The sequence below is a fragment of the Archocentrus centrarchus genome, chromosome 20, assembly GCF_007364275.1.
Source record: "Archocentrus centrarchus isolate MPI-CPG fArcCen1 chromosome 20, fArcCen1, whole genome shotgun sequence".
Taxonomy (NCBI): Eukaryota; Metazoa; Chordata; class Actinopteri; order Cichliformes; family Cichlidae; genus Archocentrus; species Archocentrus centrarchus.
The window spans coordinates 2,065,481-2,124,005 of record NC_044365.1 but is presented as its reverse complement, the minus strand read 5'-3'; the positions used below and the strand labels follow the sequence as shown (position 1 = coordinate 2,124,005).

General features: G+C 46.8%; 1 protein-coding gene across 5 annotated transcripts; it reads left to right on the top strand.

Annotated features, from left to right (window-relative positions):
- The first annotated feature begins 5,040 nt into the window (after nt 1-5,040).
- On the top strand, nt 5,041-43,899 carry LOC115799119 (5'-AMP-activated protein kinase subunit gamma-2-like). 5 transcript variants are annotated; one of them, XM_030756107.1, is made up of 18 exons: nt 5,041-5,462; nt 5,536-5,789; nt 11,248-11,319; nt 14,801-14,994; nt 15,132-15,241; nt 28,789-29,060; nt 31,211-31,259; nt 32,852-32,961; nt 33,782-33,863; nt 34,295-34,353; nt 35,338-35,383; nt 35,463-35,517; nt 36,198-36,324; nt 36,923-37,088; nt 37,169-37,206; nt 37,345-37,491; nt 39,256-39,349; nt 40,623-43,899. In XM_030756107.1, exons 2-18 carry the CDS (start codon nt 5,703-5,705, stop codon nt 41,207-41,209), a joined length of 2,295 nt encoding a protein of 764 aa, XP_030611967.1. In that variant the 5' UTR covers nt 5,041-5,462; nt 5,536-5,702; the 3' UTR covers nt 41,210-43,899. The 5 variants fall into 5 exon arrangements, with proteins under 5 accessions (XP_030611967.1, XP_030611966.1, XP_030611965.1 ...); XM_030756106.1 differs by having other exon boundaries at nt 5,041-5,789; XM_030756105.1 differs by lacking the exons at nt 5,041-5,462; nt 5,536-5,789; nt 11,248-11,319; nt 14,801-14,994; nt 15,132-15,241 and adding an exon at nt 21,413-22,303.
- The last annotated feature ends 14,626 nt before the right edge of the window (nt 43,900-58,525 follow it).

The window sequence follows — 58,525 nt, the reverse complement described above, 5'->3', positions numbered from 1 at the left end:
TCGGACCTCGAAAAACTCACTCAGATGTTTTTGTTGTTTTAGACTTAAACTAAACTGCCGAACAGCACCTGGACTGGACTTCCTCTCATCCTTTCTCTCTTCAGGTTTCCTTCCCTCCTTTCCTCTTTTCTCCTTTGCTCTACTACCTCCTTTCTTTTCCTTCCTTTGCCTCCTCGTCCTTGTTGGTGCCTCCTCAGCTTCCTCTTTCCTTTCCCCTTCTCTTCATACTGTGAATGGAAAAGACCCCATGGTTCTAATATCTCACCAGGATGTTTGTGAGCTTTCAGGATGAAAGAAAAAGCTTGTGTTCATGTTCATTGTGAACTGCAGTCCTTCAGACAGCATCGCTCCTGTAATTTGATCCACTTCCAGGGCTAATCCCGCCTCAGATCCAGGTGTTTCCAGGTCTATTCAGGAACACGTTACCTCAGTAAAGCCTCACGGGCAGAAACGCTGTGCAGCGACTCGAGCAGCAGGCGTTTAGATTCTGTTCCCATTTAAAGGAGCCAGCAAGGAGAGCAGTCACACTGGGGGGGGGGGTTATCACACACCGGAGATGCAGAGTGGGCCGACTGGATGGATATACCGACTCTCAGAGGTTCACCAAGTTCTTCACTACAAGTCCAGTTCTTCGACCTGCGTGGTTCAAGGCCGGTTAGTGGGATTGTCAGCTCTGTCTCCATGATTTCAGCTGCATTGAGAGGACAGCGTGTCCCTGCTTCCAGAAACCGTCCCAGTCAAGCCACAAAATGCATCAAACTGTGAACTGCGGTCCTCCGCTGGAGCGCTCTGACTTCACCGTTTGTTTGTGTAGAGGCTGTAAGGCCTCCTCCATCTCCTCTGATTTGGTTTCCCCGCTGCATTAGGTTTCACCTGTGGCAGCTCTAACAGCCCACAGCACAGGTAATATTTCCCCTCAAAATGTGACGTGGAAATTGAGGTCAGAGAATATCTGACGCAGGTTTGTGGTCCTGTGTAGAGTCCATGTGAGAGGATCTGAGCAGGGTTAGGCTGCACTGTCTGCTCTGATCTGATCAACATATCTGACCTGCACAGAGACGCTCTCATGAAGAAGCTCAGTGACCCTTTGAGGGGGAGGGCTCTGCTGCTCCTCCAGCTCAGCTTTAGCGTCCTTCAGAAGATGTTTTGGTCTTAAGGCTTGAAGCTGATCAAAGATCTAGAACCAGAGAAGAACCACCTGCTGCTTCTGGTCCCAAAGCTCAGAGAAGATTCTTCATTTTGACATTTTTGGGTTCTTTTCTTTGTAGAGCAGGAACCAGAGGAACCTCTCACTGATGTGACTGAGGAAGGTCAAACGTTTGGTGGATTTCACTGGAGCTCGATGCTCAAGAGAAGCAGGACACAGCGAGCAGAGTTGTCGCTGCTCTCAGCAGAGTTTGTTCGAGGGTGAGTCACCGTTTATAGTTCAGGTTTCCTGCTGTGCAAGTGATCCTTCCAGTTTTTAGGCCAATCAGGTGCCTGTAAGGAGGAAGCATGAATGCTGTGGTTAGAGTTTCAGTCAGTGACGGCACAGAGCTGCTCACTGATGCTAATGCTGCATGAAGCACCCCCCCGACTCAGTGACACCTTCATCCTCAGCTTCTGACTCATGGCTAAGGAGACCTCTCTCTCTTCTGTCCCACCAACATGGTGCTGGAGTGGAGCCAGCTCATGGACCTCATGTAGCATTACTAACTTAGGGTAAAAATATCAGCCAAAATCTGGCGTCAGCTCTGGTCATTGTTTTTGGTGGAAATGTGTGGAGATGGTTCCAGATGGGCACCAGCACCATGTTGGTGGAGAAGACGTATCGCTGGAGATGAGACAGCTTGATGGAGCTGTGATCTGTGCTGCTGCAGTCATGCCCTACAGTCCACCCAGGAGAGACTTTTTATTTCTCAGGCACAGCCGGGTGAAATCACTCACTCACACACACACACACACACTCTTACTGACCAATCAAATTCATGTTTCAAAATCAGATTTCAGGCCTTTTGGAGGAGCTACAACGGGGTTTCCCAGGCATGTTTTCATGGGGTCATAGTGATCAAAGGGATCCTGCTTGCCCACCTTGCATGAAAGGAGGAGGGGCCAGTGACAGTGCAGTAGTCACATGACTCCTTGTCCTGAGCAGGTGTGTGGAGATGGCTGCCTCCTGTTTTGGTGCTTTGTCCTGTGCCGGTTTGCCAGGAAACGTGGCGTTCCTCTCATTTCCCGTTCTTTCCTCTGAACGTGTGAACGAGCCGCTGCCAGCTTTTCAAAGATCTCATTCTGAGAAGGTCTGTTAGTACGCCTTTCATCGATGATCGAAAGGCGAGAGATGCGAGAGTTCCCTCAAAATTCCCGATCCCTTTCAACAAAGATGGACAAAAACATTTCTTGACTCAAGTTCTCAAAAATGGAGACGAGCAGAAAGGATGTCTCTCACTGACCTGACCTTCAGGAACAGGGACCTCTCCATCAGGATATAATGGCTGATCCATAAAGTCCATACTGGAGGTTAAAAATTCATTTCAAACCAGAGGTACCATTGAAGCTGAGAGGCTGGATGCTGATGTGTACCACTGACAGTTTATATTCCAGCTGATGATGAACAAACCTGAACACAGACCTGGAACCAGAAACAGCCCAAAGCAGCAGCTGGAGCAGCAACACGAACAGAAACCTGATTTTAACTGGAGACGTTCGTTTCCTTCGGCACAGGCCGGGCAGAGAGGCGGCCACCTCCACCCGTGTGACGAGTACATGTTGGTGTGGGCCGTAGATCTTTGTGCAGTGCAGATTTAAATGGGAACAGAATCGGTGTGACTGTAAAAACAACAAGCGTGTCTTTAGGAGGGAACAAGTGCAGGAACAGCTGTTTTTAAGATCTATAAATATACATGTATGTACATATACAGGAGAGCAGAAATATGCACAGGAAGGAGGAAGTGACAAAATAAAAGCCCCTTCCCAGTGACAGTCCTTCCTTTTGTAAAGGCGTTAAAGGTTCCAGTGGCTGTTTTTTATTTTGGTATTTGAATCCTGAGATGATCGCTGTGACGTAGACGTTTGATTTGCAGTCTGATGGAGATCCCCTCATTTTACTGTGGTGCTTTGTAAAGAAAACTCCACCTGCTCGATCTGCCTGGAGACAAACAGGAAATAAAACCTGTGTGTGTGTGTGTGTGTGTGTGTGTGTGGCGTCGCTCTTTTCTTACCTAGTTTCATAAATCTATTGTATATGTCTCTTTCTATCTTCCTCTCTCTGCCCAGTGGCAGAACCATCCCTGTATGAATGAATGTAGTTCTAGTCCTCAGTGCAGCGACGCCACACACACACACACACACACACACACACACTGCAGGAGAAATTGATTACACTTTCATCTTTTTGTATATGGAAATAAACAATAAATATTGTCAAATTATTTTACATGGACTGCTGTACTTATTTTATTATTTGTAACCTGTAGCTCCCATAAAGTATCTGCTGCACCAATAACAGGATCATAGTTCCCAGAAGCTTTCTTTCAGTACATGATGAGATCAGTTTGTTGTCTGTATGATCCTTCAGGGTGAGTGAGTGGACTCCACAGCACAAAGATAGAAATGATTGGATCATCTTTAAAATACAACAGGATCATGGGCAGCTTTAGAGTGGATCTGAACACCTCCATCCACCTCAGCACAGGCAGTGAGAGGTCCGGCTCCTCCGCTGGTGTTGGTGGTGCTCAGTCCACTGTCAACACAGCCGTCAAGCTGAGAGCTTTATGGAGCTTTATGATTTCTTTTCCAGCAGGACTTACCTGCCCACAGAGCCTGGGATCGACCAGCCTGAAGATGGAAAACCACCAATCCAAAAGCCCAGACGAGCTTCAGTAACAAATCAGAGCCTCGAGCTGATCTCCTCCATGCTGCACTGATGCAGGAACACACGTGAAGGAGGCCAAAGCAAGCGCTGAGATCATAACCGGGGGGGTCAGGAGGTAGAGCAGGTCACCTACTAATCGGAAGCTTGGCGGTCCCATTCCTGGCTGCTCCGGGCTGCATACCAAAGTATCCTTGGGCAAGATACTGAACCCCAAGTTACTCTCTGACCCAAGCGTCTGAGTATGAATGTTAGACCGTATAAGCAGTTAGCTTAGTTACTCATGGAAGTGCTTGTATGATGGGTGAATGTAAACGTGCTGTAAGCACTTTGAGTGCTCAGAGTAAAAAACTGCTAAATAAAATTTAGTCCATCTACATAACTGAATACTTTCCAGAGGTTGGACATTAATGTGTGCAGATCCTTCATGACTGATCACAGGAAATGTTCTAATAATCTGAGCTGCTGGGTTTCTAATTTTCATGAGCTGTGAGCCAGAATCATCAAAAATGTATAGAAGAGCTGAAGTGCAGTTTCCGTGGGATGAATATAGAATAAGTTCACGGTTATGAACAGCAGAGAAACTCAGATCCACCTGCTTTTTTAAATCTGAGGAGGTTCCTTCTCATGGAGCAGAAACTCAACGATGCCCAGGCTGCGGAGGTCTCAGTCTCGCCTCCTGGCACGGAGCTCCATCATGCTGGACGAGCACAGATGGTGAGTCCTGAAAAAGCAGAAGCCCACAAACTGTGAGCAGCAGGACTGGATCTCCATCCTTCAGGATTTATGAAGTGATGAAGAGGAAGGATGAAGGCTGTAAATACTTTTATTTAACGGTGAAAGTCTTTGAAACTTTGAGTTGCTTCCGGTCGTTCTTCAATCCAAATCAAAGCTGAAGCCGTGAAGCTCCGTGGACCGTGACTGTGCGGGATTCGTGCTCACCCCTCTCAGCTCTGCGTGCACTTCCCCGCATCGAGGTTCGTTTGTGATCTGCTGCGGAGACAGAACTCTGAAAAACCGCCCGAGTCCGCGTCCGCTGTGATGATTACAGTACCGGGAGTAGAATAGAGTACAGTAATATTCTCAGTAGTCATAGTAACAGTACTCCATCTCTCCTCCAAACCGGAGCGCGCGCTGCGTAATCGTGTCCGCTGCTTCCGCGGCGCTGCGCCCCGTCATGGAGGCGCACCGCGTCCGCCGCTCGTACGGAGGATCCACCTCACTGCCTCGGTGCTGAAGCTCTCCAGCGTCCCGATCCCGACAGGAACCGGCGGCTCGCTCACCACCGAACACCGGGAGTCGCTTTGAGCTGCTGGAACCGGGCAGCAGAGCGGAGCTGCGACGTGAGGAGAAACGATCCGCCGGCGGCGTTTGGCAGCGAGATTTTCATCCTCCGAGCTGTCAGAGGTTCGGACAGGTTCGGACAGGTTCGGCTCTGCTCGGCAGGCTGCTCGCCTTTAACTTCCACTTCAGAGTTTGGAGGCTGCAGGCGCGCGCGAGTGTGCACGGAGAAAAATCTAGCTTAAGACTTCAGAAGACTTCAGAGAGGGAAATATTACTGCACAGGGCCATGGCATCCACGCTGATACTGCAGTAATACTACAGTATACAGGTGAGCCAGCAGCACACCCACTCACCTGAACAGCATCCTGCTGCTGTTATTAATACACTGTGTTTACTAGCAGGACACCCACAGAGCCCGCGGTGGTACTACAGGCAGCAGCGAGGTCACTCTGAGTACTACAGCAGGACTAGCAGTACTATAGCAGTACTACAGTAGTACTGCAGAGGCAGTACCTCCGGGCCTTTGGACATAATCTGATAATTGGCCTGAGCGGATTTTCTCTTGGAGATGGGAAGCACCGCTGAGAGGAGAGACGAGGAGGAGGAGAGGAGCAACAGGAGGAAGAGGAGGAGGCCGCTGAGGCTCCACATGCCTGTAAGTGTGTGTCAGTCTGCCCTTGTTGTGTGTCCGGTTTGTGCTGATGAAAAGGACCGTGCGCACCGTTTGAGTGCAGCACAGCGTAGTTTGGATTCAGAGGAAGTGTAATGAGATTTGGAGGCTGATGACTGGCTGCCTGCCTCCTTTTACTGCAGTGGAAATGTAATTAAAACAGGAAGAAGGCTCCATTATTAACTAAACACGGTCAGAGCAAAGCAGCGCCTGCAGGGCACGCCTGCACTTCCTCTGGCGTCCAGCAGAGGCGCCACAGTCAGGCAGTCTGTATGGGGTACGGTGTTTCTATAACTGAGCTGTTGATGCTGCATTGAGCCTTAAAGTCTGCATTATTAGGAACAGGTGGAGGACCTGCAGCTTTTAGTTCTTCCATCAAACTAAAGCTCTCCACCCTCACATCCAAATACGGTCCCGCCTGCTAAAATAGACGCTTAAAACCGGACTTTATTAAACAGCTGGAGACTTAGTCTTGGCTGCATCCATCTTTTACATACAGTCTGTGGGTTTGGGCTGTTTTGGTGATGAATTTGTGCCGACCGTCAGAGATTATAATCTTCAGTCAGTCACAGAAAGCTTTCAGTTTTTGCTTTTACTTCAGAGCAGATTGTTTCTGCACAAAGGTGGGGACACCTACAGATCTGAGATCAGATCTTTGTTTCCTCTGGAGGATAATAATGTTCTTCAGGTGCTGCTGCAGCTGCTGTTGCTGACTCACCTGAGCTGCACTCTGTTCATCTCTCCAAGGCCTCTCAGTGAGTAACTGGCCTCAGATCACTCCTCCCCTCAGGGACCAGTGTTAGGCCCACTTTGAGAGCTCACCTGGAGGGGAGGTTCCTGCTGTGGGGGGAGGTCTGACGTCATCATCAGCAGAGACAGAGCAGAGTAAACATTTCAGCGAAGTTTCTCCAGGACTGTTTTTATCCCGTCAGTGCTCAGAGAAGGGGCTGTGGTCCCACAGTGCTCCAGGCTTCTCTAAACCTCATCAGGCCAGGCTGTGAGGTGGGTGAGGTGGGCGGGGCTAACAGGTAAACATGTCATGTGAAGTTAGACTGGCACTTTGCAGTTGAGTCAGCATCGCTCCATCTGATTCTCACCTAAACAACACAGTGATGATGATTATGAGGCACGAGTGAAGCATGAGGACACACACACACACACACACACACACACACACACACACACACACACACACACACACACACACACACACACACACACACACACACACACACAGAGTCATGGGAAGGGACACTTTGTCAGCAGCTCTTCTGGTTGGAGGACAGTGTGTCCATCCAGGAGTTTATATGGACATGAATGTGTCACAAACAGGACTCGATCAGTGAGCTGTGGGCTTCCTGTTCAGTGTGTATCTGCTGTGCTGGAGCATGAAGGCTGCAGCTGTATCAGGAGCTCATCATGTCTGAGTTCAATAACAATGTAATGTACTTATCTATAAATCATTGCACCGAGAAGGATTTGACTTTATCACCCCCTCCTCCCTAAAATCCCCCCTCCCTCAGCCAGTAGGTAGAACAAAAAAACCCTCACTGCATCTTTTATTGTGGACCAAAGTTTGTCCCTCTGAATTTCAGAAGGGTTCCTGCACACTCTCATACACTTCTGCATGTCCATGTTCATGTTCTGATAGGCCGTATACTCTTTTGTTTCTATTTTAAGCTTCTGATCCGAGCAGTTAAGTAGTGTAGCTGTCAAACCCAAGTTAGATTCAGACATGTAAGGAACATATGCAGCGTGTCTCCAGGGCTTTGAGTACACCAGCAGGTACTGGAGTTGCTCGTTCCAGCTCTGTATGAGTTGACTGGTGTCCAGTGTAGTCTGTTGAAAATGTTTAGGTGTATCAGTTTGGAGCCTCGTGGGCTTCAGCGTTTGTTTGCACCCCGCTCTTCCTCGCTGAGCGCTTTGTTTAGCTCTGATTTCCATTCCTCCTTAAGTCCTACATTAGTGTCACAGATGCCTTCACTCACATTTTTACATATACTGGTGACTCGGCAGGTATGGTTACCTCAGCATTTTGGTGTCTACTCATGGTTACACCTTTATTGTGTCATGCTGTCTAATGGCTTGTGCCGAGGGTTCGAGTGCAATAAGCGGGTCTCCCTGTTCGGTCCCACGCTCCAATAAGAACTGAGATAATCTTGTTACCTGGATTGTTAGTCGCTTTTGACTCTGTGGAAATCCGTTCAACGATTTCCTGAAAGGAGTGTAGAAAACTCCAGCTGAGCCCGTCGACCGCTGACAGCGCCGCTGTCTCTCAGAGGAGGTTCTGCTCCTGATGAAGCCTGTCTGCTCCGGGTGTAGAACTGATGTTATGATAATATTTTTGTAAACAATTTTGCATCACAGCACAGTAGACTTATTGGCCTATAGCTCCCACACTCCAACAGGTCTTTCCCTTTTTTCATTATGACAGTGATTCCTTCATTGATGTGGGGAGGTGATGTGGGCTGAATTCAAAGTTTTCAGTAACTCCAGGCACAGTTCAGGTATGAATGTTTTTAGAAAACTCATTGGGTATCCCACCCTGACCCGGGCTTTTCCCACTGGGTGAGACTGTAATGGTTTTCATTAACACTCCCATAATTATCAGGCTCTCTGGTTCAGCAGCATTCTCTGCAGATAACCTTCCAAAAACCTCTTCAGCTGTATTTAGATCAACTTGATCTTCTCCAGTATATCGATTTTTGTAGAAATCTTTAAATACTATATTAATTTCTTTCTGACTAGTATCTACATTCCCAGCTCCATTTTTTACAGCATGATCTTTAACTCATGCAGCTGCTGTTTGTGACCTCTGACCGAACTGACAGCTGAGAGCTTCTTCTTCTTCTCCATCTGCTCAGCGTTGAGGACGAGCTCAGGTTCCTGCAGAGAGATGAGATGCAGGCAGGCTGTGAAGGCTGAGGTGGAGCCAGATTTCTCTATAGATAGGAAAGGAAGAAGAATCACCGAGCGATGAAGAAAATGGAGCTCACTGATGATGAAGGTGTGCATGGTAACAGAGGTGAGGGTCTGTGGCAGAAGATGTGACCCCAACATGACGGCCTGAGGATTACAGCAAACCGCCCTCACATGTGTTTGGCTTTCAGATGCAGTCTGATTTAATCTGGTGTCAAACTGAAGGCAGAATCAGAGCAGGAGATGAATTTCATGAAGGAACACTGAGAGGTGTGCACCGACTCCTGAATAATGCCCAAAGATTTAAGGAGGGCCGGACCTCAGCACGTCCGTCCAAATCATCGAGTCTGGATTCAAATCCAGGCTTTCGGCCCCTTCTGGAAACACACAACAACATGATGGTGGCAAAAATGCCAACAACAGGCTTCAGAATACTGACGGAGCCAACGCGACACCACCAGAAAACATCAGGTGACATTGCATTGGCCCCGCCCCCTTTCCATCTCTTTAAGACTTGTTCTTGCAAACTGGTCAAAAGTCGTAGAGTTTGTCAGGAGCATGCAGAAAGTCAGAGCGTGAGTCTGCACAGCTTTAAACACCATCCACGTGTCATTTATTGATCAATCCTGTGAGGCGCAGCGGGCAGGGCAAACTGAATCCAAGCATCACGCGTGGGAGGGCAGTCCACGAGTACAGGTGAGGAGTCAGTCTGCAACACTGCAGAAAGGAAGCAGTTTATGGCAGCCGTCGGGTCCTCCAGGTCAGAGTTTAGTGGGTGTGGTCAGGGCTGACATGAGTCCTCTATGACCTGAAAATATCTGAGTCACATTTTGATTTAACTGTAATTAAAGAGAAACGAGACTCAGCCCCCAGAAAGAAGCTTCAGCCTGGAAACTAATAATCCTTCAGCTGAGAGCAGCCATGGCTTCAGCTGTGCTTCTGTGAGTCAGCACACAGACACACAAACACACAACCTTGGAAAGTGACCTTTGACACACACACTGAAAACACACAGCGTGGCGTAAACCAGGAGAAACACGAAGAACACTCAGGGACCACAAAGAGGAGGTCCTGCTACATAACAGGAAACAGGAATTCATTTCAGTTCAGTTTTATTTTATTTATACAGCACCAATCACAACAAACTGTCGCCTCAAGGCGCTTTGTATTGTGGGTAAAGACCCTACAATAATACAGAGAAAACCCAACAGTCTAAACGACCCCCTATGAGCAGCACTTGGTGACAGTGGAAAGGAAAAACTCCCTTTAAGAGGAAGAAACCTCCAGCAGAACCAGGCTCAGGGAGGGGGGGTCATCTGCTTGGGGGGGGGGGGGGGGGGGGGGGGGGGGGGGGGGTTAATAATAAGTAATGATCAAATGCAGAGTGGAGTATAAACAGAGTGGAAAGAGGTGAATGAAAAGAAACAGTGAAGGATTTTAAATTCTACTGTGGATTTAACAGGGAGCCAATGAAGAGAAGCCAGTATGGGAGTGAATTCACGGTTTAATGTGGATCAGACTCTTCGGGAATGAAAAGACTCCACCAGGTCCTCCTGTGAGGACGAAGACGCGTTTAACACCAGTGCATGCTGGGAGGTGTGATTTTAGTTTTAGTTAAACTGTTTAAACCTGAAGAGACAAACTGATGTGATCACACTGAAACAAGGACGACTCAGCAGTGTGTGTGTGTGTGTGTGTGTGTGTGTGGTGTGTGTGTGTGTGTGTGGGCGGACGACACACTCGGTCCACATCCCAGCCGTCAGTTTCCAATGGCAACCAAAAGATTCAGGCTGGTGAGAAACACATCATTCTGGTGCATGGAGGGTGAGTAAACCCTGATCACTGCCTCGCAGGATACCCACCTCGGCCTGTGGTGACCTCTGACCTCTGAGCTCCCCTGCACCTGTAAGAGTTTGAACTCCATAAGTCCAGCAGAGTGACCCGTGTGGATCAGAGTTAGATATGAAGCTGCAGCCCATAAAAACCTGCACAGATGCAGCATCCGGACTCCGGCTCATCCCAAACTTTCACTCATGAAGAGACGGGACGAATCTTCACAGGAACAACTTTAGTTATCCTTTAATCTGACTTCCTGTTCAGTAAAACTAAATGAAGTAACCATTGAAACCTGCGCAGCGTTGTTCACATGGACGCATTTAAATAAAGTTAGAAGACACTGATGGACAATGAGTCGTCTAGTTTGAGTCATTCTGATCCAGATTTTACTGGATTTGAGTCGAGACTTACAGATCAGCTGAAGACTTCTGAAATGAGGGCTTGCTTGTGTGTTTGTCTGAGTCGCTGGTTCAGCTCTGCGTGTTTCAGTCGGCTCAGCAGATGTTTGCTGATAATCTCAGACTGTTCCCTCGCCGCCCCTATGTTTACTCCCAAACTGTCCCATGATGCAGCAGGAGAGGCGGCTGAGTTTCCACTTTGCTCTGCAGTTTGGAGACTGTGAGACGTTCAGATGTTTAGTGTACAGGTTACTGTGCAGCACTCCATCACACTCTGTGTGTTCCTGTAGGACCTGAGCATCTTCACCATGCCCTTCCTGGATGGAGACCCAGGACGAGCAGAGAAGGATGGCAGCAGTAAGGTAAAAGCACATTTTCTTCATTTTCTTTCACACCCACCCTGATTTGTTTTTTGTTTTTTAGAGTAGAGGCCAATCAGATCCAGATTCATGTGCAGCTGACCCAGTCCACAGGCAGAGGTTCTTAGAACAGTCCAGCCTAGAAGTAATAAATGCATGAATGAGCTTTTCAGCATCACTCTGAGAAAGGATGTTTCTAATTTTAGAAATATTACACAAATGCAAAAAAGCGGTCCTACATATTTGTTTAATATGTGCATTGAAGGACATATCCTGGTCAAAAATGACTCCAAGATTTCTCACAGTGTTACTGGAGGCCAAAGTAATGCCATCCAAAGTAAGTATCTGGTTAGACACCATGTTTCTAAGATTTGTGGGGCCGAGAACAAGAACTTCAGTTTGATCTGAATTTAGAAGCAGGAAATTAGAGGTCATCCAGGCCTTAATGTCTTTAAGACATTCCTGCAGTTTAACTAATTGATGTGTGTCATCTGGCTTCATTGATAGATAAAGCTGAGTATCATCTGCATAACAATGAAAATTGATGCAATGCTTTCTAATAATACTGCCTAAGGGAAGCATGTATAATGTAAAAATGACACCCTTCAGCCTCCTGGTAGTAAATTTTCAAAGACAAATAGAAATTAAACGTAAACATCAAATAATTCTAAAAACTGAATATTCCCGTTTCATCAGCGTCTCACTTTAAATGACCAAGCCGTGATTTTTGTGTCACTATTTCTTTCATATCTTTTGTCAGGGGTTCAAGATTTTAACTGTACTGACATGTTTCTTAGTGCATGCAGGAACATAAAAATAGGTCCTTCCAACCCCATAAGTTATTGTTACAAGTTATTTTACTAGACCTGAAAAAAGCTCTGTTTCCGGTGACTCTGCCGTTTGAGTTTCAGACCACCCCGATCATAATTTTTCACACTCACTTAAAAACACAGATTTTATATGTCGGGCAGCCACAAATGCTTAAATACATAAATCCATGTTTGCAAGGTCACCTCTGAAACACCTGTATGACCAGAATATAGTTTATTAAGGCTTAATGTATGAATGTTCTCTGAATCACCCGCACTGTCATAACACCGTACATGACCACACAGCAATTACACTTCAGTGCCTGTTTTTACACACACACAAACTCTCCTTATGTGTAACTGGTAACAAATAATAGAAAACTGAAACGTTAGATCTGAGCACCATCTGAGTCGGTCCTTTGAACCTCATCATGAGGCAAAAAGGGCAAAAAATTAAAAATGAAGCCGTTAGTGTGGAACAGCTTTTCACACGTCTGCTGATGAACTGTGCCTGAAAATCCACACAGCTACAGCAATCTGACAGCAGAAGGGTTATTACCATTATGAACAGTCACTGAATGCCGTCTGGGAAAAAGCTTCGACTGTCATTTTGTCAAAGACTGAAACAGATCCAAAGCTGCGTGTGAACGTTACACTGAGAAACCTGCCAAAGAAAAAAGCATAAACTGTACCGAGGCTGCCAGGAGGCTCTGACACTTCCTTACATTTTGGAAATTAATTAATAACTTGTCTAATAATAGTCTGTGCATAGAACTTCTTTTATGTGTGTTTAAAGCATAGCTAAGATCTCTGAATCTCTTATTAGCGATCAGATTAAGGATTTTCTATCTTAATCACCTTTTATCTAGAAAACTGCATAGTACAACCACTGCTGTTCTTAAGTATTTACTGATTATATTACTGCTACTGATAATAAATGTGTGTGAATGTGGATGGTATGTCATCAGCTCCAGGTACTGTAATTAAAAGAGTACCACAGGGGTCAGGATTAGGTCCTGTACTTTTTATTCTTTATATTAATAACATCACACAGAATATGGAGAGCGTGACAATACCATCTGTATGCTGATGACTGTGTTATTTATAGCTCTGCTCCTACTCAAGCAGAAACTTGCTCGAGTCCAGTCAGCATTTGACACATTCAAGAAAATCTTTATAGTCTGAAACTTGTTTTGAATGCAGATAAGATGAAACTTATGCTGTTCTCTAACAAGTCTAAATCTTAACCTCAGGCTCCTCCACAAATATTTACTGTGCAAAATGCTCAAAATGAATTGCATCTGAGTATAAAAATCTTGGTTTTGTTAGATAATTCTCTTTCTTTTATTCCACACATTCAATGTTTAGTTAAAAACTAAAATTAAAGCTGAGCTTTTATTTTAGAATCAAGTCTTGACTAGGCTTCCTGTGCTTGATTATAGTGGTGTTTTGTATATGCACGCTTCTTCTCAGAGTCTTCCTGTTTCACAGTTCATTGAGATTTACCAAAGCTCTTATGCATCATTGCTTACTTTAGGAGCGTGTTGGATGCCCCCCCCCCACACACACACACACACACATATTTGTAGACTCAGGCACTGGTGTGTTTTTATTTAGAAGTGTATTTGGGTCAGCTTGCTTCTCATCTACAGTTAGGACAGAGAAAGAACATGTGCTGCTCCACATATGTGGAATAAATACAAAAGAGCCTCAGACTGCAGGAACTGGTCTCTGTGAATGAGTTTAAGGAACTGTTAAATAAGATGTACACGACTGCACTAAATTGTAGATGTTTGTTATGATTTCATTCTTATATTTAGAATTATTTGGTGTCATTTTTATCCTATTTCCTTTGTGCTGCTTTTGTGTGTAACTCTGGAAACTGTGCTGTTGTCATCTTGGCCAGGTCGCTCATAAACAGAGGTTTTAATCTGAATATGTTTTACCAGGTTAAATAAAGGATGTAGCTCAGCTTCAGGTGAGAAGCCTGAATGACATCCTGAGTAAATATAAATGGACTAGTTCTTATATAGTGCTTTTCTACTCAGTCTGAGCACTCAAAGCACTTATACAACACGTTTTTTACATTTACCCATGCATACAAGCACTTCCATGTTTTTACTAAGCTAAGTTAATTAATTTAAATTAATTAACATTCACACACATTCATACTCCGACGGAACGGTCGGAGAGCAACTTGGGGTTAAGTATCTTGCCCAAGGATACATTGGCATGTAGCCTGGAGTAGCCAGGAATCGAACCGCTGACCTTCCGATCAGTAGGTGACCTGCTCTACCTACTGATGGCTGAAAGATCCTATGTGGCCTCCATATTGAACTACCATGTTCACATGATTTTCAGTAAAATTGACCTCTGACTCTCAAGCTTCAGGTCAGGGTTGCTAAAATTTTAACTCATGAGAGATTTTTAGTATTTTTAGTGGTATCAATTTGGAAATCCTACATTGCTCTCAAGTTCACGGTGTCCACGCCGCCACACTCATCCAGCAGCTGGTGACAATACCCCATCAGCTTTTTTTCAGGCTGAGAGGTAAAAAGTATTAGTCCCAGCACAGAATCAAACACTGTTCACTCCACACAGCTGTTTTCCAGCTGTTCCAGCAGAAATTATCCAGTTAGGAAGGTTTATGTTCACGACTTCCTCCTGTCCTGCAGGGGGAGCCTGTGTGCCACTCTGCCAGCCCCACCAGGAGCTTCTTCCATCGGGCTCCGTTCAGCCGACCCTCCAGCCCCCGCTCTGCCCCCGCCAGGACCTCCACCTCCAAAACAAGCCCCGGCTCCCCTAAAACCATTTTCCCCTACCAGCCCGCACCCCCGCAGCAGGACTCACCGCCTAAATCTCCACACAGGTAAACACACCTGAAGCACACACACTGTTTTATATTAAATGAATATGTATGGATGACAAAAGGTGCCCTGAAGGCCTCCATAGTTTAATTTTGGTTTTAAAGGGGACTCACATTACATGTGTGTGTGCGTGTGTCAGGCTGAGTTTCAGTGGGATCTTCAGGTCTGCCTCCAGGGATTCAAACCATCAACCTTCATCCTCCCCTGTCAGCATCAAACTGTTCACCCGCAAGAAAGACAAGAAAAGAGGTACAGTGTGTGTGTATGTGTGTGTGTGTGTGTGTGTGTGTGAGACAGAGAGAGCTGGTCAACACTGCCACCTGCTGTTCACACTGCAGTTTCTGAAGGTTCAGGCCTTCCTCACATCATCACAGACAGTTTTAAAAGATGGAGGAGATGCAGGTTGTGACCTCAGGTGTAAACCAGGGTTATAATAGTTTACATTATAGTTTAGTTTTTGTTAGTTTTCAGAGTGGTTTTGCTCGTTTTTATTAGTTTTAGTTTTTCATACTTTGTCAGGTGCAAGATTCAAGGTACTAGAGTGACTCTTGTGTGATAAAAACTGTTCACAGACAGCAGCACTACATGCTAAATGTGTGTAATATTAAGGACACACCTGAACATCAACAGGGAGAAACAAAGAAAAACATGAACTCCCAACCTCAATAAATTCTACAATAAATTCTACAATAAAGTTCAGCATCAGTGCAGCAGATTAACAACAGCTACATGTGGAGTTTGACAAAAACAAACTCTTTGAAGGAGTCAAAGGTCAAATCCAGCTGCATCCTGATGCTGAAGCTGCTTCTGTTTTGGAGCTAGCTTGCTCTAATTAGCCTTCAGGGTCTTTACGGTCTCTGTACACAATGAAGTGTCCGACCTCATGTCCGCATTTATGCTTGTGTAGCTGGTGTGTGTGTTAATTACCTTGTGGTCGTGGTGGTGTTGTATATGTGGTGCCAGCTGGGACTTTTTTTGGTCCTCGCTCTTTGTGCTCAGTTTTTTGGCTGCAAACATATTTGTTCCTGTTTTTCCACTTTCTTCATTCCTTCACGTCCATCCCGATAGTTTCAGCAGCTCCCTCCAGGAATTTGCTGACAGTTGTGAGTCCTTATATTGATGCTTTGATTATTAGTCCTGATTGTTATTCTCTCACTGATAAAGTAGCCGGAAACGCACAAGGACGCAACAGGTTCATCACAGCGTTGTGGGTTGCGTGGACTCAACAAGCAGTCACGTTTCCCCACAGGTGAACGTCAGGTTATGTCGTAGGATCAGAGCAGTTTCCTTGTGTGTTCTTCTCAGCTGGATGTTGGTGTTTTTTTCCTGACTGAGAAGTGTTCCTCACATTTTTCATCATCCACAACAAGACACGCATCTATCTGTGCTATCATAGTCAGAAACTCCATATGGGAGTCTGCTGCTTTCTCTGCAGAGCGCTGACATTACTTTGTGTACCAGCGCGGTGAGCGAGCACACACACACGCACACACACACACACACACACACACACACACACACACACACACACACACACACACACACACACACACACACACACACAGCTGCCTGACGGCGCTCCCAGCTTAAATTATTTCATATCAACCCACAAGGCTTAAAAAAAAACAAGTAAATGAAAGTCAGTTTATCGATAATTTCAGTTAGTTTTGTAAACTCACAATTCAGTTTGAATTAGTTATCATTTTTTCCTTTTAATTATAGTTTTCATTTATTTTAGTAAACGACAATGTTCTTTCAATTTCAGTTTTCATTATTTCGTTCATTTTCGTTAACTATAATAACCCTGGTGTAAACGCTGACTCGTGTGTGTGTGTGTGTGTGTGTGTGTGTGTGTGTGTGTGTGTGTGTGTGTGTGTGTGTGTGTGTGTGTGTGTGTGTGTCAGTGCAGCATCAGGACCTGGTCTGGATCTGTATTAGTTATTATATTAGTGCTGCTGAGCTGGATGGAGGGCTGACATCAGGCCAGTCTGGTTTCAGCAGTCGTGTTTTTGTTTTTGGACCTTGTGGATGTGCCTGCCTTTTATAACTGTGTCACACACATACACTCCCCAGATTACAAACAATGTGCTTAAAAAGCAAATGATGCAGAGAGGAACCAGAGTGATCCACACCAGGTTAGTGATTGGTGAAGTGATGTGGTCAGCTGGTCGTCCCCTGAACTTCATTTAGGAAACAAACCACTGAGCCTGCATCCAGGTGACTGATCATCATTCAACCCGCCTGCACGTCCCTGTGAGGCTTCCACCTGCTCTGACTGACAACAAGAGGTCACTGAGAAGAATCCAAAGTAGTTTTGAATAACTTTCTAATAAAGTCTGACTGAAGTATTTCAGTCCTGATACAATTTTAAGATGCTGAAACTTTTGGAGCTTGATATCCTGCCAACGTTGCAGCAGTGCTGCAGGTTTTAGTTGTTCAGACACCCTTCACTTAGAGCGTGGTGTGTCGTCTTTATATGGAAAGTAGCTTCCTGCTAATTTCTAACTCATAAAGCCTCATAAAACCTTCTTTTTCATCCATCCATTCGCCGGGTCACGGGGTCAGGAGCCTAAGCAGAGAAGCCCAGGCTTCCCTCTCCCCAGCCACCTCCTCCAGCTCATCCGGAGGGACCCCAAGGCGTTCCCAGGCCAGCCGAGAGATATAATCTCTCCAGCGTGTCCTGGGTCTACCACGGGGCCTCCTCCCGGTGGGACATGCCCGGAACACCTCACCCAAGAGGCGGCCAGGAGGCATCCTAATCAGATGCCCGAGCCACCTCAACCGGCTCCTTTCGATGTGGAGGAGCAGCGGCTCTACTCTGAGCCTCTCCCGGATGGCCTTCTTTTTCGTGCATGTTAAACTTTGTTGTAACAGAACAGCTGCACTGATCCTTTGATCGCAGCACAAAGAATTTGGACTGTTTCTGAGTGTTTGGTTGATTTTGGGAACTGAAGCAGCTTTGGGAACATAAACACCATCAGACCAAAGAAGAGGATGCTCCTGCCTCCTGTTTTCACATGACTGTGAAATCTGAAAGAGCTGCTCAGAGCTTTCCAAAGTGTGTTTTTCCTACACAGGGGCTTCTCAGCCTGTCAGACACAGCTCAGGGATGAAAAAATTAAACGTGCACATACAGGCAGCAAGGCATCAGAGCGCCTTCAGTCACTTCCTGCAGACATGAAACAGTAAACTGGGATGGTTCCCAGGATGGAGAGACGGTCCCCACAAAACAACAAAATAAACAGGTCTGTGACCCCATAATGTCAGTAATACAAGCATGCATACACACACACACACACACACACACACACACACACACACTGCAAACGTAATTATCCCCATTTTGTGTCAGCAATGAGTCAGACAGTACAAGGTCTCTGCATGTCCTTGCACACACACGCACACGCACGCACACACAGAGTCTCTGGGCAGATTATCTGTGTTTTCAGACGTTCTGTTTGATCTGTAATAAAGTCACCTAAAAAAAACTTTCAGGGCCGAACAGGAAGGATATGTAAAACACACACACACATATGCACACACACATATGCACACACGCACACGCGCACACACGCACACGCGCACACACACGCGCGCGCACACACACACACACACAGCCTCCTAAGTGAAGCATTCAGCACTGAACCGTGAGCATGCCACCTGCTTTGTGTCCTGCTGTTGCAGCTCACACTGTTAGCGCCATCTTGTGGTTACTATATCTGCTCCAGTCTGCATGCCAAAGTATCCTTGGGCGGAGACTGAAGCCTGAGCTGCTGTTGTTAATCGGAGTTAAAGATTAGGTACTCAGTACAGTAGAAAAGTGCTGAAGAGGACCAAGGAAGGATCAAAGGAGCTAAATCCAGTTCTTCAGTCCAGGCATGGACACCGTCAGCTAAAGCAAACACCTCACAATGTCCTACATGGAAAACCGTGAACGGCTTGAAATCTTGACTAAGACCGCGAGACAGTCTAGCAGCCTGATTGGCCAACTGAACACAGGTGTGGCACAGAAGGAGCGAGAAACAGAAAATAAAGGAGAGCCGGCCTGCAGAACCTGGCAGCTTCAGCGTGAGCAGAGCCCTCATTTCTCTGCATCATCTCCGTCCTGATGTTTGAATCCACTGCACGGCCTCACAGACAGGAGCTGAGCCTCAGTCACATTTATGGAGGCCTCGCTCCTGTCAGCCGTTATGAATACGTGCAGCCTGGAAGCAATTTGTTTTACGGAAATTAAAAATCAATTCAGACTCTATTAGTGGGACCAAATCAGCTTAGCTGCTGCTGCTGTTATTAACACACACACTCAGCGCCTCGTCGCCCCTCCCGCTTAAATTTCCAGAGCTGAACTTGGCATCTCTTCAGTTTGGGAATTTGGCAGCTCGCTCTCACACTCACATGTGTATCCATGCCTTCAGAGGACACTGCATCGACTCCAGCCTGAAACAGAGCCGTGACCCAAACTTTAAAAAAAGGCTTCTTCTTAAAAAGAGACTTTTTTAGCCCACAGGGAAAACATTTTATCATGTGACAGTCCACACAGATTTAGGTCCCCTCTGCAGGGGTAACATGCCTGCATCCTCGCTAATGCCCAGCAGGGGGCGACTCCTCTGCAGTCTGATTGTATAGAGGTCTGTGAGCCTCCTGCTCAGCTGATCTGATGACTTCCGCTGCACTGATACTCAGCTGTACAGTGTACAGGTGGGCAGCATCACATGACACTGGTTCACTGGTCGGACCTCGTCCTGTCAATCAAAGAGAACTTTCCAGGCTCCGGTTGCCTCGGTAACCCTCTAATGTATTTACCAGCCTATCAGAAGCACCCTTCACTCTCATTGGTGCTCGCCTCCGAGATGAAAGGAAGTCAACCTGGGACCCGCCCACTTTGCATCGTCAGCTTTGTCACGTGAAGTCTCTGACTGTCTGTGACTTCCTGGGGTCATCAGGTCACTGAGTCACTTCCTGTGTGGATGCATCTTTAGAAGGTGTGGGTGTTGTCGAGGTTACTCTGAGCTCCTGTAAAGTCTGTTTGGAGGAGTTTTTGGTATTTCTGACCCGGTTTAAGTGCCGTGTGACTGCAGCCATCGGTGGTCCTGGTTTCAGCTCCTGAGGATGGAGCTCCCTCTCAGACGGAGCAGAAACCTGCTGCTGCCGGACGCTCTGTGGTTCAGAACTACCCGTGAGCCTCTGGGCCTCCACGCCAACAGCTGATACGTGTTTTTGCTGGAGTCCTGCTGCTGTGTAAGTAAACAGTGACCTGATATTAGAAAGCTGCTGCTTTATCATCTGCTCATAATCCCTGTAACTGTGATCCTTTAATAAACCGAGCGGAGCACATCAGGTCCAGATGGAGCAGAGAGCTTTTGTTTCCGTCACCCTCACACACACACACACACACACACACACTCAGGTACACTGTAAAAACCTTCATGTTCTCCGCTCATGTTCACCACCAGAAACCAGCCAAGTGCTTGTTCCCACGCTGCAGGACGCACAAACATCAGCAGCTCTCCTCCGCCCGCCCGCACCAATCTGCAGCGTCATCGTAGCTCTCTGATTCTTCGAACTCAGCTTTCCACCTGAAACATTCACACATCAGTTCAGATGTAACGCTTCAGCTCATACTCGCAGCTTCTTCTGCTGCTGTAAACGTGTTGCACAAACATCATCAGGAGGAAGAAGGAAGAAGCAGGATTCCTTCAGCATCAGCATTTTAACAGAGACAGCAGCTCGCTGCCTTTAAAGGGACTGAATGCTTCATGTTTCTGACCTTACAGGCAGTTTTGAATCAACTCGGTGTGAACATGTTTTCATCACGTTCACACCGAGCTGAGTCAAAACTGCAGCAGAAGGAGAAAAGCTGAAGATTCACTTTGAGGCCGCAGAGACGTGGGATAGAAGAAGAAGAGGTACAGCGAGCCTCCTCCTCCTCCTCATTCAGACAGGATCAGCCTGACTTTACCTCCAAAATGTTTTTCAGTGCAGGCAGCAGAGGGAGGCGTGCCTAACACACACACACACACACAAAGTGAGCACTGATACTCTGCAGGGCTCAAACACTCTGAGGACTGCTGCTGGACAGGCACGTCTGTCCTCCAAACACTTTCCCTTGCTTTACCGTCTGCCTGTTTACCTGTCTGCCTGTGCACCTGTCTGCCTGTGCACCTGTCTGCCTGTACCTGAGAACGGCGCTGGGATTACGACTTGTTGTGGATTTTAATTTCCTGTTTAAAGAAGGCTTTTGATGGCTGCAGTTTCTCCTCCTCCTTCAGCTCTGCAGCTTTGGGCTCAAATCTGTAAGAAAAGACTTCAAACCTAAGGATTCTACATCAGCCAATCAGAAGGCAGCGTCTGTCCTCAGGGCTCAGGATTGGCTCACGGCTGCGTGTTTTTATTTAAGCTCTGTAAAGTTTGTGCAGTTGAAATTTATCTCGCTTATTTTTGTTTGATTACTTTCAAAGTAAATTTTATTGATTTCATTTAAGCTTCATTTTAAATTTAGAATTCCACATTTTCCCGATCTTGGAATAAATATGTGAATTTCTATATTTAATTATATTACACTAAAACTTTAACTGAATTCATTTCAATCGGAACTTGATTCTATGACTTTATAAATTGATCACTTAGTCTTTAATCTTTTCAGTAGTTCATAAAGATTTATTTAAAGTTTATTTCTCTCACTAGTTTGTGTTTTATTATTTTTTTATTTGAGTTATTGTGAATGAGCTGATTTGATGGCGATGAGACGCCTGAGCAGCCTGGTGCTGAGGAAGTGGAAGGAGAAAGAGAGGTGGACGGGGAGGAGGAGGAGTGAACCGTATGCAGGAGGAGAGGAAGATGACGAGGAGGAAGAGGAGGAGGAGGAGAGGAAGATGGAGAGGAGAGACAGACAGACGCACCGATGGATGATGAGGAGGAAGTCTGAACCGTGTGGACCGATGGAGGGAGAGGAAAAGATGGAGGAGAAGAAGAAGAGCGACGGGCGGAAAGAACGCAGGAAGTCTGAACCCAGCGTGGAGGAAGGAGTCAGGAAGGAGAGGAAGAGGATGGAGACAAGCAGAGGGAGGGAAAGGAGGAAGTCAACATCATGGTTAATGGTGGAGGACCGAGCAGCAGGACAGGTGGACAGAAAGAAGCTGAGGCGGCGGTCGGAGCCCTGCAGCGTCCTGCACGTCCAGCTGCTTCCTCTGTCCAGCAGGAAGAGGAGGGAGCTGCTGCAGAGGCGGATGGGCCGCCGCACCTCCTGCAGCGAGGAGGAGGAGCATCACCTGAGCAGAGGGAGGTCAGACCCCACCGGCCCGCTCGACCACAGTAAGCAAAAAGATGACAGGAAGGTTTGATCTGCTTTTAGCAGTGCAGCAATCTCTCCTTCGAGGGCGTCTCCTGGTGCCCCTCTGCACCTCCTCCAGGGTGTCACTCGTTTCTCTGCAGTGTGTGTTTTATCTGCTGCAGTGGGTCAGCGAGGAGTTTGTGTTCAGGTCATTTCTGCTGCATGCTCTCAGAAAGCTCAGGACAATCTCAGGCTGTGAATATTAAAGCGCCTGGTCCTGGTCGTGGCTTCCACACTGGAAGCTGTGGGTTCAGTTTGGGGTGGGGGGAGTCTGCAGACCGAGCTCTCAGATCCAGCCAGCGTGAAGTCGATGTTCCTCTCTGGTTTCTGGGGTTATCTAAAAAAGCATCATGAGTAGAAATCAGTCCTGAGCTGCACGAGCAGACGTCCTCGAAGGGGAGACGGGCACATTTAGATCAGGTATGATTTGTAAGCTTGGTGGCAAAGAAACAAGCCAAAACTTCACAACAAGCACCCAGCAGCTCCAAAAAAGTAATCTGTTACAGTAGTACTCTTTCCTGCTATAAAAACTAATGCATTACTGTACTTACTCCCTCCCTGCAGAAATGCTTTACATTACTCTTTGATTTTTGCACTTGGAACCTTGGAGCTGACGTGGCTTTGAGGAGCCTGTTTAGGATTTAGCTCAGAGCTGGCAGCAGAGATGAGACAAACAGAGGCTCCTCAGATAAACGTTGTTCTTACAGCGGTTCTTCTGCAGCAGGTCAGAGTTATCATCTGTTTGCTGCTTCTGAAGAGCGTTGACGTCGTGTTGGCTGTGGTGGATTGTTTCACATTCTTGTGCCGGTCTCATCTCCTCCATCTGCTAAAGCAGCTGAACCCAACACTGGTCACATGTAGCAGGACACCGGGGGGGACTTAAACTTTACCTGAACCCGAGTCCAGAAAAATACAAAGTACTGCAACATCCATAACAGGAAATGATCAACAGTAATATTAGGCATGAAGATCTATAAGATCTGACAAAGGAAGCAAAACTGTGCAGTGCGCTTCATTCCAGGTGGAAGCACAACCTGTAGGTACCTACATGTACCCGTCACAGAGCTCCAATAGCTAACTCAGCTCCATAGGGCACCTGTGGTGCCCATCCGGTTCAGGATTTCACCCACAACAAGCACCAACCATCTTGAGTCTGCAGCCACCTCAGCAAAGGGGTGCAAACCATGGTCCATTCAGACTCAGTGTCCCTGAGTGGGAGCTTTCCAGCACACCCTCACTATACGTTTGGGTATGCCAGGTCTGTCCATCGTCCTCCCCCACCACCTGATCCGAATCACCAATAGGTCACAGATCAGCTCCTCTCCTCACCTGAGAGTCCAGAGCATACGGCCGCAGATCTAAAGATAGGATTACACTTATGAATGTCCTCATGCTTGAACATGGTGTTTGTTATGGACAAACTGTGGTTTGCACAGAGGTCCAATAACAGAACACCACTTCCTCCCAATCACACTCCTCCTGGTCTCACTGTCATTGTCCACATCAGCATTGAAGTCAGTTAAGGATGATGGAGTCCCAGGATGGGGCACCTTTCACTTCCCCACTCAGGAACCCCAAGAAGGCGGGGTTTTCTGAACGGTCCTTCAGTGCATAAGAGCAAACAGTCAGAACCCGTCCCCCTACCTGAAGGTGCAGAGAATGAACCCTCGCATCCACTGGTACACCCACCCCTGCTGTCTCAGCAGGGGCAGCTCCAAAGCCCGACTATATCTAACATCCTCAAGCACCAGCTCAGGCCCCTCCATTAGGTCCTGGTACCAGGTACTTTTTTAGTACCCACTCAGCCCAGGTTTCAAGCGATCCGGAAATGTGACGTTGAGCACAGCACACCACCAATTGGCCAGGGAGTGTCGTCACTAGATGAGCCATGAGAGCGACTCCTTCACCAGAATCAAACACACCATTTTCAAGACCCAACAGTGACAAGCCAACACTGAGGTCCAACAATGAGAAACCAACGTCTCTGAGCTCAGTGGCAGAGGAGAACTGAGAACATGGATGGTTCGATGGTTCGAGCGAAGGGGTCGATGTAGTGCCCGACCTCCTCTGGGAAACTGTCAGGCTGAACCTCAGTTTAGAAAAGTTGTATAAATAGTTTTAAACAGAAACACTAAAAAGTGAATTAACTTTAAAAAATGGAGAAAAGAAGTGAGAAAGAAAGAGACGATTTCCAGCAAACTTACCTGCCGACTGTTACACACTGACAGCATCAAACTTCCTCTCTCACTTCCTGTCATATCTCCTGATCCTGAGCTGGCTGTTCATATTAAACCCAAGTTTTTAATAATGAGTCCAGCATATGCACAATAACCTCTGTGAGCCCAAAGGCTGCTCTAAACACTCAGGATCTGCCCTGGATCTGTAACAGGAAACAAACCAGAAGTTAAAACATAGAAAGAAAATGAAATAATAATACGAGGGGTGGTCCAGTAAAAGTAATAAAACCATATAAACCATTTAAGAAAAGGCCAGTAAAGACGGGATTTCAGGTGCTTTCACAGTCCTGTAGACACACAGAGGGCTGATGGGTAATGCGACACAGGTGGGAGCAGGGAGGGGCGTCAAGAGGCAGGAAGTAAAAGATGCTCAAGGTGAAGCAAAGAAAGCAGCGAGCTTCATTTCTCAGCTCCAGTCCAACAGACAAAACCAGAGAAAACAAGGAGGGACCTACACCCCCCCTGAAGACCCCACCAACCAGCAATAACACACCACACCACCTTTCTGCCAGCCATCAGACTGAAGCAGTCTGGTAGCTCCTCGGTGACGTTACCTGCAGGGCTTTCTGAGCACCTTCATGACTTCAGGTGAATGTGAGGTTAACCAGGCCCACATAATCTCTGCTCAGGTCTTTTGTTGAGCCCTTTGTGTGCACTTGATTTGTGTGTGTGTGTGTGTGTGTGTGTGTGTGTGTAACCTGGGAGTGCAGGAACAAAGAAAAGGCTGGAAAACAAACCTAATCCTGTTATCGCCGCTCCAGGTCCGACTCAGCGTGCGTCACTGCACCGCGGAGCTTCTCACCGAACCTGAGCCTGTAATCAGTGTTTGTGCGATCAGACTGATAGTGTCGCTGCACCGTGACCTCACCGTGGTTCAGTGCGAGGGGGCCTGACACGCTGCCACACACACAGTCATTACAACTTTATTTGTACGGCACACAGTCACAGAGGGAGCCACACACTGGAGCAGACAGATTCAGCACAGAGACGGTCATCAGTGATTTACTGACGTACAGCCTGAGTAATAAATCATCATGAAGCAGCAGCAGGCACGACAGACTAACAGTGCAGCAGGTAAGGCGGACACTGTGAGCCAATCAGCATCCCTCCTTTCTGACACCTGGAATAAGGGAACTCCAGCATGCACCGACCCGGTCACTGAGTCCATAAACTCACCAGAGCAGTGCTTACCGGGGTCAGGCTGACAGGTGCTGACTACTATAGGACTGGGGGGCTTCTGTAATGACAGCCATCGCCCCCTGCTGGCTGCAGGCTTAAGGACGCTTGTTTCAGGTGAAGAAAACAACTTAGATTTAGAGATGATAACTGAAAGACAGATTTTCAGAAAGCTTTCTTTATACATCTGTGGTTACAACATGAACCTAAACAACGCTCACATCCTCACAGTGCATTATGGGACATGAAGTTTGCAATTATTTGGGCCTGAGAGGGTTCAGAGTCATCCTGCTCCACTTCCACTCGAGTCACAGAAGAAGGAAATGTTTTTGGGAAGTTTGGTTTGTTTAATTTATGCAGTTTGAGTTCAGAGCCTGAGACATGCAGAGAAATCCCCTCAGTGAGGCCTGCAGTGTGTGTGTGTGTGTGTGTGTCTAATCTGTTAAAGTGCCTGTCACTTTTTGTTCCCCCAGCACACTGTGTAGAGTTTCCTATTAGCAGATTGCTGTGTGTCAGAGAGGGAAGTACAAGCTAACCTACATTATTAAACACACACAGAGTACTTACTGTTCTCTGCTGCTTTGTTGCCAACATCCTTCACATTTTTCTGACGTTGTCCACAAACAGACGTGACCTGGCAGCAGCAGACAGGCACAGATAAGGGGGGGGGGCTGCATTGCTCTCCTTTGTTTCCTCACTGGAGCTGAAGGCCTCCATTACAGCAGACCTGCAGAGCTCCACCAGAGCAGCTCTGCACCATTCACAGCTCAGAATAATCCTCGGTGCAGGCCCTCGCTTGGGCTGGTCTGTAACAAGCTCCTCCCCTTTTAAACCAGCTTTCTTGTGACTGGCCCAACTCTGGAAGCCTAACGAGGGGCAGCACTCATTCTAAAAACCAACATTTCTGGTAATTAATGTGAAATAAATATTCCTCAGATCTCTGACAGCCAGCCAACCTTTAAAAAAGAAGAACCAGAACCTGCAGTTACACTACCATCCACAAGAGGCTCCACCACAGACTCTGACATCTTTATGGATGCACTATATTACCAAAAATATTCACCCACTCACACACAAACCTGAGTAACATCCATCCTTAAACCAGAGGGTTTAATATGATGTGGGCCCACCCTTTGCAGCTATAACAGCTTCAGCTCTTCTGGGAAGTCTTTCCACAGGTTTAGGAGTGTTTATGGGAATTTCTGACCATTCTTCCAGAAGCACATCTGTGAGGTCAGACACTGATGTTGGAGAGAAGGCCTGGCTCACAGTCTCCGCTCTAATCCATCCCAAAGGTGTTCTATCAGGCTGAGGTCAGGTCTCTGTGCAGGCCAGTCAAGTTCTTCCACACCAAACTGGCTCATCCATGTCTTTATGGAGCTGCTTTGTGCACTGGTGTGCAGTCATGTTGGAACAGGAAGGGGCCATCCCCAAACTGATCCCACACAGTTGGAGCATCAAATTGTCCCAAATGTCTTGGTATGCTGAAGCATTAAGAGTTCCTTTGACTGGAACTAAGGGGCTGCTCGGCCATGGAAACCCATCCATGAAGCTCTCTGCACTGGTCTTCAGCTAATCTGAAGGTTGGAGGTCTGTAGTGACTGACTCTGCAGAAAGCTGGTGACCTCTGTGCACTATGACCCTCCACTGACCCCACTCTGTGATTTTACGTGTCCTCCCACTTCATGGCTGAATCGTTCCCAATCGCTTTCACTTCATTATAATCCCACTAACAGCTGACTGTGGAATATTTAGCAGTGAGGAAGCTTCAGGCCTGGACTGTCTGCACAGGTATCATCCCATCATGATACCAGCAGCACTTCCATGTCAGAGGGAGGAGTGGGAAACGCTGCAGTGCAGCACTGGGAGGGTGTGTTTGCTCTATGATGGGAGCAGAGTGTGTATGAAGGTGCTAACTGCAGACTTCGGCCTATCTGGTCAAACCTTTGGATTTTCTTACACAATCATAAAATAAATATGGTGCAGAGGTCTCTGCAAGCCAGAACTGACTGACTGTCCTAGTGACATCAGTTAAACAGTGTGTAATTAAAGCGCACACCCCTCCTTGATGATGAGCTACAGCTTCATGTCAAAGTTCAGTAAGCCCATCAACAGCCCCCACTATCTCCCTCCAGAACACAAAACTGTAGCACATCTACACACGATGAGTTACAAAAGGAACAAAAGAAACAGCAAACGACCTCTGACCTCATTTCCTCAAACTCGGCCAGCAGCCAGGGGCCATAAAACCTAGAATTCCAGCTTCAGGATGTAGTTTGATTTGATTTGATGGGAACAGTGCACATTAATAAACAATCTGTAAATGTGCCAGAACCAGCCAGAAGGCTATTTTTCATCCTGAGGTTGGCACTCGCTCAGGGAAAGTGATGCACCTGGATTCACTGAAAGCTTTAGTTCAGTTTCACTGAATGTGAGCTTTTTAGAACACAGCTCTCCACAATAAGAGCACAGGAGGCTTTTACTGCACCGGTCTCAGACTGGGCCGAACTGGGCCATTAAACTACAGAGTTTAACGGCCCAGTCTGAGCAGTGCCGTGAAAGGCTCAGTTATTTCTGCTCCAACACTTTATCACCTGCTGCTGTGTGTGTGTGTGTGTGTGTGTGTGTGTGTGTGTGTGTGTGTGTGTGTGTGTGTGTGTGTGTGTGTGTGTGTGTGTGATCTTCAGCTGTCACAGCGGACTGATGTCCTTCGTCCCTGATAAATATAGGCGGAGGGGGGCGTGGTTTAAAGTCAGGAACACGCCTCACGCAGTGACCCTGAGCTTCCTGCAGGAGGCGTCGTCTCCTCAGTTATTCCTCAAGCTTCAGACTCACTGACTGTTCTCCTGTTTAAATCTCTCCCACCTTTCCTTTCCCCTGCTGTCATCCTGCTCCTCCGCCCTGCTCCACCCTTCTCCTCCTTCCTTTGCTCTTTTCTTCTCCTTCCACACTCCTCACCTCCTTCTCCTTACTTCACCTCCCATTCTTCTTCTTCTTCTTGCTCTCCTCATCCTACTCTCTCCTTCTTTTCCTCCTCCTTCCCCTCCTCCCAGCCCACAGCCTGTCCTCCCCTCCCCCTCCTGCTGCTCCTCCCGTCTCTCGTCAGGAGGAGGTGAACGTTTTCCGTCTGGAGACGTACCTGACGGAGCCGAGGCGTCCGGAGACCAGGAGGCTGCGCTCCTTCTCCTCGCCCCCCGACACCGGCCAGCGAGCCTCTCCGTTCTCCTCCTCATCCTTCACCTTCTTCTCCTCCTCATCCTGCTGCCAGCCGCCTCCACCGGCCCCGCCTCCAGTGGCATCTCTTCCTGCTGCTGCTGGGATGCTGGTGAGTGCGGAGCGTGTATTGATCCTCCATGTTTGTTGGCAGCTGGAGTTCAGCTGGTGCGGGTGCTGCTGCCCTACAAACAGGCGCCACCCTGAGACTAAAGTATTAATTTATTGATTCAAGTATGACACACTTTTGATCAGAAACTAAAGAAACGGGGGAAATGTTCCAAAATCCCGAGCGCTGACTCTCATCGGCTCTGCTCGGCTGTTTCCGGCCTGCTCCGGCTCTGATCGGCTGTTTCCGGCAGCCGAGCGCGGTGACGCTGAAACGCAGTCAAGTTCGCGCCGACAGTGAAGTGGGACAGGAAGCTGTACTACCAAAGTAAGAAAATAAATTTGAAACAAAATAGATGAAGCTGGATGTGCCGGGCTGGAGCCATATATTTGTCAACTTTTTGTTCAAATTTAATATATTTACAACAGAAATATACTAAAAATGTATTTTTTTTTAAAAATTGTATAAAACCTTTATTTTACCAGGTAAAATGATTGAGAACCAGTTCTCATTTACAAACATGATTATGAGACTACAGGAAACTGGACTGCGGGAAAAGGAGCTGGTTCCATTTTATTGCAACTATAAAAGAAAGCAAAGCAGCCTGTAAACCATTTAATTAAAGCCGAAAACATCCAAATGCTGTTAAAGTTTTGGTAATCGCGATAAAAAAAATTTAATGGAGCAGTCTTCCATTATCTGTTCTTTTTCCTGTCCCTGTTGACCATTTATAGACAAATCTGACACCCCAGATTGTTTAAATCGGTAAAAAGTGAATTGATCTCGTCTAAAATGTCAGAGCTTCAAAATTTTAATCGCACGCTTTTATTATGAAATCATGCACCGGAAGAGCAGCCTGTTAGCTCCGTTAGCTTGTCTGCCGCTGCGGCTCCGGAGGACACGGCGGCTGCATCAACCTGAACCGACACAAGACGGCCGATTACCGGTGCAGCGGGTTCTCTGGGATGAAGCCGTGAATTGTGCACTGATTCCCGGATAAAAACCCAGAGGAAGAACCCAGCGGAGAACCGGGACTCGGAGCGGAGGAGGAGAAAAGACGTGTTTAATGAACGGCGACTGTCGGGTAGGCGCTAACGTCATGTTTGTGTCACCGGTGATTAATCCGCGGCAGAAGCGCGTTCTGAAATCAGCGAGTTTCACGCAAACGCCGCCGCCGTTTCATTTCTGAGACACCGGGGATGCTGGCACTCCACCGCGGCCGTGACGACGCGCGACTCCGACGATCGGCTGCCGCCACATCACCGGAGGCGTGAATAACACGGGGGCATGGTCACCTGCTCCGTTACAGCGCAGGCCCCTCCACGTCCGTCAGCAGCGCGGCATATTCCTTTATTAAATAAACAGCATAAAACTCACTTTACAACCGTCTCCAGATACTTCAGGTAATACTCACCTGGCAGCTGCAGGTGTACCCTTAGTAATAAACGATGATGTCATGTTAGAAAATAATCCAATCAGCAGCTGCCCTGTTAAAGGTACAGTTTGTAGTTACCCTCTGCAGCCTGTATTTCATCCTCTCGCCAGCAGGGGGTACATTTTAGCTGAAGCTTTACTTTTCATTTCTGCAGGTGTGCACTTAAAGCCTTTTTCCTGTCCCTGCCTTTCACAGTAAAAGCTTGTAACAGCAGTAGAAAATTGCTCTAGCTGGATGGTGCACAGCCCGGCCCCAGTTTAACTTTAGTTATATCTCTTGAGCACCGCAGCAGACGTCTGGGACATAAAGTCTAAGCTCGCACCGACCAGCTGAAGATGGGCGGAGGAGGAACAGGTTACCATGCCTTCAGAGGGTGAAGTCCTACCGTTTCCTGTTTCCCTCCAAAGGCACAGCTGATCCGTAATCCAGCTGCTCTCAAACACTGTCAATCATTCGGATCCTCGTGACCTCAGGAGGATCCCAGCTGACCCAGCAGGACATTCATTTTTCCCTAAAGGAAAAATATTTTAGTGTTTTGTTGAACAGACAGTGTGAACTGTGGTGCTGCTCAGGTGTGATCTTGTCAGGTGTGTGTGTCGGTAAACAGAGCTGCTTTAACCTGCAGATGGAGAACAAAGATCAGCGAGCAAATGAAAACAAACTGCAGAAACCTTCATTTTGACCTCTGCTGACCTCTCTGTTGTGTCGTTGTCTGCAGGCGGAGGTTGCAGACGGCATGTCAGAGCAGCCGGACCCCGATGATGTCGGTAAGACCCTGAGCTGAGGTGAGGTGTCTGCTGCCCTGTATCATTAATCTGTGAGGCAGAAAGCTGCCTGATTGTGGATCACAGTCAGCATCTCCCAGCACGTCCAGCTGACACTGTTGGTGCATCCAGAGGAGGAAAACTAGAAACAAACAGCCTGTCCCCGATGACCTCTGAATCTGAACTTTAATGGCTTATCGGTGACTTTCGTCATGAAGCACGAGGGGAAAGACGAGCTTTAGGTCGACTGCAGCTTGTTTCCTGCCTTTGGCTCCTTCAGATGTGCTGTGCAGGCGCGAAGAGAAGCTTGCAGAACAGCATTTTAGGACATCAGAGCACCAAACATAAGTTCAGAGTCCTGCCTGCTGTTCAGCTCACTGTTACTCTCTGCACGGGCACGTAGGCGGCCTGTTTGTGTCCAAGATAATCCGTCCACACAGGAGGCAGGGATTAAAGTGGCAGCAACACTTCAACATTCAGTTAGCAGTGAAAATGTCCTCCATACAGCCAATTAGAGCATCACACACAGATACCTGCTGATTACTAACAACTAATCAAAGTCCTCAAAGTTCACTCAGCAATCTGGAGCTCCGCCTTCTTGGGCAGTCTGTTAGTCCAATGAAGCCACAGCAGCCATATCATTGGTCAGATAATTACATTAAAAAGAGTCCAGCAGCACAAACACGGTCCAGTTCAGGGACTCCAGTTAGCTGAGGTAAAACCTAGCAGACAGCTAGCAGCTACAGCTGTCCACCTGTCAGTCAGAGAGACCACGCCCCTAATAATGTAAACAGGTGAGTTATAGAAGCATCCTCCCCCGTACAGCTGTTATGAAGCTGTAGAGACCAAAGCAGTTTCTGTATCAGCTGTAAACATATTTCTGATGGAGAGTTTAACATGGGAGTTTATGGGGACTGACTCATGGTGGCGCCTCTGCTGGACTGCAGAGGAACTGCAGGTTGGTGCTGAGTTTTGGTCTCTTAATAGAATCCAACATTAAAAATATGGAGCTGAACCTGATCAGGTATGCCTCCTTTTAGGTAACAGCTCCAAATGAATCAGCACAGCGCTCGGAGGCAAAGATGAGACAAAGCTCAGTGTGTCAGTGAGGAAGAAGAAACGAGTTTAACTGTGTCAGCGGTTCAGCGTGTGCTTCACTCCCTCCGCTGTCCGCAGCATAAGTCATGGCAATGAGGAGGAGGAGTCTGATCTTCATCAGTCTGACATCACTGTCCTGCAGCTGGCAGGGCAAACAGCTGTCAGCTGTTCAGTCGTCATGGCGGCAGACAGCTTAGAGACCAGCTCAGCTGATCACACCGTGGCAACCAGCCCACGAGATTATTGTGGTGTGACTGACACACACACAGACTCACACACACAGTTTTTTCTGTTAATAGTATTACGATAATCTGAAGGGCGAGCGAGACACTTCCTCTCTGTGACTCAGCAGGAAGTGATGTAAATGTTCAGATGCAGACTTCCGGGGGGAAAGCTGGATGGGTGCAGCATTGAAGGACTGACCTCTTAGCACTGTATGAACGCTGATACTGACCTCAGATCAGCCGGCCTGAAGTCTCTGTCTTCTGTCTCTGCAGCGTCCGAGGAGTCGGAGAGAGACATCTACATGCGCTTCATGAAGTGCCACAAGTGTTATGACATCATCCCGACCAGCTCCAAGCTGGTGGTGTTCGACACCACGCTGCAGGTGAGGCGCCAGGCTGATTGAGTGTGAGTTACAGACACACCGAGGAGGTCAGCAGGTCACAGGTCCACAGAGTTATTGTTTCTCTGTGGACCTGTGCTTTACGGTGGTGTCAGGGAGAGTTTCTGCTGATGTGTCAGCCGGGCCGCCGCGGGCGCAGAGGTTCATCATCTGAAGAGCTTTCCCTGTAAAATAAAGAGCTGAAGGATAGCGGCCCGAGGATGGAGCCCTGAGGCACACCACAGACTCCGCCTCCAGTGAAAACATCCATCAGTTTGTTGGCAGGTTTTTGTCTGCAGAGGAACTCTGACCACAGGGAGGGTCTTCACTGCCGTTATTGATGAGTCAAACTTAATCTGGTGAAACGTTTTAAAGCTTTTATTTGCTCTTCAGCTCATTCTGAGGTTCCACTTCCTGTTCCAGTCGGAGCTGTGAGGAGTCAGAGGTGGAATCAGGCTTTAGTGAACCGTGTTCATCAGGTTCAGTTATTGATCATGAATTTGTATTTTTACAAAGATTTGCTGCTCCCAGTAAAACCCTCTGAACCGTGATGGTGGTGACGTGAATATTTCTGGTTCTGGCGTCCCATCGAGGACGTTTGATGACAGCTGATCAATAATGGGAATAATGAAAGTGATGAGGCTCTCTGAGGGCAGTGCGGCTCTGCGCTGTGAAAGCTCAGCATCCATCTTTGGTGAAGCCCACAAAGGCTTTCACGCACGTTGTTAATTATTCTGTGTGTGAGTGGGATACGCCCACACATTGATTGATGATTCGATCATCGCTGATCATTGGCTCCTTCTGTTGCTCCCGGCTCTTTCAGGTGAAGAAGGCGTTCTTCGCTCTGGTAGCGAATGGCGTGCGAGCCGCTCCGCTGTGGGAGAGCAAGAAGCAAAGCTTTGTGGGTAAGACGTGCAGCAAACCTTTCAAAATAAATGTTTGATCTTCAAAATAAAAGCTTCCTTGTTATTGATACTTATGAATATTTGAGGGTAAATGGAAATAATGTTTTTGGATACATCTGCTTAAAGTGAGGACAGCAGCTTTTAATCATCACACACACCCCTGATTATATCTGAGGTCACATCCTGTGTGTGTGCACAAGACAGGAAGTACATCTGCACTTTCCACAGTAAAGGTCACAGAGCAGTGGCTGTAGCTGCCACCATCAGCTCCACCTTCAGCATCTCAGGAAAATATAAAAATCCTTTGCAGAATACATCCAAGTCCTCCCGAACACACACACACATACACACACACTGTTACTGTGATCACACACACACTTCTTTGCTGTACTGATGCAGGAGTTTTATTCATGAATCTCTTTCTGTTTCAGGAATGTTGACCATCACAGACTTCATCAACATCCTCACCAGATACTACAAATCTCCCATGGTAGCACACACACACACGCACACACACACTCATACCCCTTTTCCACCGCTGGGGTTCCGGTGCCAGTGCTCGTGCTGTTCACAAAAGAACCGGTGAAACGTGCCCGCGTTCCCACCGCGTTTCTGTGAACTGCTCCTTTACGTATGAGTGTGGGCGGGTCCTCGTCTGGACACGAAGCCGAAGCGCACAAACGTGGGAGAACACGCTCTCCTTTCTGTGCTGCAAATACGTTTTAGGGTCCAAACCAAACTACTGCAGCATCTGTGTGCAGCACAGAGGGAAACACAGACAGTGATTAGAGCAAGAAGACAAGTACGCACTTTGTGTCCTTTTATCTGTGATATGAACTGATACAAAGCAGCAAGTTCAGCCTTAGAGCCCAACCTAATTCACAGCCGTGAAAATCGCTTCGCTTTTCTCCTGTAATACACATGTAATATGGTAGAAAACTGGATGTTGAGACGGCAGAGTCACGCCCTTCTGCTGCTTTCGTCACGGGTTCCTGGTTCGATACCAGCTAGTTTGTGGGGCCGGAGTTGAACCCGTTTTTCGGCCGAGCACCGAGTGCTTCCGCGGTGGAAAGCCCGCCTAACGGTTCCAATAAAGGCACCGGCACCGGAACCCTGTTGGTGGGAAAGCGGCCGTACGCGCGCAGACACACATATGAAACACTGAGCGGTTTAAACCGGCTGCCCTCCCTCAGCCTGGTTTCGGCGGTCCTGGTTTTGCTCCAGTTCGATTCCTGGCTCCGTGCTGTTCTTGCGGAGCCGTGACCGACAGCAGGTCGCGCCCTGATGTTTGTGAGCGTAAAAGAACACCAGCCTCTGATTTTATTGCTGAACTCACCTGAAACCTGATACCTGCAGCAGGGAGTCAGGCGCTCACCTGCATCCCCTCACACAGCCAGCAGTGTTGACAAACGGCTGTGAGCTGAACCTGTCTCAGGCGTCCAGGTGTGACTCTGAGGTGTGTCTGTGTCATCAGGTGCAGATCTACGAGCTGGAGGAACATAAAATCGAGACGTGGAGAGGTACGAGCAGTTTGTGTTGTTCTTTTTAAGGTGACAGCAGCAGCTTGATCACATAATAACACCTGTAACACGTCCACAGAGCTGTACCTGCAGGAGACCTTCAAACCTCTGGTCCACATCTCACCTGATGCCAGGTACCTGAAAGTCTGAGCACCGAGTTTGGGTCGAGGTCAGAGTGAGTCTGAGTCCTCAGAAGTGATGGAAACATGACTGTGTGTGAGGTATTTTTATACTGAGCCGGATTTAGACTGAATAATTTATCATGAGCCGAGAATACACCGAAGGAGGGAGGGCAGAGGATGGAGAGGAAGGACAGGAGGGAGGAGACACACGAGGAGGAAAGGAAAGAGGATCAGTGGCAGCAGGGAAGGAAACAAAGAGACGAAAGGATGAAAAATAAGGAACGTGGTAACAGAAGAGGAAGGAAATGATCACAGGGGTAAAGGAAACAAGGAGAGAAGGAAGAAACCAGAGAAAGAGGGTAGAAGAAGGAAATAAGGATGTGAGGGAAGTAAGGAAAAAGAGTAACAAGATGAAAGGAGATCAAGGAAAAAGAAGTGAGGAGAGGAGGGAAGGAAATGTGAGGAAATAGCAAATTAGAGCAGAGGGAAGGGAACTTAAAGTGGGAGGAGAGGATGAAAGATGAGAGGAAATAAGGAGAGAAGACAGAAAAGGAAGCAGGACAGGAGAAAAGTAGGAGAGGAAACAGGAAAAGGAGAGGGAATGAGATCGTAGGGAAAGAAGACATGGCAGGAAAGGAGGCGAGTAAGGAGGCGAGCAGCAGCATCTTTGATGACTCGTGTTTCTCTCTCAGCATATTTGAGGCCGTGCACTCGCTGATAAAGAATAAGATCCATCGCCTTCCTGTCATCGATCCGGTCAGCGGGAACGCCCTCTACATCCTGACGCACAAGAGGATCCTGAAGTTCCTGCAGCTCTTTGTGAGTCTGCAGCAGTGTCCGTCTGCTCTAACTGTGTTTGAAGCTGTGAGGAGGTGAGCTGAAGGTCAAAGGCCGTCAGGCTGCTCCTGGACCTAAACGTGAAATAAAAACATGTCACAGTTTAGCCTTTAGCTCCCAGCAGAGTTTAAAAAAAGGCAAATATGATATAAAAGTAGGTTGATGCTAACCTAACTCCACCCATAGGTGGGTCACCGGGCGCTCTGGTGGAGGTTAAACATGAGCCTTTTATGATGTATGGCTGCTCTTTAGGTCGTTTTACACCTCAGGGAAAGGAGGAAGCAGGAAAGCCTCTCAGTGTTTCCAGCTTGGTGACCTCTTACTGAGCAGCAGCAGCTCAGGTCTCAGGCAGGTCCTGAGGAGCCGCAGATATCTGCAGTACTGGAGGCGTGCACAGAGCTAAATGTGCAGCGTTAGGGTTCCTGCAGCTGTGAAGCTTTGGGTTCAGTCTGAAACACAGCTGAGAGCAGCTGAAGGTCTGCAGCTGTTAGCCACACGCTTTCATGTAGCTGCATTCTGCCCCCTGGTGGACAGGCTGCTGATTACACTGTGCAGGACTGAGTCTGTGTGTGTGTATCAGGTGTGTGAGATGCCTATGCCGGCCTTCATGAAGCAGACTCTGGAGGAGCTCAGCGTGGGAACGTACACCAACATCGCCTACATCCACCCCGACACGCCGCTCATCACCGCGCTGTCCGTGTTCACGCACCGCCGCGTCTCCGCCCTCCCCGTCGTCGACCACAACGGTAACTCACCGCCACACTTCCACGTTCGCTCAGAGCGAAGGCCGCGCTCGGTTATTAAAGCCTGTTCTGTCTGTCTGCAGGTAAAGTGGTGGACATCTACTCCAAGTTTGACGTCATTGTGAGTACACCTGTGTGTGTGTGTGTGTGTGTGTGTGTGTGTGTGTGTGTGTGTGTGTGTGTGTGTGTGTGTGTGTGTGTGTGTGTGTGTGTGACAGAGAGAGGCAGCTCTGATCAAAGGAGTGTGATGTGTTCACAGAACCTGGCAGCAGAGAAAACCTACAACAACCTGGACGTGACGGTCACTCAGGCTCTGAGGCACAGGTCCCAGTACTTCGAGGGGGTCATGAAGTGCAACAAGCTGGAAACACTGGAGACCATCGTGGACCGCATCGTGAAGGCCGAGGTATCTCACACACACACACACACACACACACACACTGATTGCCATGATCACTCAAAGATGGGAGGAGTTCAGAGCCGTTATCTTGATGCGAGTTATAAATATTAGTTTATTATCATCTCTGGCTGCTGCTGTGCATTAATCAGAGTATTTGAGAGTCACACTGGAGCAATGAGAGACCAGCGTGGCACACTCTGGATGTGATAGTCCCACAAACCTGCTCTTTCTAACAAAGCCCATGTGGATTTGGGTGGTGGGTGGGTGGTCCTGCCCGGGGAACCTCAGCCTGAAGCTGGATGGAAATGTGTTTTAATGTGTGTGAAACATCGAGCGGGTTTGAGCCGGTATGAAGAATATTCTGGAGGTCAAATCTGAGCCTGCAGACTGTGGTTTCTTCAGCCCTCCAGGCCTGCTGTCAGAGGTCACACCTCCTCCTGCAGAGCCGCAGGATATTTACCCTGAAACGTCTCAGGGGCATCACTGAACTTTAACACGACGCTTCCAAGGAAAAAACACCTGGAAGCAGCTCGACCTTCATCCTTAAACTTCTTCAATGTCAGCAGGAACCTGACATTTACTTTTTTATTTTTTTGCATTTTTGGCCACAGCGGCTTTTATCATCAGTGGAGGGGGACAGGAAATGGGGGAAAGATACAGGGGAAGACACGTTGGCAACAGGCTGGGACTCGAACCCGCACCGCAAAGCGGCATATGCATGTGGTCGCCGGCTTCACCACTAAGCCACCCGGGCACCCCCATTTACATTTTTAACCTGGGAGTTTTTCAGACACCTGGTGGTCCTGTTTTTAGGGGTCTTCATATTCAGGAGCGTGCGCCTGAGCAGTTACTGAAAAAGAGACAAACAAATAACAAGAACAACAACTATCACTACTTCTACACTAGTACCCCACTAGTACTACTAAGTGCAGTATTCATACTCTCCGTCTTGCTTTAAGATTTGTGCTGAGTCTGCACTTTTGGAGACACAATCATCCTCCATATCCAGCAGACTGTGTGATAGGAGCTCTCGTCTACCATCTAGAAGGGCACAGACATCCCGGAGCGCACACCAGCCAAACACTGGAGAGAGTTTAGGGCTGGATGTGAGGACAGATTTATGCTTTTGTGGAAACAGCTGTGATACTGTAGGTGTCCTCAACATGAACCCAATGAGCAAGAAGTTAACACTGGGCCACAGCAGACAGCTGGAGAGAGGTGGCAGAAGCTTGAGTGGGAGCAGTTCAAATCCTCCTACCACTTTTAGACACACAGTTTTATCTCAGGGTAAAAAGCAGTTTGGTTGCAAATAAAGAGAAGTAGAAATAATAACTGTAAATATCAGCATTGGGGTAATAAAAATATTTCCAACACACCTCTGAGATGCTGAGGTGGGAAGTTTTTTTAGAGCGGTGAGATGGAGCGAGACTTTAGAAAGTGACTCCATGCTGGTCCTGTCTCTGAGGACGATATCTAAGCCTGCAGGAGAGAGCGCAGTGTTCACACTGTGGAAGGGTTTACAGCAATGACTGACCACGTGCTTTCTTACTGCACACCTCATTCACACCTCTGTGGATGCTTCAGGGACAACACGGAGTTTTTCTTTTGTTTCCTTTGTTGAACCAAAAACTTCAAACTGTAACTAAAACCAAACCAAGCCCATCCTTCCTGCTCATCCTGAAGGTACTGAAGGGGTGTGTGTGTGTGTGTGTGTGTGTGTGTGTGTGTGTGTGTGTGTGTGTGTGTGTGTGTGTGTGTGTGTGTGTGCAGGTTCACCGGCTGGTGGTTGTTGATGAAGAATCTCATATTGTTGGCATCGTCTCGCTGTCTGACATCCTGCAGGCACTGGTCCTAACCCCTGCAGGTACACACACACACACACTGATAACAGGCTCCATAAACTGACTTTATGACCCTGACCATCAGATCTCCATCTCCATTTTGGATCAGCTGAAGGCTTTTCAGGGAGCTTTTAGGACAGCCTGATAATAATGAATTACAATAATCCAGCCTAGAAGTAATAAATGCATGAATGAGCTTTTCAGCATCACTCTGAGAAAGGATGTTTCTAATTTTAGAAATATTGCACAAATGCAAAAAAGCGGTCCTACATATTTGTTTAATATGTGCATTGAAGGACATATCCTGGTCAAAAATGACTCCAAGATTTCTCACAGTGTTACTGGAGGCCAAAGTAATGCCATCCAGAGTAAGTATCTGGTTAGACACCATGTTTCTAAGATTTGTGGGGCCGAGAACAAGAATTTCAGTTTTATCTGAATTTAGAAGCAGGAAATTAGAGGTCATCCAGGCCTTAATATCTTTAAGACATTCCTGCAGTTTAACTAATTGATGTGTGTCATCTGGCTTCATTGATAGGTAAAGCTGAGTATCATCTGCATAACAACGAAAATTGATGCAGTGCTTTCTAATAATACTGCCTAAGGGAAGCATGTATAATGTAAATAAAAATGGTCCTAGCACAGAACCCTGTGGAACTCCATAATTAACCTTAGTGTGTGAAGAAGACTCCCCATTTACATGAACAAATTGGAGTCTATTAGATAAATATGACTCAAACCACTGCAGTGCAGTACCTTTCATACCTATAGTATGCTCTAATCTCTGTAATAAAATGTTATGGTCAACAGTATCAAAGCTGCACTGAGGTCCAACAGGACAAGAACAGAGATGAGTCCACTGTCAGAGGCTCTAAGAAGATCATTTGTAACCTTCACTAATGCTGTTTCTGTACTGTGATGAATTCTGAAACCTGACTGAAACTCTTCAAATAAACCGTTCCTCTGCAGATGATCAGTTAGCTGTTTTACAACTACTCTTTCAAGAATCTTTGAGAGAAAAGGAAGGTTGGAGATTGGCCTATAATTAGCTAAGACAGCTGGGTCAGTGATGGCTTTTTAAGTAGAGGTTTAATTACAGCCACCTTGAAGGTCTGTGGTACATAGCCAACTAATAAAGACTGATTAATCATTTTTAAGATAGAAGCATCAATAATTGGAAAGACTTCTTTGAACAGTCTAGTAGAACAAAAATAAAACCTTAAAGCTGTTTGCTTTTCGTGCCCCTCCAGCCTCGACTCCAGCAGCCGGTACATCCGTCTGTCTCTCTGTCTGCAGGTCTGCGCAGGAAGGAGTCTCTCCCCTCTCAGCCCACAGCTCTGCACTCAACTGAACCAGAGCAGGACCAAAACCTGAGCCAGGACCAGAACCAAGACCAGGACCAGGAGGTCTGTGACACAGAAACAGGAGGAGAGACTGAAACTGCAGAGACCTGCCAGCAGGGGGAGACAGATGGGGAGAGAGAGGAGGGGGAAGAGAAGGAGGGGGAGGATAAAGAAGAAGAAACTGAAGGAGAGAAGAAGGAGAAAGAGGAGGTGACAGAGGGAGAGAAAGATGGGGAAACAACAGAGGTAGAGACTGTGGAGGAAACCGAAGGAAAGCAAGAGGAACATACTGAACAGGAGGTGGAAGGAGACGTGGAGGGAGAGGGAGGTGCAGAAGCAACAGAGGGGGAGAGAGAGGGAGAAGGAACAGAGACTGGGGAGGCTGAGGGGAAGGATAGAGAAACAGGAGGAGGTGAGAAAGAGGAGGATTCAGAGGCAGATGGGGTGGACAAACAGCCAGATGAAGAAGGGGAGGAAGAGGGAATGGGAGGAGGGGAAGAAGGGAAGGAGAAGGCAGAGAGGGAGGGGGAGGAGGCATGACATCATCAGCCAGCTTCTCTGGACTTTTGTCGCAGCCCGCCGTGCTCCCGTGGAGCCAACCACCACAGAAGAAGAAGAAGGGGCGGGATCACTAGCCCAGTGTTTTTGAGGGCTTTTTGTTTTTTCCTATGAGGAGTCAGTGCAGGCCTGTGATTGGATGGGTCTTCTGAAGGTGGGAGGGGCCTGTGGGGGGATTGCTGTATGCTAGAGCCAATCAGGGATCTCTGCTGGTCTCAGAGGGCGATTTATTCCTCAAACTGCCACATGTTCGGTCCTGTACGAGTTTCATCGACAATCGCATCATCACCATGGCAACATCAAGGACAAAGTGTAACAGTGAGTGTTTAGTTTGGCTCATTAATTTCCCCAAAAATATAAAATCAATAATCAGTTTAGGTCCATGAAACTCGAGCAGAGACCAGAATCTGTCCTGTAATTTGCTCCTGAAACAAACGAGTCGTCCCGAAACACAACCAGCCCTCTGTGATGTCATGAAGGGGCGGGCCCATCAGGGCAGTGTGCCTTTGAATTCTGAGCCCGGTTTCTGATTGGTGGAGAGAGTTTTATAAGAACCAATCATTATTCCACAGGTGAGTGAAGGGAGCGGCTCACCTGTCGTACCCGAGGCGATTGTACCTGATCGTTTTATAGACACTTTAAAGCTCAAAAGTCTGTTTTTATTATTTTGTTGAAAACTTTGAGAGAATCTACACAAAGATGGATTTTATCGTTAAATTAATGTATTTATAGTTTCTGTTGTGCGAGAGATGAACTGCAGGTGGCGCTAACACCAGACAGTTTGGACCAATAAGACAGATTACTGGACTTTATATATAAATATTTTATCCAGCGTGCCCAGGGGGACTCTAACAGGTTAGGTTGTAGCAGCCGTGATGCGTTCACTGGCATCACGCTGAGGTCACGGAGGGTCAGTCTCAGTGTGCGGCTGCTGTTCAAACGATCAATAATCCTTCCTGATGATCCTTGTTTCTACACGCTGAGCTGTAGGTTTCATTTCTCCTCACCTGCTGACTCTTCTGCATCCAGGTGAACTTTAAATGCTATTTAAATCCAGAGGTTGGATGAGGCAGGTCCTGATTCGGGGTCAGGTAGGACTGCAGGTGTGCTGTGGCCTGAATCCATGTGAACTTCAAGCTTCTTAATCCTGAAATACAGAAATATTCAACATGCAAGTGAAGTGCAGCTCTCAGCCCTGAACCAAAGTGTTTCATCAGCTGTTGACGGAGTACAGCTGTTACTGCACAGGCAGAAGCAGGTCTGTGGGCAGACGCTGGCTCTTCATGTTTATTAAATTCACATATTAAGCAGGTAGAAGGTCTGGAGGTCAGAGTTTGTGGGTTTCTGTGAAATGAAATGTGGTGAAACAGGTGCTCCTCAGCCTGCCAACATCAAACGAATCCATCAAAGAGAGCAGGAGGATCAGGAGAGGATGCTTCCCAGGAGCCTTCATCACAGCATCCCACCAACTGAAGAAGACTCTCCATGAGGAAGATGTCTCATTAAGCACAGAAACAGCCTCATGCAGTATTTTAGAGCACCCTTTGATCCGTTTCTTGTAGTTAAAGCAGTAAAAGTACTTGTTGACCTGCATTTTTACTGCTTCTTAATGGAAGCTTCAGTGTGCTGGCTCTCAGTGGGCCAGTGTGGAAATATGAAGCTGGATAACTGCTGTGAGGACTTCCTGACTTAAACGAGCTGAGGCGGTGTGAAGAGGATCATATATACTCTGCACAGAAGCACTAATTCATTAAATTTAATTACTTTGAGCCACAACAGACTCAGAGACTGAAGAGCTTTGAGCTCTGGTTACACGGCTGCACGTCCAAATGTAGTCATTAAAAACTACATTTGGCCTCTCCAGCTGTTTCCTGTTTCAGCAAACTGAACGCAGGCGCTCACTGATGCGAACGCACGACTTTCAGCTGTGAGACGTCATTGTGTAAAGAGCAGGTGAACCTGCCTCAAAGGTAGACAGTTCCAACGTTAACATAAATGACAGATAACGTCTTCACAGGAAAATATCAGCACAGCGTTGGAGCAAAGCTATGAGTGCTGTTCAGTATTTGGATGAAGAGCCTTTGTAAGTGCAGCCGCTGTAAACTGTATTTACACTGATGAAGGCGTGTGTGCGCTCGGACGGTGCTGCTCCGCCTGCTTCAGTGTTCTCAGCTCGATGTTTTTCTGAACATCCTCTCCAGAGGCCTTTCAGGCCTGCTGGTGTTGCTGAGCTGTCCAGTGGATTCCTCCTCCTTATGACTGCACCAGGTTCTTAATTTGGGTTCTCCAAAGAGTTTTTGGTGGTTTTGTTTGTTTTCTCAGCCTGATGATGGCCTTCCCGTCTTGCATCCACATCCATTTGGACCTGATATTGAGAGTTCTGCTGAAAAGCTCCAGGTCTTCTATCTGCTTAATTTGTCCTGAAATGGTGATGGAGCAGGGCTCAGCTGGCCATCAAAATGCTTTTCAGTCTAATGGCCAGTTATTTTGGACCCTCTGACAAAAGGGCACTGTGATTAAAAATGGCTGTAATTCCCAAACAGTTAATGTAGGACTTTAGTTCAGCGCCTAAAGACTGCACTTCAGGCACATCTTGATTGTATGATTTTAAATGCACTGAGATGGTGTACAGAGGCAAAATTACAAATAAATAAAATGTCTTTGTCCAACAAGGTTTGTACCTAACTGTATTTTTTTTTCTCTGGGATCAAGTTCAGAAACTTTTTCATGGAACAAAAAGCCCCCCACAGACCTGAGCCCGGAGCAGCACTGCCCTGTGATCAGTCAGCATTTAACCTGCAGAAATCTTAAGATTGTAAGGTTCAGTGAGATGTACTGCTGCGTCTCAATGCAGTTTGTTAGTACTCAGGTCCACGTTTCAGATGGCAGGATTGGAGAGCAGAAGTCAGTAGGGCTGGTAAATTGCAGCAACTCAGTGTGAATATAGCAGGCACTTCAGTATAAATATTGTAAATATATGTGGGCCACCTGAAAGCAGGACCTCTGAAACCAGCGGCACAGCTCCAGTTACTGATAGGTGGTACTGTGACTGTTCGAAGCACAGCAGCGCCTGCTGCTAACAGTGTTCAGCTGCTTACTGAAGAACAGCACAGCTGACTAAATCTCATCCTGCTTCACCCGCTGCACCTCAGCCAGAAGAAATCACTTGAGAGGAAGCAGCAGTGACGGCGTTTGCTTTACCCACATTTCTGAACTAATACACACAACCTGCACCTGTAGGACACAAGACAATGTTATCTTAACCCAAGGTGCTTTCTGCACTCTGAGGTAAGGACAAAGAAGAGGACAAAACATGTCAAACACAATAACTTGTAGATATGGAAGTAGGATTAATGCAGCCACAAGATGGCAGAGAAGTAAAGGATGGATGCACTCAGGTGAGATGGTCTAATGGAGCTCCTCTGTCTGGTTTGATTATCAAACATTTATATTCATACGTTTTTATATCTTTGAAATACATTAGCTTCATTTGAAAACATTTACAAATGTATTTAAGCACATTTTATAAGTTTTTATTCAGATGCACTCATGCTTGGTCCAGTTTTCCAATAATAGATCCACATTAATGACAATGTAATAAATTACAGTGCAATTTATAATGAACTTACACTTTCCAGCAGTTATACTTTTTTTTTTAATACTTTTTCATTATTATTAATGTATTTTTGAAATAATTTGATTGTTATGATAAAACAACTGGCTTTGAATCTGTTATGCAGACTTAATTTAATTATACTGAAACTAAACTCACCAAGAAATGGGAATCATTTATTAAAGGTGTACTGAGAGGCAGTGTTTCCCCACCGTGCTGCTCCCATCACCTCCCTTCTGTGTGGATGTGATGATTTGCTCTCTCTACCTTCTTCTCCCATCACACTTACATAATGTAGCGATTCTCTTAGTTAGAGAGCGTGTTGATGTTGTGGGATTTCGGACTGTTCGGGAGGTTCGTGAAGGCAGCATGGAGAGAGAGAAAAAGACCGAGAGCTTGCCTGTGTGTGTGTTGCTGTTCCGTTGTTGTAGTTGTGGTTGGCGTGGCTGTGGCCTACAGCAGCCGTTTTTCTGTTAATAAAGACGACCTTTGTTGTGAACATCGCCGACTGTGGAAGTGTGTTTACAACGTTACATTGGGGTCAGCAGGATGTGAACAGGCTTTTGAGCGGCTGAAAAAAGCCCTAACAGAATCTCCCACCCTCGCCACCCCGGACCCCAGTCTGCCGTTTATTCTAGACACAGATGCCAGCGATGTCGGAATGGGGGCAGTGTTGAGCCAGGTGGGGCCAGCGGGGGAGAGAGTGGTGGCGTACTTCAGCAGAACCTTTAATAAGGCTGAACGACGCTACTGTGTGACGCGAAGGGAGCTCCTGGCCATAGTACGGGCAATAAGTCACTTCAGGTACTACCTTTGTGGCCTGCCCTTCACTGTCCGGTCAGACCATTCAGCCTTGCAGTGGCTAATGGCGTTTAAGGAGCCAGAGGGGCAGATTGCACGCTGGCTGGAGGAATTAGCGCCATACGTCTTCGAAGTGAAGTACCGAGCGGGGGCTCACCACGCCAACGCAGATGCCATGTCCCGCCGCCCCTGTGCTCCAGCTGGTTGCCGGTACTGCGAAAAGCGGTAAGCCCGGGAGGAGGAGCTCCGGGCTGGGGGAGAGCATGATTCCGGGTGTAGCGGAGGTGAGCTGGCCTGCAGAGTGGCACAGGTGATTGACCCGCTCGAGTGGAGAGCGCAACAGGAGCAGGATGTTGACCTCCGGCCAGTGCTACAATGGGTGGAGTCTGGTCAAAGACCGCAGTGGAGCGGAGTGGCTGGATACTCACCTGCAACTAAAGGACTGTTTGTGAAATTTTCAGCTCTCCGAGTAAAGGACGGAGTGCTGCAGAGAGCCTGGAAGGAGCCAGCTACGGGGGAGGAGAGGTGGCAGGTGGTGGTCCCCAGGGCCCTGAGGGAGGCAGTTTTGAAGGCCTCCCACGGAACCGCCGGGGTGGGGCATTTTGGAGTTTCCAAGACCCTTCGGCGGCTCCGGCAGAGTTTCTACTGGGGGCAGCTCAGGAGGGATGTTGAGGACTTTTGCCGCCGGTGTGACCTCTGTGCAGCTCACAAGGGTCCCTCAGACCAGTCCCGGGCCCAGCTACAGCAGTTAGCAGTGGGAGCCCCGATGGAGAGAGTAGCAGTGGACGTGATGGGGCCTTTTCCACGCACAGACAGAGGAAATCGTTATGTCTTAGTTGCCATGGACTACTTCACAAAATGGCCGGAGGCATATGCCATACCCGACCAGGAGGCGGAGACGAGTGGCCCTTCATAGAGACAGGCTGGCTCCATATAAGGGTGATGTGCGCCCGGTCCAGTCGACCCCCCTGAGAAATGAAACAGCCACAGCCCCAGACTCACTGACTGTGCCCCCTTCTACTGCCCCACAGCTTCCTCCACTTTTGCACCCCATCCCAGATCAAAAGCAGGGTGCTGCAGGACAGCAGACACAGCCCCAAGTGTCGTCTACAAGGGGGCTGCAGAGGCAGAGAAGACCCCCAGGTCACCTCAGAGACTTTGTACGGGATCCCTCGGGGCGAGGGATTTAGTGAGGGGGGGCAATGTAGCGATTCTCTTAGTTAGAGAGCGTGTTGATGTTGTGGGATTTCGGACTGTTCGGGAGGTTCGTGAAGGCAGCATGGAGAGAGAGAAAAGACCGAGAGCTTGCCTGTGTGTGTGTGTTGCTGTTCCGTTGTTGTAGTTGTGGTTGGCGTGGCTGTGGCCTACAGCAGCCGTTTTTCTGCTAATAAAGACGACCTTTGTTGTGAACATCGCCGACTGTGTAAGTGTGTTTACAACGTTACAATACTTTATACTTATTTTAATGACAACTCAGACATTTTCTCCAAAAACAGCAGCAAATATTTAATTTAAAATAAATGTTGGATTTACTTTATTCAAATTCAGGGTTCGTACGGGTGCTGGAAATCCTTGAAAATGCTTGAATTTTAATATTGTCCTTTCAAGGTTTGAAAAGTGCTTGAATTTTGGATATAGTGCTTGAAAGTGCTTGAAATTGTAACCGCTTTTTTTTGTAAATAAAAATATAACTATCTGGTTGAACAGTTCGCTTATGAAACGGAGAAATAAAATGAGTCATAAAGTCTAAAATGAAAATTTCTCCGCATGGGTCTGGCCTGCCCGTCTGCATGTGATCTGTCAGTCTGTTTGTGACCACGCCCCTCCCCCCGAAGACAGAGAGTGGCCGTTTTAATGAGTGTTCACTGGAAAACTGCAAACTCCAATTATGGATCAGACGAATATGGAATACTTTTAAGTCAAAAGTTACAAACATAATCCCCGCAAATAATGTCATTCCTCGCGAGTAAATTCAACAGCGTAGAACTCAGCGCATCCACGGAGGCGCTCTCGTTCACTTGTACACCACTGCGCCGTTCTGTGGTCTGCAGCGATATGGCCTCCGATCTGGCGGATCAATTCAAAGGCTTCATTGAATTTTCTAAAATAGGCCATCATCGATTCACAGAAAGACTCAATAACGATATTAGACAGGAATAAGCTGTGAGTGCGGCGCAGCAGGTGTGGAAAGCAGCCAAAACCGCCGAAGATAAATTCAACAAGGAAGCGGAAGTATTGTTCCAAAAAGCTGAATCAAAAATGTAAGCCGTACGCAGTAAACCGCAGAAAACCATGATGGATTTTATTCAGAAGGTATGTACATTAATTCTATATGTTCCTGGCGTGTTGTCATCTATGCTTATATTTGTACGCAATCTGGTGATTGGCGGCTGGCACTGCTGCCAAGTTTTGTGTAAGAAAACTCGCTGTTGGCTGTCTTAAAACTCGCCAAAGGACGAATCGAGGACCGGGGGTGGGGTTAGGTGTCCCCCTCGGTGCCGAAGAGAGGTCCGGGCGATGCCACAGCGTAGGAAGGGCCGCAGTATTGCTGTATGTACACAAAACACAGCGACAACGGAATTTTCATGTTTCCGGTGTTGTGCCAAAAAGTGATTTCCGATTTTATTTTTTTACTGTATTATCTTTCTTATATCGGTAAATAGACTGTGGCGCACAGGATTTATCCATCCATCCATTCGCTTCCGCTCATCCTGTTCAGGGTCGCGGGGGGGGGGGGGGGGGGGGGGGGGGGGGGGGGCTGGAGCCTATCCCAGCTGTCACAGGGCGAGAGGTGGGGTACACCCTGAACAGGTCGCCAGCCTGTTGCAGGGCCAACACAGAGACAAACAACCTTTCACACACACATTCACGCTGTCATTCACACCTATGGGCAATTTAGTGTAGCCAATGAACCTAACCCCAGTAAGTGCATGTCTTTGGAATGTGGGAGGAAACCGGAGTACCCGGAGGAAACCCACGCAAGCACGGGGAGAACATGCAAACTCCACACAGAGAGAGGGAGAGGCCTGGGCCAAGGTGGAATCGAACCCAGGCCTTCCAGATGTTATTCTAACTGTGAGGCAGCAGTGCTAACCACTGCACCACCGTGCTGCTGCACAGGATTTATGAAGGGCTTATATATAAAATGAAGAAATGACTTGTTTTGCAAATATATTTATGACTGCATTACTGTATCAGCATTATAATCAGTCCAGTCGTTTTTGGCTACCCTTTATAGAACTATAATGTTACATTTGTTGCAATTTCTGCAGCCCTCTTGGCAGATCTCTCAGGAAAAAAGACATTTTTAATGTCAATGATAATTTTTACCTTCATTAATAAAGAATATATGAAAGGCACTTTGCCAAGAAGTGATTGCAGCTTCTACCTGTGACAGGAGTGTTGTTTCTCGCTCAGAATGACATAATATCATTCACAAGAGATGTGTTTGACACAGATGTTTCACAGATGTTAGGCCAAAAATTAATCTACAGCCATTTAAATACAACCAATAATTTTTGGGGGGGAAATACTGGAAATCATTTTTTTGGAACAACACGGCATATCTCTAAAACTCTTCAAAAGTCCCCGATGACACCGGGAAAAGTCACTAAGTTGGCAACACTATCTGCCGGTGTTGCCAAAAATTGCAGCTTCTACCATGTGACAGGAGTGTTATTTATGACTCAAAATGAGTTGACATCATTCATGAGAGATAATATTCGAGATATGCTTGACAGACCATACGTCAGCAAGTAATTTACAACTATATAAATACCAGCAATCATTTTTTTGGAAAATACTGGAAATCATTTTTTGGCACAAGACCCGCTATTCAGATGATACAGTGGTATGCAGATGTTTAACCACCCCTGATAATTGTCATGATTTTCCTTTATAAATCATTGGTTGTTCAGATCAGCAGTTTCAGTTAAATATATCATAAAGCAGATGAACACAGGGATATTTGAGAAGTGAAATAAAGTTTACAGGATTTACAGAAAGTCTTCAATAATTATTTAAACAAAATTAGGCAGGTGCATAATTTTGGGCACCCCAACAGAAAAATGACATCAATATTTAGTAGATCCTCCTTTTGCAGAAATAGCAGCCTCTAAATGCTTCCTATAGCTTCCAATGAGAGTCTGGATTCTGGTTGAAGGTATTTTGGACCATTCTTCTTTACAAAACATCTCCAGTTCAGTCAGGTTTGATGGTTTCTGAGCACGGACAGCTCGCTTTAAATCCCACCACAGATTTTCAATAATATTCAGGTCTGGGACTGAGATGGCCGTTCCAGAACGTTGTACTTGTTCCTCTGCATGAACGCCTCAGTAGATTCTGAGCAGTGTTTAGGGTCGTTGTCTTGTTGAAGTATCCAGCCCCGGCACAACTTCAACTTTGTCACTGATTCTTGAACATTGTTCTCAAGAATCTGCTGATATTGACTGGGATCCATGTGACCCTCAACTTTAACAAGATTCCCAGTACCTGCACTGGCCCCACAGCCCCACAGCAGGATGGAACCACCACCAAATGTTACTGTGGGTACCAAGTGTTTGTCTTGGAGTGCTGTGTTCTTTTCCCACCATTCATACCGCCCCTTGTTATGTCCAAATAACGCAGTTTAGTTTCATCAGTCCACAGCACCTTATTCCAAAATGAAGCTGGCTTGTCCAAATGTGCTTTAGCGACTCTGTTTGTGGCGTGTGTGCAGAAAAGGCTTCTTCTGCATTACTGTCCCATACAGCCTCTCCTTGTGCAAAGTGCGCTCAATAGTTGAACGATGCACAGTGACACCATCTGCAGCAACATGATGTTGTAGGTCTTTGGAGCTGCTCTGTGGGTTGACTATGACTGTTCTCACCATCCTTCTCCTCTGCCTATCTGAGGTTTTTCTTGGCCTGCCACTTCAGGCCTTAACTAGAACTGTGCCTGTGCTCTTCATTTCCTCACTATGTTCCTCACAGTGGAAACTGACAGCTGAAATCTCTGAGAGAGCTTTTTGGATCTTTCCCCTAAACCATGTACATTTTGCGTACATGCAGTGCAATACAATGTTTTAATGGATAGGCAAGAGTATATTTACTACCAAGATATCCAGAATTTTTCAACACCGGGATGTGTTTTTAATACTTCCTATTACATTAAAATACCACCAAACCAGGAGAAATGAAATGTCATGAAAAAATATCAACATTTTCTTTGTACACTTTTGGGGAGGGGGGAGGGGGTCTGAAAAAGAGTAAACTTTGGAAAATGTCGATAATTGTGAATGACCCCTTAATGTGCTGGAAAATCATGAAAATTGACCTTGGAAGTGCTTAAAAGGTGCTTGAATTTGATCCTGGAAAAGGTGTACGAACCCTGCAAATTGTTGAAAGTTGTAAGAAAAGTTACTTAAACTAAATTTGGGGTGAAACCCTCCGTGCATGGTCAGGAGCTTTCTTGTCTTGACATCAGCAGCTTCTATTTCCTCCTTTGGTCAGCTCATTATCCCAGCAGGGAATCTGATGACCAGGGTGTAGGTGATTCCTATTCAGCTGACTCTTCAGGACTTGCCTTACTCTCTGCAGGTACTTGGAGGTTGCAGCTTTCCTAGTGGCCTCTTCATGGTTCCCATCTGCCTGTGGGATTCCAAGGTACTTGTAGCTGTCCTGCAATGCTGCCTTCTGGTAGTGCAGTCCTCTCAGTTCAGACTACCTTCCCTATCTTTGTAACCATACAACTACACTTCTCTAGTCATCCATGTACAGGAGGGGGTTGATCGTTGCTCCATAGTCGGTATCTGTAGCCAGGTTTGCTGAGGGTCTATGCAGAACAGCAGCGGAGAGCATCTCCTTAGCAGATCCCACACTTGATGGTGACTTGTACAGTTGGCTTGAAGTTAGTCTCTAGTGTTTAGGGCTGCAACGATTAGTCGACAATAAAAATAGTTGATGACGAATTTAATTATGGATAATAGTCGTTTTTTATTACTGATCACTTTTTTTTTTTCAACGGAGTGAGACATCTTCCTGTCCGTTTATCTCTGGTGAGCTTCACACATGCGCAATAGCATTCAGCGGCATTCATGGTGGCTACTGGTGAAACAACACGGAGTGCCAGACGATCCAAAGTTTGGGACGATTTCACCCTCGAGAAAGGAAAAATTAACTTATGTGCAAAGAGGACCTCACATATCAGGGAAGCACTGCTGTGATGCACGAGCTAATGTGCCAACTTTGTTTTATAGGGAAGCAAATGTACTATATTTTTTATGTTATAAATTTAATGGTCCATTTTTCTATCAGCAGCAAACCTGATTAAATTTTTTAAATGAAGGATCCATCTTCTGTGTTTACTACCACGTTTTAAACATGTAAAAGCTGATAGCTAAATAAGTGCCATTTCATAATTATGTGATTCATAGTCGACTAATGGTTTCAATAATTGATGACTAATCGACTATCAAAATAGTCATTACTACTAGTGTTGTCCTCCACACCCTCACTGAGTTCCTGATGAAGGCTCCGAGGGTCCTGTTGATCCTGTTGAGCTGGCTCCTCCCCCTCTGTGACCCCCTATCACACACATCCGTGCTGCAGGTCTGTGATGCAAGAACGGTTGATGTGGAGCTCGGTGTCCATCCTGTTGAGGGTTCCACTTCCCATGTCATCACTTCCTTCAGTCACAGACTGAACTTGTGTGAATCCACCTGCAGACCAGCATCTGCTGAAGGAAAGAGCAGCTCTGACACTAAGGCCCGATTCAGACTTTAAATCTGTAACCTGGAGCTACGACATAAAAGGCCTGAGCGGCGGACACTCGTACTCATACATGCATGGTGTTCATTCTGCAGACTGAGTCGGTTCCACCAGCAGGTGGCAGCACCGAGCTGTTAGACATCGATCCAATGTGTAGGCCCAAAACTGTTTTTATTTGTAAGAATCGTAGGTTGAAGTCTTTCACAGGTGGAGAGATTCCCATCTGCAGACTTACTGAGAGAATTACAACACTGATAAAACAGTTTTGTACTGTTTCCCACCCACAGCAGAACACACCACTAAAGGAAGAACACACTAACCACCACGTCTGACCAATAAACATGAGATTAGAACGAGCAGAGCCCACAGTGACTGCATCACAAAGGTCTGAAAAACAGGTCCAGTGGAGAGCCAGCGTGTCCACCAGAGATCCATCTGAGAAAGAATATCCCACTAACAGCTGACTGTGGAATATTTAGCAGTGACTGGACTTGTTGCACAGGTATCATCCTATCACGGTACCACACTGGAACTCACTGAGCTCCTGAGAGCGACCCATTCTTTCACTGATGTTGGTAGAAGCAGTCTGTATGTTAGGGTGCTGGTTTACACACCTGTGACCATGGAAGTGACTGGAACACCTAAATTCAGTGACTTGGATGGATGAGGGAATACTTGTGGGAATATAGTGCATCGTGGATGGATTTATCTTCTGACTGATCCAAGGAGTCTGAACCATCAGACGCAGCTGTCTCACATATTTTGTGCTGCGTGTTCAGTGTCTGTGGAAACATCGGTGTGAAGATCATCATGTTTGAGATGATTCTGTTTGGTCTGACAGAGAAAACCTCTGAAATCAGCAGCAGCTCTTTTCTCTGCAGGTGAGCTCTCGGCTTTAGGCTCTGCCTCGCTCTGCAGCCCACAGACTGTTTCCTGGAAATGTGTGAGGAGTTCAGGTGTGCACGAACGTGTGCAGCAGGTCAGACTTGAACTGCAGCTTAAACCCAGCAGACTCGTCGCTGCGCCTTCAGGGACTTTTAGTTTTAGATGATTTTTATTGTGTGGAGTAAAAGCTGGGGTAAACTGTGGAGAACTCATAGTCGCCATAATAATAACCCAAAGTAGTACAGTTAGACACTTCACCAGTGTGCCCATGATCAAACAATTGAACCACACACTGGAGACCAAAGGCTCATTTGATAAGTCTAGCAGGAAGGGAACAGTAGTTAGATGGGGCCTAGTGACTGAGCAAACCACACAGGTGTTTAAGTTCATGCACTCAGCAGACAAGAACATCCATCCTAGCCATCTGTTCCCTCCACTGATCCCTGTTTCTATTGACACGTCTCCTCAACATTAGTTACATTTAAATACTTAACTGTTTCTGGCCCTGACTTAAGTTGGGCTACACTGGACATGCTGCGAGGAGAAGCAGTGGAGATCCAGGTTTAGGTTGCACTTCTACACTGAAGGACCTAAGCTCATCAGTCCCTTTCATGTCTGTTCCAATTAAATAAGTTCCTGCATCATTTGTATTCAGACTGTAAATAGTCACAGTCACATGGTTACAACTAAAAGGTTCTGCCGTTTTCTGTCCACTCCTGCAATTAGCTTTCACTTTATGTGCCATTTTTTTGTTCAGGGGTGAGTTTAGTCCACCCAGAATCAGAGAGTGCAAACACGTTTCCAAGCACATGGTTTCTGACATAAATATTTTGCAGTGCCTGAAATACCCTCAGCTGCCCTACTCGTTCCACTCCACCAGCTGGCGCTCCGTTAACTGGCCGCTCCAAAATCAACAAAAACGGCTGAAAAAGCATACCCAAATTAAATCAGCTGCTGTTCCTGAACCGTTTGGAGTACATGCAAAAGCTTGGTCTCTTTGTGAAGAAGACAAGCTATATTTTTCATTTTTGCCGTCAAAAATGCTGTAACTGTAATGAGTATGAAGCTATTAAGTTTGGAACACAGAAAAATTAGACAATTTTTGCCTCACCTAGATTTTTCCTGTTTGTTTTTATGTAACTACACACTGAGTGTAGAAGGTATGGACTGGAAAATATAATGAAGCTGTAGAATGAAGTCTTTTTAACGTGTATTTCAAATTTTATCAAGATAGCACAAAAATCTAGTGTTTTGTAAAGGTTTTTGTGTGTTGATGTGCCATTTGGAGACTCCAAATATTCAGAGTACTGTTTAAAAAACAGTAAAACACAGAAAACTGCAACTATTTACAAGTATTCTGCTCTACCCCAGCCCACCCCCCCCTCCTCACATGGGATCTTCAATGTGCCACCGTTATAACAGTCTCTGTTTGGGACAAAGCACAATGGCTTGTCACATGTAGAGCACTGAACTGCAGTTTTCGAACCACATACACGGCATCTTACTCTTCCAGCAGTCTTGTGCCCACTGATGAACTGCAGCCGGTGTTGTGAGCCACTTGGCTGTGATGGCCCTGGCTGTGATAATCCGGGAACACTCCCCTGAGTGCATAACTGCATCAGCTGGTCAGCCAGTGTCTCCCTGAATGCCTTCTGGCACATCGGTACTTGTCCTTTTGCAGTGTGCAGCTCTTTGTGGAGAATGAAGGCATTCACTACTGCAATGTCAAGGAAGTGCTAAAAGAATGTCTTATACCACGTGCGGGTTTTGTGGAGGACTTGATAGTATCCATCAGTGCATCAGAGACATCCACTCCTCCCATGCACTGATTGTACTCTTTGACGGCCGGAGGAACTGGGATGTCCTTCTTAGTCCAGCGTCCACTGCTGTCCTTCACCTTCCTTGTGACTGTGTCTCTGCTGTGTGCTGTGTGGATGGTGGAGCAGAGGAAGACATCTCGAGTGTCTCGCCACTGGATGAAGAGAAGTGAGCCGGTGGATGGTGCCACGTGGAGCTCTAGGAGCAAGTTCCTTATCTGTCGTTTTTGGGTAATCTATTCTGTTCTTTCTAATAGTCCCACATGCCCAGATCCTCTGCTGCATGAGATCTTGGAATAAGGTGGGACTAGTGTAAAAGTTGTCCATAAAAAGTTTGTAGCCTGTGCCCAGCAGTGATGTGTTTGTAAGTTTTGTTACTGCATCATAACTGAGACCCTTTCCACTGATATTATCTGTTTTACCCTCATAAACGAAGAAGTCCCAGGTGTAGCCGTTACTGGAGTCTGCTAGGACCAACGGTTTGAAGCCCCAGCGAACAGGCTTGCCCTTCATGTACTGTTTGAAAATGACCTTTGCTTTTGATGCAACCATTCGCTCATCAACTGCTATGTCCTGGCGAGGATGGTAGTTTCAGCAGCGTCTCTCATCTCCATGTAAAGAGGTTTCATTTTTCCAAGTCGGTCAAAATCTGGTGTCCCTCTTTTTGCTTCATTTACAGAATCCTCTGCTGCACTGCTCAGGTGGAGAGCAGAGAGGATCCCGAGCCACTTTCTTCCTGACATGACCGACTTTGCAAACAACAGCTTGTACAGCTTCCCACCTCGCCAGTAGTCTGTTAGAGATGTGCACTTGACAAAACACATGTAAACAGCAGACAGAAAGCCAAACATATCCTGCATAGTAATGTCTGTCCAAGGCCTGGATGGTGTTGAGCAGTGTGCTCTTCCATGCTCATTGCTGTTAGCCAACAGTGTCTGAAGCATATCAGCAGTAAAGAATAGTTGAAAAAGCTCAACAACACTATATGCAGCAGTCATAATAAGCTGCGCTCCCAGTGTTCTGGATGGGTGGAAAGAGGGCTGGGGTGGTGTTATATCCGGCTCCTCAACACCATGCCATCTGTCTGCAGCTGGAATAGATGTGCCCTCCCCCCTTGTGCTGCCCCCGCTCCTGCCCTGGCCTTTGGCTCTGCCTCTGCTCCTAATGTTCCTCCTGGCCTGTATCCTCACAGGCATCAGATCCTCTTCATCAGATGAAGAAGCCTCTTCCACCACCCTGTTTGGCTGCCTGCCACTCATGTTCAGAAGTTTCCCTAATTTGTAAAAAGAAGGAAAATGTCAAGCTTCATTCAAAAAAAAAAAAAAGTCTATTTTCAGTGATTCTCTCACACACACACAAAACAAATTGTATATCTAAAAAAAGTTACAGTAAATGTAAACACTACATTAGCACAAAATAAAAAACACAATCCTCCCAGTAGTCCTTCTCTGATACACAACTTAAAGCCTCCTCCCAAACAATAAACCCCACCCCCCACTTGTAAACCTTTAGACACTTACGGATCATCTCCATCGAAAAACGAATCATCTTCTGATGTTGTCTTGTCCATTGAATCAGAAACCTCTGATGCTGAAATGTCGCTCTCGCTCTGTGTGAGCAATTCCACAACCTCCTGAACGCTGAACTTTGTCTTGCCGGCGGCCTGCTGTGCCATTTCTCAATCTCCAAAACGTGTGATCACGGCGAATCTCAACCGAAGCTCTGAGACGTTGTCCACCTCACCGTGCCTTTTCACCGGGTGATGCAGACGCAATAGAGAACCCTGTGAAACCCCCAATCGATACTTACAATACACCTTCCCTGCCCCCACACACAGACACACAATATAAGTGGCGCCACTGCAGCATATAGTGATATTTCCTAGGTAATGGTGCATGTCTAACTCACCATAAAAAAAAATATTTACATCTAAACGGCATATAATACGAGGACGAGCCGAGAATAAAAAGTTACACGTACCATGAATCGCCTTCAGAGTAACAGCTGTTCATTTGGGGGATTTTGCAACAATAAAACCGGTCGAATCAGCAACGAGGTCTTCTAATAAATAATAATCCACTCTCCTGAGTCATTTAGTCACTTCTTTGAATAAATATAGTCTGTTTTTGATGCATTCTGACAATCTGTTGGCGAGAAAAAATATTGTAAACACTGTTTATGCACAACGGCGCACACTCTCTTACTTCCTGTTCAGTTTTACACACGGAGGACGCACTGAATACGCAGCACCTTTATGGATTCATGTGAAAACAAACTGCATAGTACCATATACCCACATGTATTGGCTATACATCTGTGGTTTTAGATTTTGAGTCAGAGTTGACCAATCAGAACGATTGGAGAGCATTTGGGGCATGTCCAGAGAAGTCACATGACACTGTCTGGTTTATTATTGGCTCTGGAAAATCCATTTCATAACATGATTGGCCAAATGAGGTGTCAATCCAATTCTGAGGGTCTACTGTCATATAAAAGCATCGTAAGGGCGGACTGCAGCGTTACTGTGACGCTATGAGGCTTCAAAGTCGGGAAGCACTACAAACGGCCCGCGGGCGGGACACTGTCAGTTAACAGGATAAAGTCAAACACAAAAGTCAGCGTCTGGCCTTCAGTCCCATCACATTAACGCCTGAAGCTTGTTTAAAGCAATCTTTCCACACAGAGGAAAAACTAACACTGAGTATTATAAGGATCTGACCTATCATGACCCTCATGACCACCCTAGGAGTGCTCTGACCTGTGGACTATCTTCACTGAGTTTGAGACGGCTGCCCCCTAGTTGTAACAACCCCCTTTGTAGCTCAGGCTTGAGTCAAGCACTCATTGGGGTCTCCTTTCCCTATTCTTCACCCTCCCTACTTAAATTTGCAGGTTTACAGTGTGTGAGATGTATCCAAGTTTTTCTTTCTGCTATTTTAACTGCTGTAGGTGTGGCAAGCAATACCCGGTATGGGCCTTCCCAACTGGATTGGGCCCAAATCTTCTGTTTCAGGACTTTGATGGAAACCCAGTCTCCTGGCTTCAATGGACATGTTTCTGGAGAAACCTCCTGCTGGGGTAGAGAGTTACAGGACAAAGCTTCTTTATTGGTTAGGACTTTCCTCGTGTACTCAGCAATATTCCCCTCGACCTCTAAAGCAGTGGTCCCCAACCTTTTTTGAGCCGCGGACCGGTTTAGTGTTAGAAAATATTTCCACGGACCGGCTTTTAAGGTGTGGCGAATAAATACGTCAAAATAAATGATACGACCATAACCAAGTGTGATATTTTCTACATATAATAATAAAAAACGGGAATCCACTTTGTATTCGTATGCAACTCTATCAGCAGCGTTCTCGTAACATCCCGCCTCAACATGAATAACAGGCTCTCTGCCCACAGCGCTCCCTGGTCAGCTGTTAGAGCCATGGTAAAA

Excerpts from the sequence above, each read along its gene's own strand:
- LOC115799119 (XM_030756105.1), top strand. The coding sequence starts at position 21,727 with ATGGCGATGAGACGCCTGAGCAGCCTGGTGCTGAGGAAGTGGAAGGAG. Across the intron at positions 32,962-33,781 it reads TGTTCGACACCACGCTGCAG|GTGAAGAAGGCGTTCTTCGC; the intron begins GTGAGGCGCCAG and ends CGGCTCTTTCAG. Across the intron at positions 37,492-39,255 it reads ACCGCATCGTGAAGGCCGAG|GTTCACCGGCTGGTGGTTGT; the intron begins GTATCTCACACA and ends GTGTGTGTGCAG.